This window comes from Mercenaria mercenaria, chromosome 11, assembly GCF_021730395.1.
Source record: "Mercenaria mercenaria strain notata chromosome 11, MADL_Memer_1, whole genome shotgun sequence".
In the NCBI taxonomy this organism is placed as follows: Eukaryota; Metazoa; Mollusca; class Bivalvia; order Venerida; family Veneridae; genus Mercenaria; species Mercenaria mercenaria.
Genome location: NC_069371.1, coordinates 62,401,313 through 62,473,401, shown reverse-complemented (window position 1 = coordinate 62,473,401; position 72,089 = coordinate 62,401,313). Strand labels below are relative to the sequence as shown.

Below are 72,089 nucleotides of genomic sequence, written 5' to 3'. Positions count from 1 at the left end.
GAATTATAACTCCCGATGATTTATTTCAATTTTGCTATCAGGAAACACAATCATGTTAACTGTAGTGCTACACAGACATTGCCAATTTAAAGATTTAGCACTGTAACGCAGATTTAAAGATTTATAAAAAGTACATTAAACAATGTTTATTTTTGGTGCAAATGGCCCGTGAGTAAAAAGGGAGGTAACTTATCGTGAATGACATTAAACGTAGACATAGGACCTATATATTATTGAATGGGCTTGTCGGTCAATAAAAAAAACTGTTGTCCGAGGTTCTAAGGGTATTTCATGACAATCAAAATTCCTTTTCATAGTGTTATTTTTATTTTTTACTAAGTAGATCTAGTCCAACTAAAATTTAGTTACAATACGTATACATTTACTTCCCTTTTTATAAAGTTTTCCATTTGTAAGAAGGAAAAAGATGTTTGAACATGCCGTCGAGCACATATTTATACAGTTGTTAGTCAATAATCAAGAAGGGTACCTCATTCTCGTTCATTAATCAACATCTGGTATGTAAATATCTAATTTATATATTCATTTATTACTACATATATGTATTAAAATTTACAGGTCAAAACGGAGCCATAAAATTAGAAAAATTCTTCAATGAAAAAACAGTTCTAACGCTTTAATCTTACTGATTTAAAAAAAATGACATCAGTAAAAGTATAATTTATTAGCTCTATACGGAAAAAAAGTTCGTTACCATTTTATCTATAATCAAATCATTGTATTTAGAACGTATTTTGTATCTGATTAAATTTTGTACTAAAAACATTCGACCCTTTTGTATTTTTATGACACAAAAATATTTGTAAAAAGAATTTGAAAAATGTGATATTGATAATATATTAATTAGAATCTGGTAAATAATAATATAGATTTACATACAATCTGAGCCGTGCCATGAGAAAACCAACATAGTGGGTTTGCGACCAGCATGGATCCAGACCAGCCTGCGCATCCGCGCAGTCTGGTCAGGATCCATGCTGTTCGCTAACAGTTTCTTCAATTCCAATAGGCTTTAAAAGCGAACAGCATGGATCCTGACCAGACTGCGCGGATGCGCAGGCTGGTCTGGATCCATGCTGGTCGCAAAGCCACTATGTTGGTTTTCCAATGGCACGGCTCATCTGTTGATTTATTATACAATTCAGTATTTGATTATAGCCTATAGATAAAGAACGAGCAATAATAGGACATTAAGGGACAGGTGCTAAGCTTAGTTAGTACTGCTATGAAGAACCAAGTATTGTGCCCTACCTGTTAGGCTGTTTTTTTTTGTTGTTGTTGTTTTTTTTTCTTATTCACAGATGATTTGTTATTCAAGCAGGATTATGATAATAATGTTATTAAAATTTTTAAAAGTTTCATTTTTATCTCTTCTCTTTTCATAGACTATTATTTTTCATGACAAATATACCAAACTATTCAGAACAAGTAGGACAGACATTCAGTAGCAGATGTATTTACTGTTTAAAACTAAAAGTTTAATCTTATCAAAAGTTAATCTAAAGATTAAGGTTAATTATTGTCGCAGAGCAACATGTGCTACAAACATCAGAACAATACATACCTCCGATCATTTTGCCTCCAGTTACAACCTGAGCTGCCAGTGCCATTTTATTTTTCCTGTCTTTGTTATATTGCAGTCAAGTCTCGAACCACGACTTCCCGCATTAAAAGCAAACACTGTACCATTGCTTTTGAAGCAGACTTGTATATGTAGTATGTACGATGTTTTTCCGTATTCTGTTTTGTAATTAAAAACAACTTCTGTTTCAAATATATTTTTTCTCCGTCTGTGTCATGATTTGTGTCTAGCATACTTTAAAGTATCTACTTTGTAAAAAAAACAAAAACAGATTAACTGACAAAGTATTTTTGGATGGTGGACTATGGACAGTAGCAATTTATGTATGTAAGGAATGGCACAATATATATTTCCAAACCAGATGACCTTTCCTATTTCATTTGAAGAATGCGATATATACATCATATATATTAATACGATTCCAATTTAAAATTAACTAATTTAATAGGGAAGGGCGGTATTAACCAGAGACTTTATTAGAACCTTTTTATTAGATCCTTTATTACAGGGAGTATTAACCAAAGACTTTATTAGAACCTTTATTTCAGAGAGTATTAACCAAAGACTTTATTAGAACCTTTATCAAAAGGAGTATTAACCAAAGACTTTATTAGAACCTTTATTACAGGGATAAAACTATTACATATGACGAAGTAGGTATATAGTGGGTTGGGTTTTGTATATTTCATTACCTCTCATGACCAGACCCAAGTCAAACTGAGTGTGCTATTCTTTTGCTTGGTTGTGTTCTATGCTTCCAGAGGCTCTTTCTGTAGATTTTATTCTCATTCTTTTTTACATGAACTTGTTATAATTGTAGGATTTATATAAATTATAGTTTTTAACACTCAACACCATTGTTCAATTAACTGATGCATATTAACATTAGATAATTATGCACTTAAGAAGACATTGAAGTTTATGAAATTTAAAATTAAACAATGTCAATCTGAAGTTCAATTTGTAGAATTTTGGAAAGTAAGTATTAATAATCTCTTGTGTTACATGTACCAGAACTGCATTTAGTTAGTGGCTACTTATCACTTTCGTCATTGTTTTTTTTTTTTTTTTTTTTTGTTTGGTTCATTGTTACATCGACACAGTTATAGGTCATATGGCGACTTTTCAGCTTTTGATGGAGAGGAAGACCGCAGGTGGGCATTATTTCAACAACTGACCTTCCGTAAGTCCTCACATAAAGAATGCAACACCCTGAGAGGGACTCGAACCAACATCGATGAGAGGCAAGTAATTCAAAGTCAGTGACCGTAACCACTTGGCCATGGAGGCCCCTCACTTTCATATATATTTTAAGACTTCAATCAACGTTTAAAACTAATTTACAATTGCTGTTTTTTTTACAGATTTGTTACACAACATTTGATGTTGCAGTATCAGCAAATGTGTGAGAACAATATACAATGTGTCCGATTGCTTGCAGTGTTTGAAAAAATACATAAACTGAGTCATTGAGACACAATTTAATAGCGCAGTTCAAAGTGCAACATAATCATGGGTAGAAAAAAGAAGCATTTTATTCAAAGTGTTCAACTACAGCTTGAATTTACACCTTTTGCATGTGGTCTATGTGAAGACAAATTTAAAAATATCAGAGAGTTTTATAAACATTTTGCTTTGCATAGAGAGGTTACTGTTGAACATTTTCATCTGTGTAAAGACAGTTTTAATGAAAGTGTTAAGGAAGAAATTGATAACCCCAGTCCGTTTGTATGCGACGGTTGTTATGTTGCATTTCCAACGGTTTGTCAACTTCATAAACATATGGAAAGTAGCTCTGAGATTGAGGAATATAAGATAGTCATTGAAAGTAGGAGGGCGTATTCTTTGCCTTCTCTCTGTGCAGACGCAACCACAAAGAATATAGAGATATCTTTACAAACACCACCGAAAAGTGATTTAACATTTGCTTCTTCAAATCTAACAGATGCAGAATCAGATACAGGCTCTGTCAAACTCGAAGTCGTTTCAGATATATATGAAGAGTTTGGCAAAACCTCACCAGAGGTAAATATAGACTCTCGTTTTCTTGAATGTGAAGAAATCAAAGACATTGGTAGTGGTTCAGATACTGCAAGTTTTGAAGATGCCAAGCTAGAAATACTGTCAACTGGTGGTGTAAAAGGTACAACGTTAGACCATGATATATGCAATGGAGAACGTGGTTTTACAAGTGGAGAATCCACATTTGGTAGTGGACTTAATGTCGATAAAGACAATTTCAATAATGCTGCCGAAAATAATGTTCAAATGAACATCATACAAGTTTCAGCGGATGAGCAGGAAATTGGAAAAAATGAAAATGATGTTACAGAGAAACATGAAACGTCTTCATGCGCTAATGATGGAACACCTGCTGCGGAAGAAAAAGTCATTGTTAATAATAGCAACAAGTTGAAGGAATATAATGATAATGAGAAAGGCTCGTGTTCTTCAGAAATCAGCGAGTCAATGTCCATTGATATAATGGTTGCTACTAAAGAAGAAATCAAAGAGCAATTAAAACAAGAAAAAGGCAGAAGTGAAGAAATTGGAAGGAAGCGAAGATTGGTCAGACATAGCAGACGCTCAAAATTGCACGGAAGAAGACCAAAAAGGGGAATTGCGCTGGTACCACGTGAATATATTAGACCTGCAACTCATAAATTATGTGGTGTTTGCAACAAACGCATTCGACTCACAGAATACGATGAGCATATGAAAACTGAACATCTTCAAGAGGAAGATCTGAATGACATTCATGAAAGTGAAGAATATGATGATCAAAGTGAAAATGTTATCAGACCACGACGGAAAAAGAATATCAATTTTGCACAGTATGCTGACAGTGATGTTGATTCGGGTGATGAAGATGCCGGGACAGTCTTTGAGCAGAACAATGAACGTGAAAGAAATTTTTTCCCAGTTGTAAAAAAGAAAAATACAAGAACTAAAGGAAACCTAAATAAGGACCCAACTATCAAATCAGAATGCGTAGGTAATGAGACAGATGCCAGAAATTTAGACCTTGGAGACGATATTAATAAAACCTTAATAGAAGAAAGTAAGGACGGCGACAGTAATGTTGGCTTATCCGGTCTAGATGCTGTTTTAGAGAAAGCTAACCATTCGTTAAATAAGGGAGATAAAAATGTTCAATTTCGAGTGTGTGGAATAAGTTACGTCATAACACCTCACAGATTATTGGTATACTGTCCACATTGTGGTCTAAAATTTGGTGTTAAATCATTCAAGTCGCATCTAAGACAGTTTCATTATTCTTTATATGATAGTGACAGAGAACTAAGATTACAGTTAGACACTGTGAGACGGAAGAGCAGGTTAATAAAAGTAGATCGTGTGGATAAGGTTACTTCAAAACCGAAGACTAAAAGTAGACAAACTCCTGAAAAAATAATATCGGTTTTCATGACAAAGAAACAGAAAGAAGCTTTCCGCAGGAATGAGATTTATAGAAAAAACATAGACTATGATTGGGACTGCATACCGAAGAAGTCGAGGAAGAAGCCACAGACGTTTGAACAATACTATCGACCTTGCCCAATCTGTGGTGTCAGATTTAGAAACAATACGATACCTGAGCATTTAGAGTATCATAAAACTGAGGAAGGGAAAAGGAAGTACAGTCCACAGAATCTGATCAAATGTAAGCATTGTAGCAGAGTGTGCATGAAATCGACATTTGCCATTCACAAATGTCACAGAGACTTACTTAAAAAGAAGCGAGCGGAAGAAGAACGAAAGACAAGAGTTAAGCCAGGCCCGAAAAGAATTAGACAAATATTTGATGATGTTTATTTTGCGGATAAGCCTACAACAGTATCGCATTCCAGTAAGATGATATGTGAAGTTTGCGGAAAGGTCTTGGGCAAAGGACTCTCTTCTCTAAGGGTATATAACTGTTCTTTAATTACTAAGAGATGTACGCGGAAGTGTGGGCTTTTATAATGTTGTTAAGTAGTGCCGGTTGTACAAGAATTAAGAATATTTTAATTTTGACAAACTATAGACCAAAACATTTTGAAATTTCAAACCGTTGAAATCTACTTTAAGCAAGGGTACGTGCAATTTTGAATAGTTTATTTTCATCCGTAGGTATTTACTTCACATGCATGTGAACAAATTAATATCTCAACTTTGCTCTTTATTTTTTAACTGTCATGTTTAGATAATTATTAGATCTTTTGTTTTCCTTAATATTGTTTATCGTATTTTAAGTTTGTCTATCTGATTTTGACCCAGTTGTTAATATGCTGACTGTAACATACAGGAAATGACAGCTTAAGTGTTTTTAATTCCAATGTTGTTATATTTCAGGATCATATGATAGAAGCACATTCTGACGAGTTTCCATATCCTTGTGGTCAATGTGAAAAGAGGTTCAAACAGCAAAGTATGTTCTATAAATGCATGATAAATCATATCTAGACACAATTTTGTTACAGTACACAAAAAGCTTTTTTTCTTCTTTTTTTGATGTAGATATTAAACATGATTAGTAACGAAGTACGTTTTATCGTTACATATTCTTCATACAAGACTTTATACACTATATCGTTCAATTTTCTACTCTTCATTCAATTAACCTTCAGAATAATTACCGGTATATATGTATCTTGTAACAGTAACAGATTATATGATTCAGTGTATGTGTGTGTGTGTGTGTTCGGGTTTAACGTCTTTTTCAACAATTTTTCAGTCATATAAACGACGGTGTCTACTTGTAGCAGTGAGCACAATGCCCAACTTTATAGTGCTGCCTCACTAGAATATCACGCCGCAGACACGTGGCATGATACCCCACCCAGTCACATTATACTGACACCCGGCTGACCAGGCCTAGCACTATCCCCTTAATGCTGAGTACCAAGCGAGGAAGCTGCTAGTACCATTTTTTACGTCTTTGGTATGACGCGGCCGGGGATCGAACCCACGACCTCCCGCTCTCGAAGCGGACGCTCTACCACTAGGCTACCGATCGTCGCAAAATGGTAATACATGTACACCTAATAGCATTCGATCACATACATGTCCATTCGTGTCCTTTCTCTTTTCAGAACGTCTGGATTATCACGTTAAGCTCTATCATAGTGGAAAAAGTTTCCACTGTGACCAGTGCACGATGTCTTTTATAAGCCAAGGCCGCCTGAATGCACATTATGTGGTACACAACGATGAGCGAAACATTCCATGCCCACAGTGCGAGAAGACGTTCCGCCGTATGGCAAATCTAAGACTCCATAAGCGGTCTTTCCATGACAACGGTACATGGTTAAATTTGTCTTTAATTCACTTGGAATCTTTCTGAAAGTGTCTGTGAATTTTAATTGGTGCGATGTTATAACGAGAGTAGGTACAGTCGTCAGTAATATTTTCTCAAAGTAGTTTCCTGCACCAGTTTGCCTTTAATAATTTCGTAGGAATTATTGTTGGGTGTGCGTGCTTAAAATGTGCCAAGAATATAGGCCTCCACACAGCAATGTTTTTCATACCTAAATGGATTGACGGTCAAGCGAGTTAACATTAGACCGCGGGTCTCCCATAGAGTACCGTGCCGCTTAAACTTCTACGTATAGTTTTGTTTTCTCAGTGTTTCACAACGTTTTTTCAAGCTTCTGTGTCTTTTATCTGGTATCTCACATGACAACGTGGCACATAAGAGAGTTGTAACTAAAGGAGAATTTTGACCTCTTGGCCTCTAGAAGGCTTCGCTTGTAAGTAACGCCATAGCCATGTTAGTTTGTTAGATAACACACGGGTCATTGCGAGAGAAGCAATGAGAAATATCTAAAAATGAAAAATGGCCTTATTATACATGTATTATGATAATGGGATATTATTTTACAGTTAAATTTATGAAAAAGGTGTTTCTTTAAGCAGTACTAGTATATCTTATTGATTTACAAGAGCAATGTTGTTGAATTTTTATACATGTAACTTGTTTTTTACCATTGTAATTAGCTGCTCCTTTATTCCCATGTGATCTCTGTGAGAAGACTTTCACTAGGAAGTCCAACTTGAAAATCCACACTAATAAACATCACCTTGGAATTAAGTCCTGGATTTGTTGTTGGTCTGGGTGCGAGTATAGGACAACAGAAGCTGGATACTTGAGAAGGCACATGTGTGTACATACAGGTAAATATATAACTTATTCCATGTTTTTACGATTAAGGACCTGTAGTTGACCCGTACTGGCGATCAGCAAATTTCCTTTGATTACGTATTCTAATTAATAACCGGAGAATGCCGAAATCGCATAAATGAGCCGTGCCATGAGAAAACCAACGTAGTGCGTTTGCGACCAGCATGGATCCAGACCAGCCTGCGCATCTACGCGGTCTGGTCAGGATCCATGCTGTTCGCTTTCGAAGCCTATTGCAATTAGAGAAACCGTTAGCGAACAGCATGAATCCTGACCAGACTGTGCGAATGCGCCTGCTGGTCTTGATCCATGCTGGTCGCAAACGCACTATGTTGGTTTTCTCATGGCGTGGCTCATTTTTGCGATTTCTCCGGTTATTACAAAAACTGATATACTGTTTTGACCGAAGAACGCCGAAATCTCATTCGGAGGATACGTAATAGTACGAGAAATGCTGATTGTGTTTACGGGTCCATTACCTTAAATATATCAATGTATATTAGCTTAAGCCTGAGATAGTACTTGGGCACTGAAACGGTATCAAGGACTGTGTCCTGGCAGAAAATTGTTGAGATTCAAATAAATCGGGCGAATTGGGATTTTAAGAAAAACATTGACTGTTGTCAGTCTGGATTTGAACAAGATCTGTTATATTTCTGTTCGTGGAAACTGACACAGGTTTGTAAAGTCTGTCCTAAAATTAATACTCCGTTGCTAAGTTGCTAACAAAATTTGCAGTTTGTTCATAGTGTATCTCCAAAAGAATTATATAACTGAAGCGGAGACATGGATGGAAGCTTGTCCTACTTTTATTTGTTCTTTCATGATGTTGGAGTACCTTTGAGCCAGATCTAATTTTAAGAATAGATTTTGATACACAAAACAGCAAAGAAGTTGCGTTTCAAAACGATGTATATTGTATGTTACAGGGGAGAAACCAATGCCTTGTGATCATTGCGAGCAAAGATTTGTACAGAGACCAGAACTCTTGAAGCATTTGAAAAGTAAACACAAGATATACGAATTACCTCGCTCTAAGAAATGTAAGTTTGTAGTGGTTTTGTTTTATTAATTATAAAAGGCAACATACGTAAGTGAAGGAGGTGTTCTTAACAGTAACAAAAAATTCAAAAATATGTTCACTTTTTTCGGATGGTACATGTTGCAAGCTGATGACTGTCATTGCACCAGCCTAAACATTGTTGACACCTTGTAGGCTAATACTCCTCAAGACGTTACATTTGATACATGGTGCAATGCTGGGTGATTTTAGAAACTATATAATAATATGTTGGAAATAGAGACATTATACCAGTTATAATAGGTAGAAAACTTAAGTAATAAGTGCAGGTCATGCGCAAGTATGACTAGACTTGACCAGAGTTAGGTTATCGATATGTAATTCATACGTTGGCACTATTATGGAGATACAGCAGATGGGGTGCTTCGAAAACCCATTAGTAAGAAAAGATTTAGAATAACACCAACAACGGACACGCATAGAAAGCTTCGATAGGGTGACTGTTGCCACACAAATGTTCATATAATAGGTCATATACTGGCTGGTATTTAGTACAAAATTAAATCAGATACAGATACGTTCTAAATACATTGTTTTGATAAGATGGTAACGAACTCTTTTTTTTTTTCCGTTACAGCTCCATTGACCGTGAAGGCATATGAAAAGTATATCTATGTTGTTAACCCAGAGGAAAAAGGTGAACGTCAACTGAAATCCATAATGTTTCAAGCTGCAAATGAAACAAGTGAATGCAGTTTCATAAATTCAACTTTGCAAGTTCAGAGTAACGCAAAAACGCACCATCAAGATGAAAATGTGAGAAGTGATTTCAATACAAACTCCGAAAAGGGATCATAAATATTTTAAGCCCGTTTTAGTGACTTGTTGGTAGATATTAAGTTGAACTGAGTTTTTGGTTTCAAATGTATAGTACCTAGTTTCACAGTGACTTAAGTCTACCGTTCACAATTGCACCAGGTATGCCATGATGGCTATAGAAGTCACACCGCAGCGGTATATTAATCTCTAGGTTATGAATATCTGTATCTTGTCTTCGTAAACAAAGTCGTTAGCATGCATTGATCCAACAATGTCTGAAAAATTGTGCACCTGAAGGAAAACATGTTTTATATTTTCATACCGGCTTTATAACAACTTCCATTGTGAACAATATTTACCTTGTCTTTTTGCTCATACGTCTGCCATATACATATATAAAGCAGTTTTGTGGATCATTAGTTTGCAAGCGTAGGGAAACGTTTTGCTGTCGCTAAATATATAGTCAGTATAGAAAAGCTCTCAAACATTGTACTATCACTCCTATTTCTTGTTAGAAGTTCGATAGTGCATTCAGAAATTTACAATATATGTAGACAAAAGTTAACAAAATGGCTTTTTGTTATCTGATAATGTTTCCTGACTGTTGAAGTATGACCCCGACATACAGTGTTAAACTATAACCCCGACGTGCAATGCATTCAATCGAACCACTGTCTTAAAAAGCCTGATAACAAAACGACTTGACAGTTTCGTGAAAATCGGGTATATTTGAAACGGTTTAAGCAAAGATGAAATAGTTATTGGTCAATGTAACTTTAGTGAGAAAATGTGGTTTCCATGTCTCCTCAATTCTTAGTGGCGGGTAAACTTCAACCTATACGACATCGAAATATATTTGCTACTATTTTATTCTAGTTATAAATATTTCGTGAATTGTTGAGATCCATGTGTGATAAATATTGTTAAAAATAAACTTAACTAGTTTCCAAATTTTTCATTGTAATACATTACTGGCAGCCACTTTGGGGGTCAAAAGAATAGAAAGTGATTTCGATCACAAACCTTGGTCTTCTTAGTCCGACAGAAGTTGGTTTGACTAAAGTGACGTCATCGCATTACTCTAGTCAAACCATTCCGTCTCATTTACCGAACTCATATGTTATTCCAAGACTGTTATAATGGACTTGAAGTTATTATTGCAAACAAAACTCAAATGTTACGTACGAGTTGAACGTTACCAAAAGAAAATCATTCAACAAATATTGTCTGTTCCTAACAATACAATTAAGCGATGCTGGTATCTACATCCTCTCAGGCCTGTTACCCGCTGAATGATCTGTAAACAACAAGACACAAAATTTATTCTACAGTATCTGCTTGATGGCGGAAGACTCAGTAAAAAAGAAACTTGCACGTCGACAACTAAGTGTCAAAAACATACAAAGCAACAGCTGGTTTGTCGCCGTTAAGAAGATTCTATGGAAATACTTATTACCAGAGGCTACCGAACTTTTGGATACTCCATACACCATTCAATCATGGAAACGTCAGGTTCACTCAAAAGTGAATGACTGTTAGTCTACAAATATATTATCTAATGCAACGCTGCATAAGTCACTGAAGTTACTCAACAGGGTTTATAACCTGGGAAACCACACCCGCTGTTGCAAATTCCATTCAAGACATCAGAATTCCGGTTAAGATGAAATTGCTAACTGAAATATACAAGGAGGATTTGAATAGTGATGTGGCAACAGTCCAGTATTTTCAACATTTACACATGCACCCACAATTGTGGCATATCAATGGAAAGTTCTGTCTAACTGACCGGCACTAAAATCACGTGCAAAATAGCAGTTGAAATACGTTATATCTTAGGGGCCTCCGTGGCCGAGTGGTAAAGGTCGCTGACTTCAAATCACTTGCCCCTCATCGATGTGGGTTCGAGCCTCATGTGAGGAAGCTATCCAGCAGGCTTACGGAAGATCGGTGGTTCTACCCAGGTGCCCGCTCGTGATGAAATAATTGTGTCGGTGCGACGTTAAACCGACAAAAATAAAATAAAACATTATATCATACTGGTTGAAAAATGGCTGAATCTAGTTTCAATTTTCGCAAATAGCAGATGGCGTATTGTAATATACGCGGACTACTTGGCATCGGCGCATCAAAAATTAAAGGGGACTTCGACGAAGTGTACGAGGACAGTGCACTGCCGTACTGTACTATTGCCCGATGGGTATCTTTTAAGGAGGAGAAAACCAGTACATAAGATGAGGCCCATCCTGGGCGCGATGTGACTGACACTGATGCTGTTAAAGTAATAATCGAGAAAGATGCAAGATGCACAGTGGAGTAGAAAGGGGAAATGTCGGGCTATCATTCTTCAGCGGTTTTTCTGATTTTTAAAGTAAGGCTAAACCAGAGTATGGTCTGTGCACGCAGGATACCGCATTTATTGACCCCTGAGCAAAAGAGGGAGAGTGTAGAAAAGGCTAATATGAAACAAGGAATCCAGGCGTATCAAAGACACGTTACAGGTGATGAGACGTGGCTGTACTTTTTTTAGGCTGACAATAAAGAAAATAAAAAAATGCGGGTAGATCTAGGTGAAAATAAGAGGGCCCGTTATTACTCTGCAGAGCAGAAGCGACAGGCGGGTTATGTATACCCTGTTATTTGACTCCGATGAAATTGTGGCGACTCGAGAGCCTGTTTTTCCGTGTGCACAACAGTTTGGTTTTAAAAGCCTCTGTAAACTTGTTTTGTGCAATATTACCATTTGCAAGAAAGAATGTTCACGATGTTTCGTATTTGGGCGAAGATCCTCATTTTCTGTACTGGATAAGGATGCGGGTAAATAAAATGATCGCTTAAATTAAGCTTATTTGCAATATGGAATATTGACCCGCATCATTTGAAACGGTTTGTTTACATTTCTTGCAAAACATAAACATTTTATTTTATCTGAACTTGACACTCTAAATCGCAGATTTGTCAACAGGTATATTCCACAATTATTCTAAAATGAGAAATTTACGTTTTACTTACCAGACTACATTTACGATCATTTATTCATGCCCGCTTTTAGAGACGCTAATTCAAAATTTAAATTTTCGGGCCTGCAAAACTTTTTCTTTTCAGAAAGTAAATGACAACTTATTACATAAGGGATACAACTGTTATCGGAAAAAATCGTGTATAATCGGTAAGTGGCTAAATTACCCGGGTGGCTCAGTTACCCGAATTTACCCTACCACCTTTGTATTTAACAAGGAGCTATTAGTCTGTGGCGAATTGTAATCCTGTGACTTTTCTCCCTATATTTTGAAAAGTTTTGTTTTTATGAAAGCTTATGTGATACTTTTTAAGAATTCCATTGGTAACATTTTTTTCGGCCATCACCGTGGCAGCCATTTTGAATTTCAAAATGGCGGCTATATTTTTAGTTAGTATGGCCTTGTTCATTCAATCTAGCCTTCAAACAAGATTTAGCTTACCAAAAGGTTCCTTCTAGCGCACATTAAATATTCTTTTTAAGGGATCTTGAATAAAATAATTATGAACTATGTTTTTTGCTAGTTTACGTGCATTCTTATCTATTTATTTTAATAATACTTAAAGTTATTTCACACAAACATTTATTTAACTTAAAATAATAAACAAACACCTTCAGATGAGCGATACCAAAATATTATTAGCGGACAATAAATACCATCACTCTGTCAAAATTTGGGGAACCATTGTCGACACCTGTCCTAGTGGTACAGATCAGAATTTGGTCGTATACGTTTGCCTAATTTAATTAGCAATACAATAGAAGAAAAGTTCTGCCATATGCTAGTAATTGCATTGCATGGATACTTACAGCTCCAGAACGACTAAACCAGGAGAAAAGGGGCTTTTATATAAGTCGGCACCAACAAACTGGTGGATTTGAAAAAAGTGCTTACAAAAAGTTCACAACTTGACAATTACAAAACAATTAATCAAAAGGTATGAAATTACCAAGTTAGAAATATTTATAGCTCAGTAAAGTGAAGAAATGCATTATACAGTTCTAGATAAAAACAAGGGAAAAAATTGAAATGTTGTTATCCGGTGACGGTACGTATCGTGCAGTAGCATTCACAGACAAGTAAAAAATCTCAACTTCATTAGTACAGTATGTTTTGATGGTTATACTTAAAATGTTAAAATATTAAAGTTGGTATGAAATAAAATCGTAAAAAGAACCTCTGGAAGCAGCAAAGAATGAAACCGAGAAGAATAATAGTAGACGATATTTTTAGGCGGGAGTCTATTTTTAGATGATGAATATTCATTTAGTTAAGGGGACGCATATTGCTACATTCACAGTTCATATAGCAATGCGGAAGGGGTGCATATTCAAGAAATCGATGGTGGGAAAATAAAAAACATATTCCTAAACTGATATAATACTGATGGACACCTGTAATATTCAGTATTTTGTGGATAAGGATGTGGTACTATGAATGTAATAGGAAAACAGAGGTCTTTGTGAAAGTACATTCAACACAAAATATTAAGCTTTTGTATAAGGAAAAAACAGGTTTTTTACAATGACAGTGTTCCAAATAATGTTGAAGGGATGAGATTTTCTTTCTAACACACCAGGTTTGCTTAAACATGTAAAAATTTAACGCCACGTCTGTTCATCTCGGGATGGACGCCATATTTGTCATTGATAAAAAATGTAAACAAAAAAATCAGAGTGGGATTAGCATTGCAAGGGCATAACATGACATTCTACACAATGAATACCTTAGAACAGATATCTAAGATGCTACACAGGTCAGGCGGGTTAAATGCATAATGTCGATCACTTGAAATTCATCTTGAAAAGGTGGTTAATTTTAGTTTGTTTACATGGTTTTTAATTTTCCCACGACTTCTCGGCGATTCACTGCAAATGTATTACTGCGCCGGACGAAAGGTAACTCTAATAAACAACGGGAGACAACTTAGGTGTCAGCACGTGTACGATTTTTAAAAAAAACGTCGATGATTATAATTTCTTATCAAATAATGAATCCTATTCAGATATTCGTCTTTAATATTAGAAAATTATTAATTTCTGTGGACATTTGTCAAATAATATTACTTACAGTGGACTACTTTGCGCATCAAACTGGTTTCCGCTTCAGTTGTGAGGCACTTCCGTTATACTTTTTGACAACAATAACAAAACACAAAATGAATCAATAAAGTCACTTATAAACCGACTGCTACTTAAATCAGTGTAAGTAAAGTTGTTGTTACAACATTATACATGTTCGTTACGTTATGAGATAAAGTTTATCTTGAACTGCATAATCCATTAATTACGTTTAGATGATATTGCATTTACAACTTATTTGACCCCGTTTTTTTTACGTGAATGACAGCATTCTCGTGCAACTCGTGCAAACAGAATTATGAAAAGTATGGTGGAGAATTCAAGGACAAATTATAAATGACATTAAAGTGAGGATAACTGTATATTCGTCCAGTTTTGATCATTGACATTCCTGCTGTTTATTAGTAACTTTTGTGAACAAGATTAGAATGTTGCTTTTGCACATATACACATTGATTGGACCTCTCAACCAAATTTCATACCTTATTTTTGGGATTTTTAAGACAATACAATTCAAAAGTTTGTTGAATGTGTTTTGATATTTAAGTGCATTGTAGTTCATGAATACCAAGTTAAAAATTAATAATGGCAACATTTCTAGGCCTTTATTGTAAGCCACTAGACTTCTGTAACGATAAATGTTTAATGTATTAAGGGGAATATACTCTTTTACTTTTGTCATGTGGCATTCCTTGACCACCGTATCTTTTCTTATGCACTACTTTGTAAACAAACTAAATAATGTGTTTTAGCTCACATATGCGAAATGAAAAGCAAGACAGTGAACTTATTTCACATTCTTTCTTTAAATTAGAATCTGTAGGACATTGATAAATGTTTGGACAAAGTGAAGCACTATTATTTTCGCACCAAAAAGTCTTAATTGTTGACTTTGAATGTACACAAGAAGTCTTATGTAATTCAACAATAACTTTCTTGTTTCAGTTTTTCTCATTTTTATTTTAGTGAGCAATCCTTTGTGTACTTATAACAGTTGAAACAGTATTCATTTCATTTACCAAAACCTTGTACTTTTTTGCAGGTAAATTTTATAAAACCCCACCCACTTTTTTCTAATTTCAAAGTATACGTCCCCTTAATCTCGATTCTACAATATGACATGTAAGATTTAGGAGTTAGATAGTTTAAACTAAATTATTGTTTTTGTAGGTCTGTTTATTACGTAGTTGTATTTCACTAAAGATTGACTTAAAGATGCGTAAAAACACATTGGCAAATAGGCTTTTTGTAATGAATGTGCATGAGTACAAAATGGCGGCGCCTACTGGAATTCGGATGCCTTTGATGATATCCTTGTATCCATTACCTGCTCAGTCAAGTTTGACATGTTCACCATAAGTGTTCCTTCTCATGAGAAGGAACAATAAATATGTTTTTCTAATTAATAAATGGAAATTTTTATTTCTAAGTAGAGAAGGATTGTATTTATAAGGTTTCTTTAAAGTTTTAAACAAGTATTGATTTTATATACATGAACAATATGATTTACAAATGAAATTATAAGTAGAAAGTCGTCTTTTTTATACATCTTATTTTTAAATGGTAAAATGTGGTCATTCTTTAAAAGAAACTGTATATTTATTCAACAACATACTTAAGATATTCATCTTTAACATAGTATCAATAAACTTTCTGCAGCTTTACACAAACAAGCATTGTTTATGGCCAAATTTCAGCATATGACCTTGCTGGTGTAACATGTGTGCGCATCTAAATTTGGATATAGATAAGCATATCTGTATGAAATATGACGAATTCAATCCCACCCCTTTCCCACACACACTCGCTATATTTGATAACTCTTTCATTCTAAATGTAACTATTATAGTCCAAGACATCTATATGAATTAGAAATCCACTGTTGTTTTATGGAAGGTATCAAACTGTAAATAAATACATGCTGTTTAACTACAAAATGATATATTTTTCACACACAGGAACATTTGATATGTGTTCTTTCAGGATCTGATGAGTTCAGTCTTATTTAATCCAATATCTTCAGACAACTGAGTATTAACAGTTTCAAAAAGGGAACTTAAGTTTTACAATCACCCAATCAATGAGTCCTTAACAATGCCTTATTATAACATTTTTTGAACAAAATTGCATTAACTTAACTGAAAACATTTAATGTCTCTTGAAGGATTTCAATCCGACATAAGTGATGGAAAAGTGATTTGAAAGTCAACGTCCAGCTTTGAATGGCAAAGGAGGGTCTTTTAACTACTCAGTTATGCATTCCTCTGAGATAGCCGCCATTTAGTAAAAGAATAACACCACAAAATGAACATTTGATAATAATAACAACAATTTATCTTAAAATTACTTCCCGGTATTTCCTATTTATTTTATTCAAGTTAAAAGATTTATGATAAAGATTGTATATCATAACTGCACCTCCAAAATGGAGAAAAAACTGGTACAGTGTGAATGATCATTCTAAAATATCTGGATAAATTTCTCATATTTTTTAATTATCTCCCTTTTTATTAAACCAAAAAGATAAATACTGATAACAACACACAAAATTTACCGTTACCTATTTAAAGAATAAATACAATCGCTTTGCCGATAATTGAATGAGTTGCCAAGAAGCAAATACATACTTTTTCTTTTTACCTCCCTTTACTCTGTCTTTATCATGTTATCGCAATGCTTTAAAGATTAACTTAAAAGACATACAGAATGATTGATTTAGAAATATTTTGTACAAAGAAATGTTTTTGTTCATTTCATATCTGTATTTTGAAGAAATTGCAAATTATACTAAATTTATAACATTTCAGGCGAATTGTCTCCCTTTAAGCACAAATTACTCCACTTTAAAAACACAAGATAGAATTAAATGTTCCATTTAAACTTGTTTAATACACTCTAGTATTTATATAACATACAAAGTGCATACAGTACATTTTAGAGAAATTTAATTGGTAAGAAAATGGAAAATAGTGTAATTTTAGGCGACCATTCTGGTTCTGGTTCTGGTTCTGGTTCTTCAGGTAGTTTCCCAATCTCTATATTAGCACTGCCAGCAGAGCAGCTGGCATAGTATAATCCATGTGAATCAAAATAAATCCATCACCGTGAACATCATGCAGTGAACATATATACACTTGACTGTCTATTTACATCACTTATCATATCATACGTGCATCCAGCAGTTAATAATCAATTAGTATCACATTTGCAAAAGTATATCTATATTCTCAGTCTACTTCACACACGCGCTTTATCAGTGTACTTTACAGTTCAGTCTTAATATTTTATGGTCTGAGTATCCAGTTATAGTATAATAATAATACTGATATTTTTACTTTTACTCTTCTGTGGTCTGAGTACTTATTTGCAATTGACAGATAGAAGCAATGAGGGGTATATTAATTAGTTGAGCTAGGTGTAAGTTTGAGTGATCGGATACTGTGAAGATGGTAGCATAAGGCTTGGCTTCCACGCTCTATGTCAACTTAACCTCTTCTCCTCAGATGGATGTGCTTTGAAATATCTTTGTGAGTACAGTCCATCACAAGCTGTAGAAGGTTGTTTGACTTCACCAGCATGTTATAGCCCTCAGGGTGGATTCTATCAAGTATGTTTTTGAGCATTTGAAGTCCCTTTGTTCTAGACTCTTGCAATTCTCTACAATCCAGGATGAAGTGTTGTAAATCTTCGTCAGCTTTATTACATAGCTAGCATATGTTCTGGTGACTTCTGCTTTGTTAATTTTTGCTGCATTCGTTTGTAGTACGTATGTGCCAGTCGCTAGTCTTACTTTTATCTCTGCCCGCTTCACCTCGTGTTTCCTTGGGCGTACCGGCTGCCATATATTGTGCAGTTCCTTTGTAGGTCTTCGCTGAATCTGCAGGTACTTCAGAGATGATTTTTCACGAAGCTGAGATGTCCATTCTTTGTGCCAGTAATTTGATACTGCTTTGTCTGCCATCGATTTCCATTTTGGCTTTGGAGGGGGATCGTTTAAGTAATGTTCTGGCACTTGGCAAGGAGTACTTTCTGAGAACATCTTGAATGGTTGTAGGAAAAGACTTGCCAATTTGAAATCAAGATGGCCGCCAAAATACTGATGATAAAAAAATGTTACCAATGGATTTTGAGAGGTTGGGTGTTTAAACTTTAAAATAAAACACACCTTCGTAAAATATAGCAAGAAAAATCACAAACTCTTATTTTCGGACAGACTACATACAAAGAGCTAAAAATTATTTTTATATCCCTTCATTAATTTCATGGCACGCCTCCTGACCGGAAGAAAGATGTGACAGACCTAGCAGGTAGTCCAACTAATTGCACTCAAGAGTCGAATATCGTTTTATATTTTGACTGGTCGATATTCCCTAGGTAGACAATGTAAAATATCAAAACGTAATTTAATCGGTCTACCCGAGGTCTCATTATTTAGACACAGGCACCAGTATCGGACCTGGGACAAAAATATGTTTGTTTTCATCCTAAATGAGTTCAAAATGAAAAATATGTAGTGAAATATGAGCCCCCTTCAAAATAGACATATGTATATTTTGAAGGAGGCTCATATTTCACTACATATTTTTCATTTTGAACTCATTTAGGATGAAAACAAACATATTTTTGTCCCAGGTCCGATACTGGTGCCTGTGTATTTAGACTAACCTAGCAGGTAGACAGATAGATAGATAGATAGGTAGAACTGCATGTAGATAGTTTGCCAATTTTATACAGAGTAAACAGTTGATCAATACAGAATGCCAACTAAATTAGTGTCTTTATGCCAGTACTTAGCTATCCCGAGTTTAGTCATAACCACAATTGCCTCCCCTTTTTATTTTACCCCATTTGTAGCAGCGCCTCAATAAATTGACCAAGAGGTAAAAAAAAATATATTGTTTAATATCTTTCATGCTATAAAGTGTAATATTTGAACACAATAACTTTTGCAAGAACAATTAGTGTGCAAATCGTGACAAAGATCTCTTAAAGTTTCATTATAATTTGCTTAGCAGTCAGGGGTGTAGTAACTGTTTTAAGTTATGTAAGCTATTTCAGTTACTTTTTCAAGCATTTTATAACTTGTATTAATTAGTTATAAAATATAGTTAATTGTGGTGGCAAATGTGATAGATAGAAATTCCGATTTATCAGTAGTCACGGAATTTCTTTGTTGTTTTAAATTATAAATGGTAAATAAAAAACAAATAAATGACATAATATTTGTGAAGATTTTCTGTTTTTATAAAAATTAAACCTCAAGTCAAGTCAAGTAATATTTATTTACAAAGTCGGAGAGTATCAACAAATAACATAAGCTCTAATGAGCTTTTCTAACGGTTCGAGTCATCTACATGTAATAGCAGCTGAAGGCATGACCAATGAAAATGCTTCATGTAATAAAAATAAATCTGCACTGTTGGGAAGCAGTACGTGAAAAATTGTTTCCAACCGGTGTAATTCGTGTGATGTATTTAATACAAACATTAATGCATGTAACAAATATATTAAAGCAAACAAATGTATTTGGCTTTTTTCTGACTTCTGGGCCACCCTAAAATATTTGTTTGCCGTTTCCGACCCAGTACTTCAAGGTCGGAAGGAAGTAATTTTTTCAGCCCGTTGCTGTTTAAACATTAACATTCTTTCTCTTTGAAGGCTGAACACGCCAATGAAATATTAAGAACTTGAATGAAACATGTTATGAAAATATAGCATAGCCTGTGATATGAAAATTTAGCATTCTGTAAACACTCCGTCAATACGAGCATCGTAAAAGGCACGTGCAGTTTTCCAACCAAAATAATTGAAGAAATGTCCAAAATAATTGAAGAAACCTTTGCTCCCCATTCAATTCCGAAATCCATTATGGCATATAAGATGACCAAATATTTACGCATATTTAAGTTGTGTTTTGCTCTTTACAATTTACGCCAACATTCAACGAAGCATTCAGAAAATCTGCCGATCAGCGGAAGAATTATGTTGATCTTGCACAATGCTACAGAAGTATGGTGTTGGAAAATCCTGTTGAGTCAATGACATTTTTATTTTTTATTAGTCACTAGTGTTTAGAATAATGAAATTGTGCAGTACATGTTTTAGTAAACATGTTTTATTACAATTTTATTAAATGACTAAAATGTGAAAGTAACACATTGTGGTCATTTTGGCCACACACTACTTTAACGAACAACAGATATCCATTAGACAAACGATATCAAATATTTCGCAAGTTACATTTTTTAACATCGTAAAACAATGATAATTTGATAATTTTAAGTAAAACCATTGCAGGGCTACATATATTGTTACTTTAATCTGGCGGCAAAATATGGTTTAAAACTAACAGAAGGTAGGTACACCTTGCAAATCATTTTTATCACAGAACTATGTTTTATTTTGTTGTTTTTTTTCATGTAAATATCTGCAGAAAAATTATGTTCGCGACTTTTTGTTTTTTACTTTACACTGTCACAGATACATATCTTTATTGATCCTTATTAATTTTGGCAACCTGACCAAACAATTCATCAGAAAACAGACAAAAACATGAGCGCAACAGCTTAAATACATGTTGGACTAGCAATTTCAGGCCACATCTCTGCAATGAAAACGAGTGTTAATCTATAGTCAGTGAGATTGCTGTTTTATAAACGAGGATTGTAGGGGATCATTATGATATGGGGTTTCCTAGGAACTAATACATTTTCTAATAATAACAATAAAAAAATTCGTGACAAAAAATATTTATTGAACAGAAATAAAAAGAAATAATCCCTACATTTTTTGAGTCAAAAATTTTTTCGACCCGCACAGTTCTGGTTGGTCAGACGGAAACGGCAAAAAGAAAAAAAAGGTAAATTAGGCCCTGTTCCAGCTGGTATTCATTTTAATGTTACTTATGTATAAAGAATATTGGCAGCCAACAGATCGCTGTTTATTATCAAAAGCATCTATCAACCCGCCCGCTTAGCTCAGTAGGGAGAACGTTGGTCTACGGATCGCGGGGTCGCGAGTTCGATCCTCGAGCGGGACGTATGTTCTCCGTGACGATTTGATGAAAGACATTGTGTCTGAAATCATTCGTCCTCCACCTCTGATAATTCATGTGGGGAAGTTGGCAGTTACTTGCGGAGAACAGGTTTGTACTGGTACAGAATCCAGGAACACTGGTTAGGTTAACTGCCCGCCGTTACATGACTGAAATACTGATGAAAAACGGTGTTAAACCCAAAACAAACAAACAAAAAGCATCTATCAAAGTTCTATAATTCTATTTCACTTCTTTATGGTGGTTAAAAATAGCCTAGCATTTACTTTCTGAATTATTAGTACAGCTAATTTATTTGTGAATTCCGTTGATGTAAAATCGTCAATGAAAAATTCGTCATCCAACGGTAACAACATTGTCTCGTATATAAAGCATGCTTAGTGTATTGGTCAGTGGACATGTCGTCTGCTCGCTACACTAATCGTCTGCATTCAATTAAAGCGCGCAGTGAAGTGTGTGGTAATTTCAGTTGTTCCATGTGCTGCTATTTGGGAACTATTTTCTTTCCTCGGAGTGTGAAATGTATGGTGGTTATCAAAAAATCGATGAAGCGAAATTCGTTTATGGTTATAACACACTAAATAGTGTGTTGTTCTTTATTCTATATAAAATTGACCTAATTCCAATGACCGCAGCATACATCAGGATGTCGACCCATTTTAAATGTCTGTAACCTACATTTTCTTGAAGAATATTGTCGGTACTAACTAAAAATCAAAAGAAAAGTGGGGGTCATGTTTGATGCAAGAAAAATAATTTCAGTCAAACACACAAACTGCAAAATCAGCTAAAAAATGAGACCCCAAATTATACTGGTGGTGTATGATCTAAGTTTCCATGAAAATTTTTGTAATGTTGTTATTTCATTATGAAAATGCTACCTACATGTCAAGCATAGATCTGTCATGTGATTTTAGAAAAAAAATTGCAAAGAAAATCAGGAAAATAGCTCTACAGACAAAAAGACTGAGGACTATCCGCCATTATGCGACTACCATTTTTTTTCGCGCGCCATTTTTCTTTTTAGTGTCTGTATGCCTATAAGAAAACCTTTTTTCTCTGACACTGTGCCAGTTTCATTTGAAATGTACAAGAAACCCAAATGCATTAAAAATACAAGGCTTTAGCTTGATATCAACAGTTTCCAAGTTTTTACGGCATTTTCAGTACCATAAGACAAAGCGTCAGATTTTGTCAAAAATAGCGGTCGCGACATAATTTTGAAGCAGTTGCCCTAAATGCAGCCTTGTTTTGCCCTGTTTTGACATTTTCTGCTCTGATCTGCATGCAAATTACACATTTAAACTGTTAAATATGTTCACTTATACCTCTGATGGCCAGAAAATGGCAATCAGTAGGCTATAAATATGCGGTTTTTGAAAAAAATACACCCAAAACAGTGAAAATGTGGTATTTTTGGGTTTTATCCTCATTTTCAACGAAATTGCAATAAATTTGTCATTTTCTATCAAATTCTAATCAAAGTAGCCCATTTCCACCATCATCTGGCCAGATTTCAATTTTTACCAATGTCATCTTATAGGTTATAACACACTAAATAGTTGTTGTTCTTTATTGTATATAAAATTGACCTAATTCAAATGACCACAGCACACATCAGGACCCATTTTAAATGTCTGTAACCTACATTTTCTTGAAGAATATTGTCGATCAGTACTAACTAAAAATCAGAAGAAAAGTGGGGGTCATGTTTGATGCAAGAAAAATAATTTCAGTCAAACACACAAACTGCAAAATCAGCTAAAAAATGAGACCCCAAATTATACCGGTGGTGTATGATCTAAGTTTCTATGAAAAATTTTGTAATGTTGTTATTTCATTACGAAAAGGAAATTTCCTCATCACATTATAAAAGATACAACAACCCATTATTGAAACATCTAGAAGACAATTTCACTGGTATAACAATTGGCACCACAAAAATACCACATGTTACGTGTGTAGATGACCTTGCCCTCTCTTTCAAAAACTGACAATGAAATGCAACAAATGGTGTTAGATGTAGAAGACTACACTAACAAGAATAGATACCGTATTAATCCTACGAAGAGTTCAACCATTCAGTACAACTCTAAAACAAATATTAAAAATTCAGTCCTACAAGGTAAGACAATTGATAATGCCAAACAGACTGGCCACCTCGGAGTAACTAGAAGAGCTGACGGAAAGATAGATGTGGAAGAGAAAGTTGCTCTTGGAAGACAGACAGTATACTCGCTGATGGGTGCCGGATGCCATGATAGAAGTGGTGTTTCCCAGAAGACCAAGGCACATCTATGGACCGTATACGTACTCCCGAGGCTCACCTACGGCTTAGAGACGGTACCCCTCACCAAGAAAATGAAACAACACTGGAAAGATTTGAGAATAAGATATTGAAGCAAATTCAGCACTTACCAGATAGAACTGCCTCAGCTGCAGCAACTGCTTTACTAGGAGTTCTTCCAATCAAAGCTGTAATACACAAGAACTTGCTCAATATCCTCTATACAACCCTATTAAACTCCAATACCAAGGAATACGAGATTGCTGAACGTCAGCTAGCTGTCAAAGACATTGAAGAGTCCAGTATGTTCTCTATAGCTAGGAAACTACTTTTAGAATATGATCTACCTACAGCCTATGACCTTCTATACAACACCCCTTCAGACAGCAACTGGAAAGACATGCTAAAGAAAGCAATTAACTGCAAAGTTGAAGATAACTGGAGAAACACCCTATCTGAAAAAACATCCCTAAGATACATTAATCCACACTCACTATCTGTCGGGAAACCCCACATACTGTATTCAACTGTTCGCGACAACATACATGACGTCCAGAGAGCTGAGTTGAAGGCAAAGATCTTGACTGGCACTTATCCACTGCAGGCAAACAGAGCCAAGTTCGATCAGTTTGAGGTAGATCCCACCTGCTGGCTGTGTAGAGAGGATCCTGAGAACCGAGAACACTTTCTCGCGTCATGCAAAGCCACTAGAACCATTAGACAAGACTTCATTGAAAAAGCAGCTCAAATTCTCTGTATCTCAAAAGACAAGATACAATCCCTTGGTACGGGACACCTCACACAAATGATCTTAGACAGTACACACCCTGACAGCAAATTGACTTATAACATAGAAAAGACAGCAGAACGCTTTGAATTGTACACTAGACAATATATACAAAATCTTCACTATACTAGACTCAGGCTTCTTAAACAAATTGAACTGGATTAAAGAATTCAAATGTATTTAGAAAACTGCATCACCTGATATCTGGTACTCACCCAAAGCTTGAAATGACATGGGAGAAACACATGTGTATTATACTCATCAAATTGAATATACATTACAGTATATAAAAAAAATAAAATAAAAAAACTAGGAGGATAATTACATAAATAAACATTAAACCAGGTGACTTAACATTGGAATGGCTTAAAAAGGAAATACTGGATAAAAAACACTTTTCACTCATAAAATAACAACCTGGATTAATATAGGAATAATAACACTCCAGGAGAACTACGTTCCAACGTAAGTCAAGTCTCATCGATATCATGTGACATACCTCAACGATGAAGCTACGGTATCGCTTCGAATGACCTTGTTGATTCACTTATTATGTGTAATTAAGCATATATTTTACGTTTTCATAACTGAAAAGATAAGTTTGATTTGTAGAAGATATATTAGCTATTTGCAGCATTTTGCAAGATACAACGAACTAGTTACAAATACACTTATGTAAGCTACATAAATGTTACAAGGCCGCAACGATAACATACATTATGTGACAACGTCTCACATACAATGTTGCGAAGTCTCAGCATCATAATTACCATTTGAACTTGTAGAAAATTACACTTATTACATAGTACGTACATGCGTACGCCGGTAATCAATACTGTATAGATAATCAGGATCGTAAAGCATTACCTCAAGAACTTTCCACATAAATTAGCTATTTCGTAACAAATGTTTTCAACACAATGTGCAGGCGTATTGCTCATTTTGTTCGCATATGATAATTATTATTACGCCGTGCAAATGTTAGACGTCATAACTCGTAACCATACAAGGCGCAAGTGCCCTCAGGATGGATATTTCTGTCGAGTTCGTAAACACATAACTGTTTTTTTTCTTGCATATCGTATAAAAATTAGCGTTTCATTCTGACAGATCATTTTTGTTGCATGCTGTATTTTACAAATAACAACAGAAATTTAAAAGCAATTAGAAACATTTCATTTCCAGTACTTATTCATATGGCAGAGCATGCACCCACAGCGCGGGAAATAAAAGTCCGTAAGCCGAAGTGACGCCATTACATTCAAGAGAAGCACAATAACAAAATTCAACTTTAGTTTTATCGTTTAAAGCGCAACGGTATGTTCTTTCCGTAAAATAACGTATTTCAGACCGACAAAAATACTACATGTAAAAAGGACGAAGAGAAGGTCTCAAGGTACATGATATTGTCTAAGTTCACATATACAATACCATATAATATCAAAGCAGCACAAGTTGTCGTAACCAGCACGAGAGCCATCGCATGGGGTGCCATATGGGTTTTGCAGGCATTGGTAAAGTCGACAGAAAGGCCAGTCCGGTGTATTTTTCCTAAATATGAAATGAACGTATATGATAAAAAAGTCAATAAACGGCTGGTTGTGCCTTCTGGCCGCAATGGCACACCTAGTTGCATAATGGTCCTCGGAATAAAGCCCTTGGACGATTATAACACTAGACGTGCCATTATGTCAAGAAAGCACAACCCAGTCGTATATTAACTTCGTAGCAATTCTTCATGAAATGATTTTCTTTTCAACCCTGAAGTATGCTTTATGTAAGAAAGTACAACTATCAAGTCATTTGATTTTATACAACATGTAGCCTCTTATCTAAATGGTATAGAAACTGAAAAACCCCAGTAAATGCTTGAACAAACAAAAATGCACTTTAAACTTTTCTTACACGATTATAGGTACACGTGTAATAAACAGGTAAATAGATGGGAGAACGGTGTCTTTTAGTGATAATGGCCCTAAAAGAAAATAATAGCCCTCAGGCTATTATCACCTTGGCAGGGCCATTATTACTCAAAGGCACCACTCTTTCATATATTAAACTGTACATATTGCGGAGAACGCTTTCATATCGGAGAGTAATGTTTTCTAAACGTTTAAATGGAAAGAATCGCGTGATGTCCATGACGTCCACGCGCACGTTGCGACATCTATTTGACGTTTCAACTTGCGGAAAATATGAATGCGCGTCAGCTTGATTTGTTTATTAGATTTTCAGAGAAATTCTTCTCATATTGTTCCTGTTTTTCGTACCAGAAAGAAAAATTTAGACATAAAGTAATTAATTGATAGTAGGTATGTAATAAAAACCTTACCAACTTTGTATGTGGATATATGCACACGTTCTTTCGCGGATAATATTGCGCTCCTAAAGTCGCGCAATATTACTGCTGCAGAACAAGTGCATTATATCCACATACAAAGTCAATAACCTATAAATATTGATGTTTTAGTTTTATTTCGGGTGCGTGTCGTCAATTGTGATGTCAGTTTCATGGATGTCGTTATGTTTTTAAGTTCTTTAACTAGGACATTTTCAGTTCCACTTGGGTTAAAGGACATTTTTTTATCATTGATATAATGAATAATACACACGTAGTAATTATAAAAAGATTTCTAGATTGGCATCGATAAATAAGCATTCATTCTTCATAAAGTCGCGCAATATTTCTCAATTTCCACTGCAGAACGCGTGCATATACCTAGATACAAATCTAATAACCTATGATTACATGCTTACTTCAGGTTTCTTAGTTGCGTCCTGTGCTTCAAAAGAGTCTTTTTACAGACTTAATAATAATTAAGGTGTGCGCATGCAATAGTATAAGTCAACTCCGCGCTACCCCGTACATATTGCTAGTAAGATATCTTGGGGAAACCGTCAAATGATAATAAAAGAAACGGATAAAAAATACTAGTACATATGTACATACTTTGAATAAAATCTGATTTTCAGTCACAGACTTGCTGGTACATTTCACTCGAATATATGTAATGTTTAGCCGCAAGACTTCGGTGAGTGTCAGTAACGCTTACCTATGTCGCGTTTAGAGTTAGTAACATCATCGGTTAGAATGAGGAACATGATATTAAATAAATATTGCCTGTTTATGATAAAGAAGTTGCAGTAATATATTTCTAAGATTAACTGGCATTGCCTTTAATCGATCATTGACTGTCAGTAAGTATTGCTGTTGAAAAGTGTAGTATACTTGTTTTATTCTGGAAAATAGCAAAATGCTTCTATTTTCTAAATAACAGACAACTGTTTTTAAAATTTAAATGTTTTGATAAATTTATGCGATTACTTTTGGAATCTGAATACATGTTCAATTCAAGACATAAGTAAATATCATAAAAGTAATTGCTATATATGAAAATAATATAAGCCGTGTCATATTGAGCGATACGGTAACCAGAAGTCGTTGAGATATGTCACATGATATCGTTGAGACATGACTTACGTTGGAACGTAGTTCTCCCGGAGTGAATAATACCACAAAAACAAAAATATCTCTGTAGTGATTTAACACATACAACATAAAACAAGAAGTATGGAAATTGACATAAAATGTAAAATAATATTTACAAAGAGCTTCTACCAATTCATATAAAACTTATACTTGATATGAAATCTCAAATGAGAATTTAAGTTAGTAGTATTGAAATTTATTTGGGGAGATAACACACAGTTAATAAATAAGGAGTGCCAATGAAAAGAAATGAGGAAAATAATGTTGTTCTGTCAGTTGTAAAATATTAAATGAAAGTTTTGGAAAAGTGAAGTGTCTGAAGTAAATATAAGTAAAAATCAATTGAAAAGTTCAGAAAATTCGTTAATTAATATCTTGAAGAGAGTGAAACGTGTGTATAGATGTGTATATATTCTTCTACTTGGATATATTTGATTTATTCATTGGGTTAACCCATTCATTGTCTTCGCCAATTACCAAGGATTACCCCTTGGGTGCCTCGCAAAATCAACGGGGGAAACTTCAAGATCAACAACAACAACAACAATGCTACCTACATGTCAGGCAAGTGATTTTAGCAAAAAAAATTGCGAAGAATATAAGGAAAATAGCTCTACAGAGCAAAAAGACTGAGGACTATTTGTATCCGCCATTATGCGACTACCTTTTTTTTCGCGCCATTTTTCTTTTTAGTGTCTGTATGCCTTGCATGTATTATTGTGGTTCCACTGGACGGAATTGTATTCGACAATCCGTCCAAAAACGGGAGTGCTTTTGAGGCATATCATGGAAAGAGTTGTTGATCCGTTCGTCATTTTCGGGAGGAAAGGGTACGTTTTAAGTGTTGGTAATTAATATTTTCATAATTTTGGTAATTTATTCGAATAGTACACTTAATAAACGTAAAATCAGGAGACCATTTTACCCGCTATCGGCTTCACACGGGTTACGCTCATGCCATTTAACGCCGTTGCAGCGTAATGATTCTACACAGTGCGTATGTGTTACCTGTGATCGGCCATTTTCCAATATGTAGTACACATGTGTTAAAGTTTAAACCTCTGATTTTTTTAACTGCCATAGTTTGAAAGTTTTTGAAGGAATCTAGATAACATATACATTATTGGAAAGGAAAAAATAAACGCGTTCTATGTATGTATTTCTTTATTTTATAGTATAATACGTCGCTGTATTATAACATAATTCCCGCCCAACAGATTCCATTGGGTATTACGTACGCAAAGAAGAAAACCTCCAAACACTGAACATATATTTTACCTTTTCTAATTTGTACTCGGAGGAGGATATCGACAAGTCAATAAATAAAACGATATTCGACTCTTGAGAACAATTATTTGGACTATCACAAACTGAAAGTGACCTTTAAAGTGAAATTAGTAGCAGTCTGTGGTTAATCAAATTCTCTTTTAGTCTGAACATGACCTGATAAGCATAATGGGATGTTAAAGAGTTTATATAGCTTTAAAACTTTTGCGTAAAACCTTATCAGCCTTGCGTAAAAAATTTACTGCATAGCTGGAAAGATAAAAGTTCAAGGATTCAGGAATCAATTGCATTAGGCCACCACAAATTAAAAAGTTGTTCATCGGGTTTGCTGCTCGTATAAAAAACACACACACAAATTTTTTTGTGTGTGTTTTCGACTTGCGCTTGCCCCATTGAAAAAAAATCAATGCACATTTTTTAAGTGCGCTGCTTTTTACAAACGTAACAGTGTACAAATGCTTATAATTCCAGTCCCAAATTGTTCTAAAATGTAATTTAATCACAACTAGATCTAATACATTTCGTCTATAATATATCAGGGCACTTATATTTAGTTGTGTTAAGGTTATCCCCTTATGACAGTTATGCCATTTTCTTCCAATGTTTACTAAATTAATTTGCTACTAGAATCAGACTGATTATGTCTGCCCCCCCCCCCCCCCCCCCCCGATCAATAACTGGAGAACCATTTGATCTAGAAACTTCATAGGGTTGTAGGGCTGCTGGAGTAGACGACCCCTATTGTTTTTGGGGTCACTTTATCAAAGGTCAAGGTCACAGGGGCCTGAACATTGAAAACCATTTCCGATCAATAACTAGAGAACCACTTGACCCAGAATGTTGAAACTTCATAGGATGATTGGTCATGTAGCGTAGATGATCCGTATTGTTTTTGGGGTCTCTCCATTAAAGGTCAAGGTCACAGGGGCCTGAACATTGAAAACTATTTCCTATCAATAACTTGAGTACCACTTGATCCAGAATGTTTAAACTTCATAGGATGATTGTACATGCAAAGTAGATGATCCCTATTGATTTGGGGGTCACTCTGTTAAAGGTCAAGGTCACAGGGGCCTGAACATTGAAAACCATTCCCGGTCAGTAACTTGAGAACCACTTGACCTAGAACGTTGAATCGTAATAGGATGATTGATCATGCAGAGTAGATGACGTCTATTGATTTTTGGGTCACTCTGTTAAAGGTCAAGGTCACAGGGGCCTGAACATGGAAAACCGTTTCCGATCAATAACTTGAGAACCTCTTGACCCAGAATGTTAAAACTTCATAGGATAATTGGACATGCAGAGGAAATGACCCCTATTGGTTTTGGGGTCACTCCGTTAAAGGTCAAGGTCACAGGGGCCTGAATATTGATAACCATTTCCGATCAATAACTTGAGAACCTCTTGATCCAGAATGTTGAAACTTCATAGGATGATTAAACATGCAGCATAGATGACCCCTATCGATTTTGGGCTCACTCTGTTAAAGGTCAAGGTCACAGGGGCCTGAACATGGAAAACAGTTTCTGGTCAGTAACTTGAGAACCACTTGACCCAGAATGTTGAAATTTCATAGGATGATTGGTCATGCAGAGTAAATGACCCCTATTGTTTTTGGGGTCACTCCGTTAAAGGTCAAGGTCACAGGGGCCTGAATATTGATAACCATTTCCGATCAATAACTTGATAACCTCTTGATCCAGAATGTTGAAACTTCATAGGATGATTAAACATGCAGAGTAGATGACCCCTATCGATTTTGGGGTCACTCTGTTAAAGGTCAAGGTCACAGGAGCCTGAACACAGAAAACAATTTCCGATCAATAACTTGAGAACCACTTGACCCAGAATGTTGAAACTTCGTAGGGTGATTGAACATGCAAAGTAGATGACCCCTATTGATTTTGGGGTCACTTGGTCAAAGGTCAAGGTCACAGGAGCCTGAACAGTGACTTGAGAACCACTAGGCCAAGAGTGTTGAATTAGCGGGATGACTGGACATGCCAAGTAGATGATCCCTATTGCAGCCAACCATCAGTGTCTCTTTGACTTTCGCTCCTGACCCCTATTGACTTCTTGCCTATACGACTTTGCATTGGGGGAGACATGCGCTTTTTTACAAAAGCATCTTCTAGCTTCATTGAAAATTGGATGAAAACAAACACTCATGTATTTAATAACATCAATCTTCATTATTTTGGTAACGTTTAATACATGTTGATGAATTCCTGTTTTCTGTTTTTCATGTCAAAATCATGATCAGTATTTTTATACGAAAGTGGGTGAGGTAAGGAATTACATTATGAGTTGTGTTCAGACCAAATTAGAGCTTCATATGTTTTTTTCAGTACTCGAGTAGAAAAATGTTAATGCAAGTTCACTTCCATTTCAGGCCTTAATTAAGACTTTGTTTCAACAAATTTAATCTGTTAAGAAAGTTTAAAGTTAGAACAAGAGGGTAGGTATTTCAGTGACCTTGACCCCTATTGTCAACAGAGCTTTCTAAAGTGGAAAGTGTCTTTAGCTTAGTCAGGAATAAATAAATTCATCCAAAACACTTTGCTTATTAATCTTAATAATATTCTGAATTTGGGTGATACAACTTTGCAGAAATTCTTTTTATCCAAAATAAGTTAAAAATTAGATAAATGTGGCCACTTCCAATAATTCCTTCTTCAACTATATGAAAATTTCTGAGAAACTGCTAACTCTTGTAATGATAAACCATGTCATGCTCAATACCTAAACACATAATTAGATGAAAAATACAAGAATTAAAATATTTGTCGCTGAAATTAATTAGTTCCACCATTTTTAGCTCGACTATTCGAAGAATAGGGGAGCTATCCTACTCGCCCCGGCATCGGTATGATTGTGAGCGTTAGCACGAACGCAAGCGTTAGTGTCACACAAATGTTAAAGTTTGCATACCACCCCAAATATTTTCAAAGTCCATTGAGATATTGCTTTGATATTTTGCATACTTGTTTACCATCATGACCCCAGTCTGTATAAAGGAGGAGGCAACTTTATCAAGCATTTTGACTGAATTATGGCCCCTTTTCAACTTAGAATATGCTTATTGTAATGTTATAGTTTTACTCATAGCTTATATTATACTATCAAGCACTGAGAATAGTCGAGTGAGCTGTCCACTGACAGCTCTTGTTTATGAAAAATAGTGACCTACAAAATATAGGAGGCGAAAGTTGAAAGTGCTGTAGTTTTTAGTAAAACAATTTATTATATGGTAAAAAACTGTATTATTATGAAAGATATAATGTTAATGAACACATCTGCATCATTTCTGAAATGAAAAGTCTATCTTAAAAAGTCACTGAAATACCTACAAGATAGCATGCTCGACTTTTCTTAATGATTGACTCTGAATTAGAGCTTTAGAATTGCCAGTAAAGGGGCATAATAGTCAATAGCTTTGAATGTTACAAGAGATATTGGTCATTATGAAAAACTTTAACCACAAAATGTACGTTAAAAAGTGGCATAACTCTGTCGAATTCAAATCAAGAGTTATGGGGATCGTTTCTTCTGGTGTAGACTTATGCATTGTTGTATAATACATATTTTCTAACAACATTTATAAATGCATACATTATTTGATTACACTGAACTGTATGCCAATGTTATTATCTTACTATGAGTTCGCTTTGTTGTGCAGGTCATAATGTACCCAAACCAAAATGTTCCCATATTTTCTCCATACTAGGTAAATTATTTCTAATGTAAAAGGGCTATACATTATATTTTTAGGTTTTTATTAGTTAATCGAGAGCCGAAATAAGAGAAACATATTTCTTCGCTCTTCGCTCACTTCTGATTTTCTCGAAACAAAAAAAAAATATTTTAATTATTTTTTCGCTCGCCGCCTTAATTTTTTCAGGAAAAAAATCCGATTAACAACTTTTAAATTTGGTGTGGCCTTAGTCTCATTCAAATGGCACAGGAGGGCTTTGTAATATTTAATGATAACTGAAACAAGTTATGAAAGTATAAGCAATAACTGAAATGGGTTATAAACTGCGATAACTTGTAACAGTTACACCCTGACTGCTTAGGGTAGCAATAACCATAGGAAAGGTAGAACTAGATTGCAAAAGTTTAACTTTATGTCCAGATTGAATATGTTCAGGATTTGAAACAGTTTTCTAAATGCTAACAGTCTCTTTTCAAAAGGCACTGTCTGACGAGCAGCACTTGCCTAATTTATTACAAATTTTCCCTGAGCATACACTGCTGAGATATGAAAATGCAACAAACCTTTACCTGAATATTTTTTACAACAAAAGCATCAACACATACACATCTCGATACTCTATACTCATTGACTTCAAATTTAAGCATCACAACAGACCGTAAAATTAACACAATGGGTATCATGTGTTGAAGATTTCAGTGTGATGCTTTTTGTAGTATTTATTTATTTATAATTATTGACATTTAAGATCAATAGCATAAAACACAACACAAAGCAATAAATATAATATCACAGCATATAAAAATAATTTCTTTAGATGGTCATAAAAACAAAATGAATCTGTATTTAAGATTATGGTAAGATGCATACTTTTAATAAAACTGAGAATTCTAAGCCAGGTGTTATAATTTAGAGAAAGCTAGAGACCTATGGATAACCCATTAAGCTAAAAGCTTATTTCCAAGGGGTCCATATGCTAATCTACTAAAAGATACAGTGTAATAAAGGAAAACTAGAGTAAGAAATACCCAGATTTGGTACAACACAGGATTACTATAAGTATGCATAACACATTACATAAAATTTATCACAATTAATACATTATTTTGTTATCAAACATTATCACATTTTGTGTTAAACTTACTTATTACAGAATACACATATCACATACAGATCAGTAATATACAAACTCAATTTTACTTAGCCCGCCCGCTTAGCTCAGTAGGTAGAGCGTTGGTCTACGGATCGCGGGGTCGTGAGTTTGATCCTCGGGCGGGGCGTATGTTCTCCGTGACTATTTGATAAACGACATTGTGTCTGAAATCATTAGTCCTCCACCTCTGATTCATGTGGGGAAGTAGGCAGTTACTTGCGGAGAACAGGTTCGTACTGGTACAGAATTCAGGACCACTGGTTAGGTTAACTGCCCGCCGTTACATGACTGAAATACTGTTGAAAAACGGCGTTAAACCCAAAACAAACAAACAAAACAATTTTACTTTCTGAAGTTTGTTTATCCAAGGAAATTTCTTAACTAATTAACCTTTTGAAAGTTTTAATATTCTTAACATTTTTTATGTTTTCAGGAAGAAAATTCCATTCCTTACATCCGGTATAATAGAATGTCTGTTTATTAGTGTTATTATTAATACTAGGTAACATAAAATTCTTCTGAGTGGATCTGGGACTTTTAACAAAATTATCGATCAACTATGAAGGACGAGACTTAGTGCCATAAAACACTCTATGCATATGATTGAGTCATAGTTGCTTTCACTCTATTTTCTACATTTAAAATATTTAGGTGCACATAATTTTGCCAGGTAACAGAATCCCTAGGAGAATAACCCTTTATGAATCTTAATTATTTTGTTTTGCATCACCTGTAATTAGTGTTTTGAAACCTTTATTCAGACCTTCATATCAGGATGAACAAGAATAATCAAAATGACATTGTAAAAGTGCAGAACATAAAAGTTTCCTTGTGTTAAAATCCAGACATCTGTTTTGTCTATATGATAATTTAAGTTTTCCATTGACCTTAGTTATAATATAATTGTGAACAATTATGTCAACTGATAAAAAAAATGCCTATTGACAGTCAGGGGTGTAACTGTTTTAAGTTATGTAACCTATTTCAGTTACTTTTTCAAGCATTTTATAACCTGTATTAGTTATAAAATATAGTTAGCTCAGGTAAGTTATTCAAAAAATGTCTTAACAGTTCTCACAAAGTGACCTTTAAAGTGAAATTAGCAAACTGCGGTTAATCAAATTCTCTTTTAGTCTGATCATGACCTGATAAGCATAATGGGAGGTCAAGAGTTTTATAGATTTAAAACTTTGGTGTAAAACTTTATCAGCCTTGCGTAAACAATTTTACTGCATAGCTGGAAAGATAAAACTTCAAGGATTCAGGAAATAATTGCATTAGTCTCATTCAAAATGAGGAATTGGCACAGGAGGGCTTTGTAATATTTTATGATAACTGAAACAAGTTATGAAAATATTTAGCAATAACTCAAATGGTAGGCACTGTAACTAAAAATACAAACTTCAGGTAAGAACTATCTATTTTAGATATATATATAGCTAACTGCATCAAAATATGTAGACTGAAAAAATATTTCAGATATAATTTTCGGAAAAAGAGTTATTTGAGCTGAAAAAAATGATCCTGGGTAAAATATTTGGAAAAACGGGAGACAACTCCGCTATGACTTTACTGTAGGCTTAGGTGGCTATTGACCTAGTACCCTATGCAAACCATGCACTTTTTACCTCTACATAGGAAAAAAGCATGCTTAATTTTGCGTAATCAGCTCTTAATTTTCTAAACAAGATATTAACTACATATCAAAAGCTTTCTGAAGGTCTATCATTATCATACTTGTATAATGATTTTTTGAAGTATTCCACTTAATAGTATATAAAACAGATGAATCAAACAACTATCTGTAGAATAACACTTTCTAAAACCTGACTGATGATCATAAATAATATTGTGCTTTGTCAAAAATGATTCCAGTTGAGTGTAGACAGCCCTTTCTAAAACTTTTGAAACAATTCTTATGATGCTGAAAGGTTTATAATAACCTACCTCCAATGTACTGCCTTTCTTGTGTAACCTGATTTACTCTAGCTCAGAATGGAACCGCCTCGGCAGCCTAGTGGTAGAGCGTCGACTCCTCTTCGAGTGTGGGAGGTCGTGGGTTCGATCATACCAAAGACGTAAAAAATGGTACTAGCAGATTCCTCGCTTGGCGCTCAGCATTAAGGGAATAGTGTAGGACTGGTCAGCCCGGTGTCAGTATAATGTGACTGGGTGGGGTAAAATGCCAAGTGTCTACGGCGTGATATTCCAGTGAGGCAGCACTATAAAGTTGGGCATTGTGCTCACTGCTACAAGTAGACACCATTGTTTATAAGACTGAAAAATTGTTGAAAAAGACGTTAAACCCAAACACACACACAAAATCAGAAGGAACAACTCCTTCAGAGATAGACGTGTTTACAATAAAAGTGATAGGAAATTTCAAAATATCAGCGCCATCTCTTAAAAACCTAGCAGGTGTGCCATGTAATCCTGTACTTTTACTTGCATTCAAAGCAAACAAGTAATATATATATTCAGGCATAAATTATGTTTGTTGCGTTTTCATATCTCGTCAGTTTAAATCTGTTAGTCAGGTTTTATCAAGTGAGTGGACAAATATTTTGCACACCACACAAACTTTTGTTGTTGTTGGTTTTTTTTTTTCAGTCTAATAATATTTTTCTACAGGAACCTGAAATTCTATCCATAAGCCAACACAAGTCTGTACAGGTTTTTTTATGCCCCCGAAGGGAGGCATATAATTTTTGAACCGTCTGTCGGTCTGTCAGTCTGTCCGCAATTTTCGTGTCCGGTCCATATCTTTGTCATCGATGGATGGATTTTCAAATAACTTGGCATGAATGTGTACCACAGTAAGACGACCTGAAATTCTATCCATAAGCCAACACAAGTCTGTACAGGTTTTTTTATGCCCCCGAAGGGAGGCATATAATTTTTGAACCGTCTGTCGGTCTGTCAGTCTGTCCGCAATTTTCGTGTCCGGTCCATATCTTTGTCATCGATGGATGGATTTTCAAATAACTTGGCATGAATGTGTACCACAGTAAGACGACGTGTCGCGTGCAAGACCCAGGTCCGTAACTCAAAGGTCAACGTCACACTTAGACGTTAAAGGTCATTTTTCATGATAGTGCATTTGTGTCCGGTCCATATCTTTGTCATCGATGGATGGATTTTCAAATAACTTGGCATGAATGTGTACCACAGTAAGACGACGTGTCGCGTGCAAGACCCGGGTCCGTAGCTCAAAGGTCAAGGTCACACTTAGACGTTAAAGGTCATTTTTCATGATAGTGCATTCGTGTCCGGTCCATATCTTTGTCATCGATGGAAGGATTTTCGGATAACTTGGCATGAATGTGTACCACAGTAAGACGACGTGTCGCACGCAAGACCCAGGTCCGTAGCTCAAATGTCAAGGTCACACTTAGACGTTAAAGGTCATATTTCATGATAGTGCATTGATGGGCGTGTCCGGTCCATATCTTTGTCATTCATGCATGGATTTTAAAATTATTGGGCATGAGTGTGTACCACAGTAAGATGACGTGTCGCGCGCAAGACCCAGGTCCGTACATCAAAGGTCCTAAACTCTAACATCGGCCATAACTATTCATTCAAAGTGCCATCGGGGGCATGTGTCATCCTATGGAGACAGCTCTTGTTTTCTGCTGTTTTTCCCAATGCCAGAAAGTATGTATTTTTGCCAAAATTAGTGCAAAAATTCCCAATCTACATTCTGAAAAAAAGTCCATCAAAATTACACAAACATTGACCAAATTATAGACAATTTTATAACGGAAGTATGTTAAAGAGTTTGCACAATGTACAACAAGTGTATGAGAAAGTGCTCGAACACATTCTTACGATATCCTATGGGACTAAATATTTCCCAATTTGGAACATTTACGCGTCAAAATTCCCAATTTTTGAGGTACAGGCTATGTTCCCAAATTATAAGATTAATAAATGGGAGAGCAGTGCCTTTGAATGATGATGACCCTTGCAAGGCAATAATTGCCTGAGAGCGTTAACATTTTCTTCTTCCAGGGCCATTATTACTCAAAGGCACTGCTGTCCCATCTATTTACCTGTTTAATACATTTCCATAAACCCGCCCGCTTAGCTCAGTAGGTAGAGCGTTGGTCTGCGGATCGCGGGGTCGCGAGTTCGATCCTCGAGCGGGGCATATGTTCTCCGTGACTATTTGATAAACGATATTGTGTCTGAAATCATTAATCCTCCGTCTCTGATTCGTGTGGGGAAGTTGGCAGTTACTTGCGGAGAACAGGTTTGTACTGGTACAGAATCCAGGAACACTGGTTAGGTTTACTGCCCGCCGTTACTTGACTGAAATACTGTTGAAAAACGGCGTTAAACCCAAAACAAACAAACATTTCCATGGCTACTAGCATCTGCTGGCATAAGAATTTTCAGCTTTTCATTCAGCTTAATTCCCTTTTGATCAATCAGGGGCATAACTGAAATCCGTTATAAAATTAATAACAATTTTAATTGCGTTAATATTTTAAGCCACTTTCTCGTGCTTCAAATTTCGTGCTATAGTATACACGATGTAACAGCATGTTGGTCTAGAATAAGCATCTTCCAATTCATAATGTTTAACCTGTAAAAACATCATCATGTCATCTGTGTGTTTGTTAAAATCATGTCCCAATGGTCAATCAGCATTGTAGATAATTTTTGAACATGTGGTTAAATGCCCCCACTTTTCAGGGCATTTGTCTCAGAAATTGTCACTAAACATTTCAGCTGGTATGTTCTGCTTTTTAGATACAACCGCCCAAATGGACATTTCATATGAACATGATGAAGATGCAGAAGAATATAGTATTACCATGATTACAGACAAACATAAAAAATTAAAACCTGGAACTAAAAAACAATGTGAAAGCAAGACAGATGAACTAAAAAACAAGAAGCAAGCTCTGCGCATGCAGAAATGCAGAGCTTTGAGAACATTAAAAAAATGTGCAAGTAAATTGGATAAGCAAACAATTGAGCCAGTGGAAATTCTATTTGTAATGAAAGAAGTAAAGAAAAACAGGTTTAAATATTTTGGTACTGGTTCCTTGCTGAAAAAACTAGAAAGTGGAAAAGCTATCATGGATTTGACTGAAAAACACAAAAAATTGAAGATTGAAGAGAAAGAAACCCTTGAAAGTACAGAAGCTTTCACTGAACATGATGAACTGACACCAGGGGAATATCCCTTCAGTTTCAGCACAAGTTTGGCTGAAGATCAAAGAAATATGCTGGCTGAGGTTAAGGTGGAACCTTCATCTTCAACGCCAGTTGCTCTAAGGTATGATAATTCTCAATATTGGACAGTTTGATCAAAATGTAAAGTGTTACCCGATTATTTTTAAGGAAATTAGTAACCCTGTACTGGACTGGCAAGCTGGTGGCCAGCAATTCAATATCTTCTTGTAACTTGTGGATGCTGAAATTTTATAGACCACACTCTTTCATGTCCTATACTCAGTTATAGGCCATTCTAACACTTTACTAGTACGGAGTTTGATCTTCATAGTAACTGTTTTTATGGAACACATGGAATGTACTTCCAGTTTGAGTGTAAAACCTCACTTAAGAATAAGTTCATGGGACCAAATAATAGAAAAGCCCTTTAACATTGCTTAAGGCTATAAAAGATTGTATTTTTAATATTAAGAAAATTGTTGTGACAAAATACAATGTTTTTACTTATTTTACTACTTCCAGCAACAACATGATTAGAAATGAGCCAGCCGAGAGGAACATTGTTCAGAATTTCAGAAGCAGAGATGAAATTTCAGAGTCTGAGTCTGTTCTAGACTCGGAAAGTGATTCAGAGCCTGACTCTGATCTGTCTGAAATGTAAGTGAGAATTATTGCTTATTTTTTATCATGTTAATATTTGTGACACTACGGGTTTTATATCCCAACAAATGCTTGCCTCACCTAACTGCAGACTGGAAAGGGTGCTAATTCAGTTGGTACAGTATTAATATCCAAATCAAAAACCAGTATCAAATCGATATCAAACAAAAACTGTTAAGTCAAATTTTCGCGAGGGATTAATGGCCGCTATATTCGCAAGTGTCACAACATTGCAAAAATATATCCACAATGAAATGTGTCCAAATTGTGCATATTTTATACCGGTCATGCCTCTTTGCTTAAGTTTAACCTTGTGAATTAGTTCTGAAGCACGATTTTCTAAAATAAATGCCTCGCGAAAATATCTGATTTAACAGTACAGGTTCATGCTCCTTTGGTATGTAGTGAAGATCGTTAAATTATACTGGTCATGCTGGTATACTAGTTTTACAAGTCGTGTTTAATGTGCATAATATTATCCTTAGTCACTTCAGTGAATACATATTTAATGCATATGAAATGTTTATACCCAAATAAGCCTCAATTCTGATTCACATAATTATGTTCCTGAAACAATGTGAAATGAGGAATTGTTTACTAGTTAAGATAATGCAGCAAGAACATTAATCTTGGGTTGATGACCAGTTTCCGAAAGTTTAATCTTGGTCATTACATGTGCATATCTAGCGTAGAGATATAAAGACATTTGGTCTGTTTGGGAGATGGATTGTTCTTTACCATTCTTCGCAATGCCGTATCTTCGTTTGATTTAGAAAGCAACAAATTGTTTAAACTACAGCCCTATGCATTTTACAGATATTAGCAGATATTAATACAGACCATGTATTTGATCCTGTTCATCATGTTCATAACTTCTCAGGAGTAAACACAATCAGTCTAAAAAACATTTGAGCCACGCCATGAGAAAACCAACATAGTGGCTTTGCGACCAGCATGGATCCAGACCAGCCTGCGCATCTGCGCAGTCTGATCAGGATCCATGCTGTTCGCTAATGATTTCTCTAATTCAAATAGGCTTTGAAAGCGAACAACATGAATTCTGACCAGACTGCGCGGATCCATTCTTGTCGCAAAGCCACTATGTGGCTTTTCTTATGGCAAGGCTCATTAGCTCGACTATTCGAAGAATAGGGGAGCTATCCTACTCGCCCCAGCGTCGGCGTTAGCGTGGGCGTCATACAAATGTTAAAGTTTGCGTACCACCCCAAATATTTTCAAAGTCCATTGAGATATTGCTTTCATATTTTGCATACTTGTTTACCATCATGATCCCAGTCTGTAAAATGGAGGAGGCAACTCTATCAAGCATTTTGACTGAATTATGGCCCCTTTTCAACTTAGAATAAATGTTAAAGTTTGCGTACCACCCCAAATATTTTCAAAGTCCATTGAGGTATTGCTTTCATATTTTGCTTATATTATACTATCAAGCACTGAGAGTAGTCGAGCACGCTGTCCACTGACAGCTCTTGTTTTGATTTTGTTTGCAGACTTGCCCCTATGGACAGCATGACAGATGATGAAAACCTTCAGTCTTGTCGAAATATGTAAGTAAAATTTTTTTTTTAATTTTACTCTTCTATCTTTTTGTCTTCTTGTCATGTTGGTACTTCAGTACTGACTCTAATTGTACTGGATTCACCAAGAAAGGGTGCAATACCTGACCGCAATGATATGACTGAGATATAGTTTAAAGTGATGTTAAACACCAAAGAAACCAACACTTAATGTTACAATTTTCTCTTCCCAGTTGTTCAGTCATTTCTTGATCTTGTTGATTGATTCTAAACAACTTTTTTGTGCCTTGTTAACTGCACGCTTATAGCATATAGGCTCTTTCGGACATGAAGAATTTGGCTAGTAATTTTCTTGTTAAAGATACATCCTGAGCTTTGCCCAGTGAAGGCAAAAAATTAAATACTTCAATCACATCAATGGCAAGTATACTGATAAAAGTTCATTTCCAAAAAAAGGTCACCTGTTAAAATATAAGAAAACCCTTTTGTATGCAGTAAGGGCTGCATTTTGCTTTAACAGGGTGCATGTACCACGTGACTTTTTCGCTAATCTGGGGTGCCAAAAACATGGCGGATACCTCGGTAAAAGTGACATTTTCTTAAATATCTTTTCGGCAGCCTGTTCAAATAAAAGGAAACATGGATGAGTGCCGTCTCATATGAAAATCCGACACTCGGCTACAAGTTTTTTGTTTCTAAGTCCGTTCGTTTTCTCTAAAAGTGCAACGGCGCAACTGAAGTGAACAAATTTGATGATGTTAAGACGGGGGACATTTTCGCAAATTCAATTGATAAATCCTTTAAAAGGCCGTAAAAGACTTTTTTGCGACACGGATATTTGTACGAGTATTGTCTTGACATATACACTTTAAGAAATTACAAATTAAGAGCCTTCAATAGCTTCCTAGGCCGGATTTATCAAATTGCTAAGCAGGGGTCCGTTTTTCTTGATGCTAAGAAGGGGACGTGATTCAATGACTTGGTTATGGAAGTCTTTTGTATTTCATTAACCCGCTTCATTTAAGTTTTTCCATGTTTATACTGCTTACTATAAGAAAAATCCCGTTGTATGTATGTTAAAATTCAAATGGTCATGACAAATGAAAGCTTTTTACCGACTGTGAACTGTGAAATTTTACCTAAGGTGAAATACTTAATTTGACTGATTTAATGAAAAATTCACCAACTTTCACTCTATGGTGTCGGCCCGGTACAATTTCTCCTTTGCTGTATAGTAAAACAAGCACTTTTGGACATAGATTCAGTGGCGAATTTCACAACAAATTTACAGCATTGAGAGTTCTGTATTTCTGAAGATGAATAATGTCAATAAATCATAAAGAAACACTATCATCAACAATGAACGTCTTTGCTACATACCAAAGTACTCAGTCACTCTTCATGATTTCCAATCCACATCTGTCATGGCCGCCAGTCTGGAACAGTTTTTAATCCTTCCGCACAGAAATGTTGTCCTGGAAAATACACGGACAAAACAACTGTTAAAGACATAGGAAATGACACAAAATGTTTAACAAGTCAAAGCAGAGATGGCTTCAAATCGGGAACTTCAAATTTCAAAGAATTAACTGCTTCCTAGGATACAACGACCCGGAAGTACTTCAATACCTGGGTGACACCCTATCTTAATAGTTTTATTACATTTCCAGGTAGGCTTTGGAAAAATAGTAAGTCTGTTTTTATCGCATTGGTTTTGTCTTCATTGCTTAAGTTAGTTTGCTTCTTTTGGTTTAACTTTCGATAACCTGACATAACCGATCTTTTCAAAATTTCTGTACAGAAATACATAGAAACCATAGTCATCAACTTCAAATAAAAATGGAAGCAATAAGTTTTTGTATCACAGCGATAAAAGATATATTGAAATAAAGGGCAAAAAATAAAGATTACTTCACGAGGTTATAAAATTTTGTTAAATAACGATAAAAATACGTTTTTAATGTTTGAAATTATTTTTCTAAACAAATCTATAGTAAAAAGGTTATCGGGTCCGCGATCCTTGTATATTCAAGGGAGACTACTTTTGCCGAAACTACTGGTCATTGGCCATGCTAGCTGAAACAGGTCTCTAAAGTTCTTACTTTTGCTTTGCTTCTTAAGGCAACCACTGAAATGGTTGAGAATCTGCACAGCAATGTTAATCTCATTTTTTTCTCTTTAGATCATAACTGTGCTGTTTTTATCGCTTTTGTTGGAATGCATATCTGAACTTCAGTTTGAAGTAAATTATCATACTTTCGAATGTTATTTAGATACATGTATTGAATTATCAGTCTTAATTGCCAGTAATTTCTTCACATGTGTTGTGAAATCGTAGTAAATGTTCGAAGGTTAAAGTTTAAAGAACTTTTTTTTAAACCATTGAATTACAACAAAAGAAAACATAATTCAGAGCCAATATTTATCATAAAACACACTACTGGTTTGATAGACGCAGTGATCATTTTGATACTTAATCATACTATAAAGGGGTCGACCGCCTCAATTGTCGAGTTGTAAGATCTCTTTCACAGACGACCATGATTCGAAGCCCGAAACCGACTATGTCTCTTATGAAAGAAAGTGGACATTTCTTTTAAGAATATTTGAGTATGGTGCCGGTTCTTCCCAGGAACAATGGTTCGATAAACTGATCACAATACAACTGGCATTAAATTTCATAAAATGGAAAGTAAATAAAGACAAATAAGTTGTGAGTAAGGTAAAATTATTTATGAATGCACGCAAAAACGTTAACACTGTCAAGTTTCTCAGTACGTTGTTGCAAAAAAATAATTACACAGAAAAAGAATTAAAGCCTTCATGTATATTAGTCGATCTGCAAAAAAGATGAGCGTATACATCGCAGGCCAGTACTTCATTCAAACGACTGCTCAGTAAAATGATATTCTGTGGGTTGTATAGGCTATTCGTCGTATTCGATACAACAAAATGGGAAGTTGGACACCGATGCATACTGTATGGGAATGATTAAGGGTCATTGAAACACAGGACCAAAATATCCACCATTTACGGTCTCCTGCAAACCATGTCATATCAGCTGTGAAAGATGTAAAGTAATCCACATTATAGTCAAAACAATTTCTAGAAGTTAAAAGGAGATGGACAAAATGAGCAATGCTTAATATATGCCAATGTAAGGTCGTAATATACTAGTAATACATGTAATATTATAATATACATTGTACTAGTAATAATATTATTAGTCTCACCGGGAAAGACCGATTGCCGCAGTTATAAGATCAGTGATTTCTATCGCCTCTTTCTGGAAATAAAGCCACGCAGAAGGCTTTTTCTGGACTTATATGTCTTTCCACATTCCTGGCACACAAATGTCTGAAATGTAAATTTATGCACTTCAGTACTACATTGATAATAATATTTCATATTTTTTAAACCAAAAAGGACATTCCGAACAAAATGTCTTAAAATAAGAGATCTGGAAATAACATATACATTTTATGACCAACGAAACCAGTACAATTTCCGATTTCTTTTTACATCTGTTACTGACGCTAATGTCAGATGCGCAAATGTATTTCATTCAGCCGAAAAAAAGAATTCAAAGTTAACGCGACTGAAATAGAATTAAATACAAACTGTTGATTTTTCAAAAACTTAACAGTATTTGTTACAAAGGTTACACATGCCATTTTAGTCGACCTAGAAATGTAATACATAAATGGAAAGTTGGTGCATTTTCAATAAAATCAGTCAAATTAAGTACTAAGTAGTTCACCTTAGGTAAAATTTCACATTTTACACTCGGCGAAAAGCTTTCATGTCATAACCATTTGAATTCTACTACAAATATAACGAAATTTTTCTTACAGTAAGCAGTGTAAACATCGGGAAAACTTAAATGAAGTAGATAGACTTTTAATCACAAATCTTTAAATCAAGCCCCCGTCTTAGCATTAAGAAAAACGGACCCCGCTTAGCAACTTGATAAATCCGGTCTCGGAAGCTATTGAAGGCTCTTAATTTGTAATTTCTTAAAGTGTATATGTCAAGACAATACTCGTACAAATATCCGTGTCGCAAAATAGCCTTTTACGGTCTCTTAAAGGGTTTATTTATTGAATTTGCGAAAATGTCCCCCGTCTTAACATCATCAAATTTGTTCACTTCGGTTGCGCGGTTGCACTTTTAGAGAAAACGAACGGACTTTGAGACAGAAAACTTGTAGCCGAGTGTCGGATTTTCATATGAGACGGCACTCATCTATGTTTCCTTTTATTTGAACAGGTTGCTGAAAAGATATTTAAGAAAATGTTACCTTTATCGAGCAGTCCGCCATGTTTTTGGCACCCCAGATTAGCGAAAAAGTCACGTGGTACATGCACCCTGTTTAAGTGCTTGAAAGTATTTCAGAATTTTTGTCTGGTATAATCTGGATTATTATTTATCTGAGTCATGTGGGGTTAAAAACTAGGACACATTGTCCAAGTACTTATGGAGGACCATATTGGCCCTCTTGTTTTAACACATTGTCCCAGTACTTACGGAGGGCACTGTTTTTGTCGAGCCTGCTTGCGGAAGCGAAGACATAGTTGTCCAAATGGCTGTTCAATGTAATTGCGTCCGTGTGTCCATCCCTCTGGATTTGTTTGTCTGGACCATAACTTTGGCATGCATGTTGCAGTCTCGTTTATATTTGGTATGAATGTTAACTTTAGTGAGACAGAGTGTCATACGCAAACCGCAGCTTTCTGTCTCAAAGGTCAAGGTCAAACTTGGAGGTCAAAGTTTAAATTCAATAATGACTTTGTCCGGAGCTTTTCTTCTTCATGAATGGAGGGATTTTGATGTTACTTGGCACAAATGTTCACAACTATGTGACAGAGTGTCTTGCACAAGAACCAGGACCCTAGGTCTAAGGTCATGGTCACACTTAGAGGTCAAAGGTCAGATACAAGAATGACTTTGTCCGGAGCATTTCTTTTTCATGCATGGAGGGATTTTGATGTTACTTGGCACAATTGTTCACGATCATGAGATGGAGTGTTATGTGCAAGAACCTAGAATTACTTCCCTTTGTTGTTACTATAAATAGCTTATATTGTAACTTTTTTATTACTAGACATAGGGAAAAATCAAGACCACTTTTCTGTAGTACAATATGCATGTTACATCCAATTTTGAAGTGTATTTTGACCTATCTCTACTGGTAAGGATTTTATGTGGACTTAGATTTTTTTTAAAGATTTACTTCCCTTTGTTGTTACTATAAATAACTTATATTGTAACTTTTTGCAGTCATTTTTTATTTGGTGTAAATGTTTGCCTCAATGAGACAGGGTGTCATGTGCAACTCCTAGTCCTTTTGACAGCCGGCGGGCTCGACATGTTGCCTGTGGGCATCTAGTTAGGTTAAAGTGTCACGTTATTGTGGGTTACACTTGTGACAAACACTTTCGACAAATTTGACATGTTATCCTAATTTTGGTAGCTTTAAAGCTATCACAGTGAAAGTTTGCACTATTATAAAGATGATTGAAACACATTGTTTGATACAAAAACTATTGCACTACATGTTGCTGTAATTCATTTATCTGTAATATGAAAGAAAAATCTGCATTTGTTTCAACCACCAATAGGAAACGAGGGAGAGGTAGAGCTAGAGCCAAAGGTGGTCACATCAGAGGTGCTCGCAGCAGAGGTGGTGGAGGTCAGAGGCGTGGTAGTGGAAGGGGAAAAACCAAGTATTTGCCAAAAATTAAGTAAGGGCTTTCTTTCTATTCCATGATGAGGTTACTGGCAAGTTATAGCTGCACAATCATTACAATAAAATGGATTTAATCATTTCCAATTTATAAGTCCTAAACATACAAAAACAAGAGGACCAAATGGTCCTATAGCTCACTCAATAAAACATGGGTACATAATTTTGATGATAATTATCTGACCAGGCTGACAAAGTTGCATTTAGATCTGATCAAAATTATGACCTCTAGCATGTATAGGGTGTTAACAAACAAAATGTGGAATATCTTTGCACAGGTGAACTAAAACACATTAACCAAATTTAAAAATGAATCTGGAAACTGTTCACTGTAAGCATTGTTACACATTCAGTCAGTAGTGTAACTGTTTTAAGGTATACCCAATTTAAGTTATTGTCCTTACTTTGAGAGCAGCAAAAATACTTTTTGTAATAACGTACCCGAGTTAACTATATTTTTTAACTAACAAAGGTTAAAAGTACTTGAATTATGTTGAAAAAGTACTGGTACCTGAAATAGGTGATAAATATGGGACAGCCAAAATACTATTATTTGCTACCCCTAAAGCTTAGGTGAATTACAGTAACTCAAATAGGTTATAAATATAACTTAAAACAGTTATAACAGTTACTGACGTGACTAATGTATATGAGCCGCACCAGAAAATCATCAGTAGTGTCTTTGCGACCAGCATGGATCCAGACCAGCCTGTGCATATGCACAGACTGTTCAGGATCCATGCTGTTCGCTTTCAAAGCCTATTGCAATTAAAAAAACCCTTAACGAACAGCATGGATCCTGACTAGACTGCGTGGGTGCGCATGCTGGTCGCAAAGCGGCTATGTTGGTTTTCCCATGGCGTGGCTCATATATACTTCCACTTGTCGCTTTGCATGTAAAATTTTCTTCATGTTCTTATGCTTCTGCATTTTTATAGCTCTTTGAAATCATTGGCTAGCTTTTTTGACTCGGAAAATTTGGTTGAAATTTGGTTTAAAGTTAGCTTGCTGTATCTTAATGTCTACTTTTACTCATCATCAAATGTATGTTGTATTGTTTTTCACAGGAGCAAATCTCAGCAAACAAGTAAAATTCTCACACAGTCTGTGATCAAAATTTGAAATCAACAAAATTTTATGACATAGTCACACGTTAAATTGTAATAAATTGTAATGAAAAAAACTCAGTTACAATGTACGTAAGTCTTGTCTTACTGTAATACAAGTTATGGCCCTTGTTAACGTTAGAAATAATTGATTAATCAAGTGCTTTGTTTTGCTGAAAGCTTTGCTGTAGCTTCTGAACTTTGTTCAGGGACCTAATGACCCAGCATTCCTGTATCCTGCCGAGGGTTGATTTAATGTGTCAGGGCACACTGCCTAGTGAGTTCCACAACCCAAACGGCTACTTACGTGAAACATTGCCCTGACACTGACCCTCACTCTTATGTCTATGACACTGTAACTATATCATTTTTGATTACCAGATAATACATGAATGTGAAATATTTTAATTGTAATAAGCAATGTATAAACCATGAATAAAGCATCAATATAGATATAGAACAGAAAACAGTGGTAATGTAGCAGGTCACATGTAATATATATGCAATACAACACAAAATCTAGCATGTAGTGGGAGAGGAAAGTTATACATTAATTAGTATGTTTATGCCTAGACATGGCAACTGTCATGTAGAAAAGTACTTTATTAACTTTCAAACAATAGTTCTAAGTTAAACATACTTTAGCATTATTAATATAAAATGTTTGAGAATATATTTTAAGTACAATGTATTATTAAGTATTACATGTGTCTTTATATATAAGCTGGTCAACAGTTTGTGCTATAGACCAGTCTGTAGTTCAAGACTAAATTTTGTTGGGCTGAAGTTAAAACTTGAAGAAAAGAGAATAGGTATGAAAATTTATTCCTGATGTCATGAAAGAAAACACTAACTGAATGGCTTGCTTGTCACGAACAAAACTATGAGCAAGTCATTCAATAAATGTGTAATATATAAAATATTATTCCTAGTAGAAAGCTAAAAGTACAACCAGCATGGATCCGGACCAGCCTGCGCATTCGTGCAGTCTTGTCAGGATCTGTGCTGTTCGCTTTTGAAGATGAGAAATTGTTAACGAACAGCATGGATCCTGACCAGCCTGCTGGATCCATGTTAGTCGCAAACGCATTGTGTTGGTTTTCTTATGGTGTAGCTCAAGTGTTAATTGATTATTTTTGTATACAGGTTCACCATGGGTCATAGACGAAAATATAATCATACTTTAGGACCGGTAACATCAGAGACAAATGCAGCGCAGGATCTTATGCCATTTGCATGTGGACTGTGTGAAGAGACATTCAACAGTATGAAGAATTTTTATGAACATTTTGCAGTACATAAGGAAGTTACAAACAAGTATTTTCACCTCTGTAGACCAGGTGCATTTCACATTGACACAGATGAAACCAGTCCATTTGTATGTGATTCTTGTTTTGTGGCATTTCCAACCATTTGCCAGCTGCACATACATATTGAAAATAATCCACAAGTAGAAGAATACAAAATTGTTATGGAAAACAGGAGAGCATATCCAACACCTTTTGTCTGCAATAATGCAACACCAAAGAGTTCTGGTGTAAACATTGAGGACATTAAAGAAGAAACCTGTTTTGTTAAGTTAGAAGATTGTCTACAAGACGTAAATGAATCATCAACTGTTACGGTTGATTCGTATTTGCTTGAATGCAATGAGAAAAAGGACAATGATGATGATGATGATACTGTAGGTGATGACTTTGAAAATACTGATTCAGAACAGGTGGTCGATATTCGAATCAAGGTTGAAAGTGAAAATGTAGAAGCCCCACAGATGGACAATACAAAAAGCATTGAAAGAAAACATGAAATGGTACCGACAGTGAATGAAAATGAGGATGAGAAAAGTGGTGTCATATTTAATATAGAAAACGTTATTGGAAACGTAACACCAGACTTAGACATTTTTACAGAGAGTGAAAAACCACAAAACCAAAATATGGAGAATTGTATAGTGTCAGTTGATAGTTTGGAGTCAATCAAACAGGAGCAAAATGGAAAACAGACAATAGGCATGGATAAGCAACTGTCTGAAACAGCAAATGAAGGACCTGTTGGTATAATTGTTGCTACAAAAGAGGAAGTTCTTGAAAATATGAAACAGAGTATGGGTAACATAGTGAAGAAAACATACCGTTCCAGGTCAACTAGTAATAAAAGGAATTACCCCAGGAAACACTGTGAGATTTGCTCAAAGAACGTATTACATTCAGAATATGAGTCTCATATGAAAACCGAACATTTACAAGGCGAGGAAGTAGAGATGCAAAAAGACAATGTGGATGAAGATATGTCTGGTATAAGACCGAGAAGGAAAAGAAATATCAATTTTGTACAGTATGCTGACAGCGATGTTGATTCAGGGGATGAAGACAAAGGAACTGTTGAGGAACAGAAAAAAGAACTGGAAAGAAGATTAATGCAGAAAAAAGCAAATAATATACCTAAAAAGAGAAAGGAGAGTGAGGGTTTTGAAGAAAGTGCTTTTGAAGTTTCAGGATCAGAAAAAAATGAAACAGATATAGCTACAGATAATGTGTCTCCAAAATCAGAATTAGATATTGTGTTTGAGAATGCAATAGAGGAATTAATAATGGGAAAGAAAAACACACAATTTAATATTTTTGGAATGACGTTTTTACTAACTCCACAAAGGTTAATGCTCTTTTGCCGTGTGTGCGGTTTGAAGTATGAAATAGGGAGATACAAGTCTCACCTAAGAGAAAATCATAAGTCACAATATAGAGCTGATAAGGAAGTCCTCGAACAAATAGAGTTAGTGAAACAAAAGAGCAAAAAGGTAAAAATCAAACGATTTCAGAAAAAAGGAAATGAAGATGTAAAAGAGGAAGAAAACTTAGATGAACATACAAAAGCGAAAAGAGCAAGAAATGAGCGGGAAAGTTTCCTCAGAAATGAAATCTATAGAGAATCCATTGACTATGATTGGGACTTAGTACCAAAACGAAAGAAAAAGAAACAGATAATATCTGGACAATATTACGAGGCTTGTAAAATATGTGGGCTAAGAGTTAGGAGACATCTTCTTCAAAATCACTTGGCACAACACAATACAGAAGAGGGAAAGAAAAAATACAGTCCTGAAAACTTAATTCAGTGCAAAAAGTGCACCAGAGTATGTTTAAAGTCATCGTTTGTAAGTCACACATGCCACAAAGATCTACTGATGCAGAAGAGAAGAGAAGAAAGACCAAAGAGGAGGAAAGGTAGAAAAAAGATAATGGAAGTGTTCAGCGATGTGAACTTTGGAGAGGAGCCGACAAAGAAGATTCTTCCGGCTTCTATGATTTGTGAGGTGTGTGGTAAAATGATAGAAAGAGGACAAATAAAGGTATGATTTATGTATATATTTCACTTATTAATTGCTTGTACTTAGACTTTAATCAGTGGAAAGAATGTTTGACATAACATGCATTTTCTTCTTTCAAAAAGTAAAGTCTGGGGTTTACACTACTGGTTTCTTTTTGGTAGACTCGCAGCTCTCCCAGATACAGAATGGTGTGAACTGAAAGATATTTAAAAATGTAATATTTTAATATTAATTTAAAAATAAAAGTGGAATTATGCGCATTTTCATGTAAAAAACCAGCTGAAGTAGATGTGTATGAAAATTATGTCACACATATCAACGTGTTGGGACAGGACTCCTGTATTACAGTATGTAAAAAGGGTGGAGGAAATTATAGATTTAACCAGGTAAACCCAATATATCAATATCTTCCTGTTACATGGCAAGTACGACCATTCATACTGATGTGGCTCTACTATTGCACAACAGTAGAACACTATATTACAAGTATTAGATTCTTCTGCCTACATTCACTTGTGGTCAGGCTGTTTGTGTTAGGGGCAAACTCGTTCCATTCTTACATTTCAGAGTCATATGAAAGATGTACATTTTGAAGAAGGGACATACCCTTGTGAGAAATGTGACAAGATATTTATCACACCAGGTAATGTAATTAAAGTATATTGTTGTACTTTTTCATGCCCTGGATGTCAAAGACCTTGGAGACATATAGTGTTTCCAACTGTCTGACTGTCAGTCCATCCATCAGTCATACTTCTTGTGTACTCAGCTCCTCATATGTTTGACCACTTAGCTCTGTAATGAGAGGGCAGATCTATAGGTGAAAAGGTCATAAGTTTGATCCCTGGGAGAGGCATATGTTGTCTTTTAAGATTAATAAAAGACGTTGTGTAAAACAATCATTCAACCTCCACCTCTGATTCATGTGGGGAAGTTTGCAGTTACTTGTGGAAAAAAGGTTAGCACTTGTACAGAATCCTTAAACACTGATCAGGTTAACTGTGTGCAGTAGCATGACTGAAATAATGAGGAAAAATGGCACTAAACCCAAATGAAAACATGAAGTAGACATAACCTGATCACAGTGCAGAGTATCAGAGCTATTTTTAGCTCACCTGTCACAAAGTGACAAGGTGAGCTTTTGTGATCGCGCGGCGTCCGTCGTCCGTCCGTCCGTGCGTGCGTGCGTGCGTCCGTAATCTTTTGCTTGTGACCACTCTAGAGGTCACATTTTTCATGGGATCTTTATGAAAGTTGGTCAGAATGTTCACCTTGATGATATCTAGGTCAAGTTCGAAACTGGGTCACGTGCCATCAAAAACTAGGTCAGTAGGTCTAAAAATAGAAAAACCTTGTGACCTCTCTAGAGGCCATATATTTCACAAGATCTTCATGAAAATTGGTCAGAATGTTAAGCTTGATGAAATCTAGGTCAAGTTCGAAACTGGGTCACATGGGGTCAAAAACTAGGTCAGTAGGTCTAAAAATAGGAAAACCTTGTGAGCTCTCTAGAGGCCATATTTTTCAAGAGATCTTCATGAATATTGGTCAGAATGTTCACCTTGATGATATCTAGGTCAAGTTCGAAACTGGGTCATGTGGGGTCAAAAACTAGGTCATTAGGTCTAAAAATAGAAAAACCTTGTGACCTCTCTAGAGGCCATATTTCTCAATGGATCTTCATGAAAATTGGTCAGAATGTTCAGCTTGATGATATCTAGGTCAAGTTTGAAACTGGGTCACGTGGGGGTAAAAACTAGGTCAGTAGATCTTAAAATAGAAAAACCTTGTGACCTCTCTGGAGGCCATATCTTTCATGAGATCTTCATGAATATTGGTCAGAATGTTCACCTTGATGATATCTAGGTCAAGTTCGATACTGGGTCATGTGGGATCAAAAACTAGGTCAGTAGGTCTTAAAATAGAAAAACCTTGTGACCTCTCTAGAGGCCATATTTCTCAATGGATCTTCATGAAAATTGGTCAGAATGTTCAGCTTGATGATATCTAGGCCAAGTTCGAAACTGGGTCACGTGCGGTCAAAAACTAGGTCAGTAGGTTCTAAAAATAGAAAAACCTTGTGACCTCTCTAGAGGCCATATTTTTCAATGGATCTTCAGGAAAATTGGTCAGAATGTTCACCTTGATGATATCTAGATCAAGTTCGAAACTGGGTCACGTGGGGTTAAGAACTAGGTCAGTAGATCTAAAAATAGAAAAACCTTGTGACCTCTCTAGAGGCCATATTTTTTATGAGATCTTCATGAATATTGGTCAGAATGTTCACCTTGATGATATCTAGGTCAAGTTCGAAACTGGGTCACGTGGGGTCAAGAACTAGGTCAGTAGGTCTGAAAATAGAAAAACCTTGTGACCTCTCTAGAGGCCATATTTCTCAATGGATCTTCATGAAAACTGGTGAGAATGTTCAGCTTGATGATATCTAGGTCAGGTTTGTAACTGGGTCATGTGCGGTCAAAAACTAGGTCAGTAGGTCGAAAAATAGAAAAACCTTGTGACCTCTCTAGAGGCCATATTTTTCACGAGATCTTCATGAAAATTGGTGAGAATGTTTGCCTTGATGATATCTAGGTCAAGTTTAAAAGTGAATCACGTGCCTTCAAAAACTAGGTCATTAGGTCAAATAATAGAAAAACCTTGTGACCTCTCTAGAGGCCATATTTTTCAATGGATCTTCATGAAAATTGGTCAGAATTTTTTATCTTGATGATATCTAGGTCACATGTGCTCAAAAACTAGGTCACTATGTCAAATAATAGAAATAACGACGTCATACTCAGTTCAACACTGGGTCATGTGGGGAAAGGTGAGCGATTCAGGACCATCATGGTCCTCTTGTTTTTATAGAGTTAAAGCCCTTTCAAGACTTCTAAATGTTACAACTGCATTAAAATATTGTGTACTCAAAACCTTATATTGTTCCCATCCAGTTGAAATTTATAAAAAATGGTATATATCATCAACTTGAAGTTACAGGCTTTCATGTTTGATTGTATTTTCTGGAGATATGGCCCTGTTGAAACATTATTTATTATTCTGACATCATGCTGGTTTTACTTCCTGTTTGTGTAGAGAAAATGTTTGCTTTACTCAAATTTTCTCTGAAGGTCTCATCTGGAGATTGTGTACATTATTTGCAAACATTTGAGCCGTGCCATGAGAAAACCAACATAGTGGGTTTGCGACCAGCATGGATCCAGACCAGCCTGCGCATCCGCGCAGTCTGGTCAGGCTCCATGCTGTTCGCTTTTAAAGCCTATTGGAATTGGAGAAACTGTTAGCGAACAGCATGGAGCCTGACCAGACTGCGCGGATGCGCAGGCTGGTCTGGATCCATGCTGGTCGCATACCCACTATGTTGGTTTTCCCATGGCATGGCACATTTCATGTTTAACAACAATGTATGCTCAGATTAAGTCCATGCTTTGTTGTACCCCCCGAACAACCAAGTTGTAAGTGGGGGGTATACTGGTTTCAGGTTGTCCGTCTGTCTGTCTGTCCGTAGACACAATCTTGTGTGCACCATCTCTCCTCATCCTCTTGACACAATTTAATGAAACTTCACACAAGTGATCAGTAACAACAGTAGTTGTGCATGGGGCATGTTAGGTTCTTTCAGAAAAAAAATGCAGAGTTACGGGACTTTTTTTGTTACTATACTATATACATAGACACAATCTTGTGCGTACCATCTCTCCTCATCCCCTTGACACAATTTAATGAAACTTCACACAAGTGATCAGTAACAACAGTAGTTGTGCATGGGGCATAGAAAAATTGCAGAGTTATGGGACTTTTTTTGTTACTGTACTATATACATAGACACAATTTTGTGTGCACCATCTCTCCATGGTGCATGTTACATTCTTTTAGATAAATATTCTGCAGAGTAATGGGACTTTGTTTCTTGTTAACATATTGTGTACATACAGTCTGCATATGCCACCTTGTGCGCGCCTAATCTTCTGATCCCTTGCACACAATGAAACTTCACACAAGTGATCAGTATCAACCCTAGTTGTGCATGGTGCATGTTACGTTCTTTTAGATAAATATTTTGCATAGTTATGGGACTTTGTTTTTTGTTACGATACTGTATACATACAGTCTATATGCATACAGTCCACATAATTATGCAGTCCTGTGTGCGTCAAATTGCAATGTACTGTGTCAGTGCATGGGTGGGGGGTACATTCATCACCTTTAGTGATAGCTCTAGTTAAAACAGTTGTATTGCAGTCATATTGATAGATGTGAATTATGACATCACTCGTGTAAGAGTCAGACAAACTACTGGCCTCAGCCAAATGGTTAACATCAATAACTTCAAATTACCTCCACTTACCTGTGTGGGTTCAAACTTCTCTTGGGATTTAGAATTCTTCATGTAAGGAAGTCACCCATCTGTCATCCAGCTGTTGTACTGAAGGTAGACGGTTCTACACAAATGCCAGCCTTTAAGGAAATAATGTTGGATGGAGTCAGGCGGGCACCTGGGGGTTCTCTTCCACCATGAAAAGCTGGAAAGTTACCATGTGAACTTCCAGGTATACTTTTGTCAGTAAGATGTTAATCCAACAAAAAGAAAAGAAGACAGTCCTTCAAACAGTAAAGCTAAAGACTGTGCTTGCTTTCGTCTGACAACTCTGATTAGAGAATGCTGATCATGCCTTTAAGGTAGCCAGTCCACAAATAACAAAGTTTTTATAATAGCAGTGCCTTTAAAATATATGAAATATTGATGCCTGCTAAACTCACATAATTTTAGTATCATTTGAAAGTATAATATTATCTGCTGAAAAAGTAAATATAAATTACATGACAGAAATACATTACAGAATTTTTTAAGCTCACCTGAGCAGTGCTCAAGTGCTCAAAGGTGAGCTTTTGTGATTGCCCTGTGTCCATCGTCAGTCGTCGTCATCATCAACAGTTTGACTGTTAACATTCTAGAGGTGACAATTTTGAGCCAATCTTAATGAAACTTGGTCAGAATGTTGCCCACAGCAAAATCTTGGACGAGTTCAATATTGGGTCTTCTGGGGTCAAAAACTAGGTCACCAGGTCAAATCAAAGGAAAAGCTTGTTAACACTCTAGAGGTCACAGTTTGGGCCCAGTCTTAATGAAACTTGGTCAGAATGTTACCCTTAATAAAATCTTGAATGAGTTTGATATTGGGTCATATGGGGTCAAAAACTAGGTCACCAGGTCAAATCAAAAGAAAAGCTTGTTAACACTCTAGAGGTCACATTTTTGGCTCAATCTTGTAGGATCAAAACTAGGTCACCAGGTCAAATAAAAGGAAAAGCTAGTTTACATTGTAGAGGCCAATTTTATGACCATATCTTAATGAAATTTGGTCAGAATGTTCATCTTGATGATGTATAGATCATGTTCAAATCTGGGTCAGGTGGGATCAAAAACTAGGTCACCGAGTCAAATCAAAGGAAAAGTTTTAGAGACCACATTTATAACTGTATCTTCATGAAACTTGGTCAGAATGGTAATCTTGATGATCTCAAGGTCAAGTTTGAATCTGGGTCATGTCGGGTCAAAAGCTAGGTCACCAGGTCAAATCAAAGGAAAAGCTATTTTACACTTTAGAGGTCACATTTATGACAATATCTTAATGAAACTTGGAGAGAATGTTAATCTTGATGATCTGTAGGTCAGTAGGTCAGGTGAGCAATACAGGGCCTTCATGGCCCTCTTGTTTTTTTTTTTATTTTATAGTTTCCAATGGTATTTCTATGGAAATCCAAATATCACAGTGTAAAATTTATCATTTTTCAGTCTAAAAACATGACTGTAGTGATTTATGCTTACTATTATATTATTATGATCATCTTATTTACTAATTGTTGTTCAGTAGAAACAACCCTTTCCTATTTATGGATCGAATACCTTAAACAATTCACTTTTCTACTTGTATTGATATTTCCAGCAAGAAGTTTAATTTTTATTTTATCAAAACTTCTTTAAATATATACTTCTTTATTTTCAGTGCGGCTGAAAAATCATACAAAAGTTGCGCATGAGACAGTAAAAGACGTGCATTGTGACCAGTGCTTAATGACGTTTATCAGCCAGGGTGCGCTGAAACAGCACTATCAGACACATTTAGATGAAAGACCATTTAAATGCGACAAATGTCCAAAGACTTATAAAAAGAGTAGCGCACTTAACATGCATGTTCGGTATGCCCATGAAGATGGTAAATATTCTTTTAAGATGTTTTTTTTTTTTTTTTTTTGTTTTTTTTTTTAAGAAAAACATTTTCTTTCAAAATGAACTTCGTGTGTGCATTGCTTGTTGAATTTAACCTTTAGCCTGCTAAATTTCTAAAATGAACTGGTCCATCATTCAGTTTGGGCAGTACCGTTTATCTTTCGAAGTGGTGTTTGCTGAAAATTACTGACTTAATAGAAAAGAGTGCAGACCATTATCTGCCTACATGTTTTGTCCATGCAGGCTGATCTTGGTCTGCACGGGTCTCAAAGGTAGAATCACTTGCTGCATGCAGGCTAACGGTTAAATTTTAGTATTTTTCATATACAATTACAAACCTACTACATTACTAAGACATTTACTAGTCAAAGCATATAGTGAGCTGTTTTATCAGCAAACAAAGAAGGCCACCATTGATGTGAATTGTTTAGCTCACCTTATTAACACAAAGAGTGTAAACGTAATCGTGTAAATGTCTAAGATATTTGGTTGACAGGTGACAATTTGAACATAATCTTAATGAAATGTATTCAGAATGCCCACCTTAGTTTATCATGAATGAGTTTGAGACTTAGTCATCCAGGGCCAAACATTCAAAATTGGGTCCTCTTGGTTTAAAATGTAGGTTTCTAAATCAAAGTACAGGAAAAGACATTCTAGAAGTCTTACTTTCTACCTAATCTTTGCATCAAAGTACAGGAAAAGACATTCTAGAAGTCTTACTTTCTACCTAATCTTTGCATCAAAGTACACAAAAAGACATTCTAGAAGTCGTACTTTCTACCTAATCTTTGCTAAACTTGGCCTGAATGTATTTTCCTCTAGCATTTAGGTCAGTTTGTCTTCTTTTAAAAAACATCAGTTTAAAGTCTTAGGATAAAACCTATTAGTACTTAGCATAGCTCACATTGTCTAGCTGGGCTTCATGTAACGGGGTGAAAATACATTTCTTTATGAAAACTAGGTCAGGTTTGAAACCCAGTTTTTTTGGTGTCAGAAACTAGACCACCAGGTCAAATCATAGAAAGCACCATGACTTGTTTACGCTCCATTTGCCCCATTTTCTAATGGATTTTCATAAAAATTTGTCAGAATGTTTGTCTTTATAAATACTTTGTAAACATTGTGGGCTAAAATTGTTACTTTACATGTGTTTGCAGACTAACAATGGCAAGAATATTTTAAAAAAATGGGTCATTTGGAGTTAAAATTAGCTCACAAGGTCACTGCCTTGAAAATTCCTATAAAGGCCGTATCTTTTCCTGAATATTGCATGTCAAAATGATATGTCAGAATGGTAGACATCATAAAAATTTAATTTAGATTCTATTCAGAACTTTGCCATTTTCAGTTTAAAACTAAGTCAAATTAAAATAGAATAACTTGATTATAGTACCAGAAATGTTATCAGATTGTCTGTATCTTATGAAATGAGGATGAACATGGACACATGGTCATCCGGGTGGAAAATCATGTCGCTAGGTCAACTTAAAAAAAGCTGAAGAAATAAAACTTTTTAACATTCCAAAGGCTAATCTTCATGAAACCCTATTGAAATGAGGTAATTAAGGTTAGATAAACAAGATGCCTAACATGATGTTGCTTTTTGTACCCCCCCGACAACAAAGTTGTAAGTGGGGGGGGGGGGGGGGTATACTGGTTTCAGGTTTTCTGTCTGTCCGTCTGTCCGTAGACGCAGTCTTGTGCGCACCATCTCTCCTTATCCCCTTGACAGAATTTAATGAAACTTCACAAAAGTGATCAGTACCAACAGTAGTTGTGCATGGGGCATGTTAGGTTCTTTCAGAAAAAAGATTTGCAGAGTTATGGGACTTTGTTTTTTTGTTACTATACTATATACATAGACACAATCTTGTGCGCACCATCTCACCTCATCCCCTTGACACAATTTAATGTAAGGTTCTTTTAGAAAAAAAAATTGCAGAGTTATGGGACTTTGTTTTTTTGTTACTATACTAGCTACATAGACACAATCTTGTGCGCATCATCTCTCCTCATCCCCTTGACACAATTTAATAAAACTTCACACAAGAGATCAGTACCAACAGTAGTTGTGCATGGGGCATGTTAGGTTCTTTCAGAAAAAAGATTTGCAGAGTTATGGGACTTTGTTTTTTTTGTTACTATACTATATACATAGACACAATCTTGTGCGCACCATCTCACCTCATCCCCTTGACACAATTTAATGAAACTTCACACAAGTGATCAGTAACAACAGTAGTTATGCATGTGGCATGTTAGGTTCTTTCAGCGACAAAAATTTGCAGAGTTATGGGACTTTGTTTCTTGTTAACATACTATGTACATACAGTCTGCATATGCAGTCTTGTGCGTGCCTAATCCACCAAACCCTTGCACACAATTTAATGAAACTTCACACAAGTGATCAGTACCAACCCTAGTTGTGCATGGTGCATGTTACATTCTTTTAGATAAATATTCTGCATAGTTATGGGACTTTGTTTTTTGTTACTGTACTGTATACATACAGTCTGTATACATACAGTCCACATAATTATGCAATCTTGTGTGCGTCAAATTGCAATGTACTGTGTCAGTGCATGCGGGGGGTACATTCATCACCTTTAGTGATAGCTCTAGTTATTATGGTGAAAACTTCAAAACTGATATAGGGCAACAGTGTGATCAGATTTAAAAAAAAATCATAGAAATGATAATTTTAAAATCCACTACTAAAACTTCAGCCATCATTATAGACTTCTTTCATCATTGTGTGTGTATGTTTTCTTTATAGATAGTCGACAGAAAATTGAAACAAACCTTACCTTTTCATTACACACCAAACCCATCTGCCACCTTAATTGTCCATCTTTTTACATCACCTGTCACATAGTGACAGTGTGAACTTTTGTGATCATCCGTCATCCGTACATTATTTCTTGAGAACATGATAGAGACCACATTTTGCAAGCAATTTTAATCAAATTTGCACACAACTAGTATTGCATAATATCTCGGTTCCATTCGAAAACTGGCCAGATACCATCATGGGTTCTAGAGTCATGGCCCCTTAAATGTTGAAAATTTGCTATTTTTAGGCTTGTGAACACGATAGAGGCCACATTTTGCAGTTGATTTTATTTACACTTGCACACAACTGGTAATGGCATAATATCTCAGTTCCTTCCGAACACTGACCAGATCCCAACTTGGGTTCCAATGTTATGGCTCCTTAAATAGCCAAATTTTGCTTTTTTTGGCTTGTGAACGCGATAGAGACTACCAGTACATTTTGCAATTGATTTTAATTAAACTTGCACACGGCATAATACCTCTGTTCCTTTCGAAAACTGACAAGATCCCATCATGGGTTCCAGAGTTATGGCCCCTTTGAGGGCCAAAATTTGCTATTTTGGCATTTGCAGCCATATAGAGACTTCATTTATTGTTTGATTTGATGTAAATTTGCAAAATGTCTTTAACAACAATAATTCTTGGATTCCATTATGCGTCTGTCAGATCCATTCATAGGTTCCTGAGTTACGACCCCTGATTGACCCATGAGAGAGCCAAAATTTGTTATTTTTTTACCTTGTGAACACGAAAGAAATGACATTTTATACTTGACTTTAACCAAACTTACACACAACACAAGTCACAATAAGATCTCGGTTCCTTTGGAAAACCGGTTAGATTCCATCATGAGTTCTAGAGTTATTGCCCCTGAAAGTGGCAAAATTTTCTATTTTGGCCCTTTCAGTCACATAGAGGTTTTATTATGCTTTGATTTGCACAGTCTAATTATCTTGATGATCACTAGGCCTGGATCGAAACTGGATCTTGTTGGGTCAAAAACTAGGTTATCAGGCATGTCAGGTCAAACCTAAAGAAAAGCTTGTTAAAACCTAGATGCCACATTTATGATCCTAATTTCATGAAATTTGGTCAGAATATTTATCTTAACGATTCCTAGGCCAAGTTCAGAATTGTGTCATGTGGGATACAAAAACTAGGTTACCTGGCCAAATCAAAGGAGAAGCTTGTTAACACTCTTGAGGCCATATGTAAGACCCCATCTTCATGAAACTTGGTCAGAATGTTCAGTTTATCTTGATGATTCCTAGGCCAAGTTTTAAACTGGGACATGTGGGGTCAAAAACTAGGTCATCCGAAAAGCTTGTTAACACTCTATGGGCAAAAGCTTGTTAACACTCAATGGGCAATATTTATGACCCTACCTTTGTAAGAATGTTTTTCTCGATGATTCCCATGCCAAGTTTGAAACTGGGTCATGTGGGGTCAAAAACTAGGTTGCCACTCAGATCGAAGGAAAAGCTTGTTCACATTGTCTAGGCCACATCTATGACTCTATCGTCATGAATCTTGGTCAGAATGTTTATCTTGATTGAAAGGCCAAATTTAAACCAGATGAGCCATATAGGGTCATCTTGACCATCTTGTAATAATTTGCGAAAGTTTTCTCAACCTTGAGTAATCTTATTCCTCTTGTTTCTGGGTAATTTTCATCTGCATGGTTGATTCCTAACTCAAAATACTAGTGAAATTAGTCATTTATGTTTTTCACTATTTATTTACAGCTCCACCAATGTTTCTTTGTGGAAATTGTGGAAAATGCTTCAAGGAAAAATCAAGATTGAACACTCATAAAAGAATTGAGCACCTTGGCATCAAAACATGGGTGTGTTCGTGGCCTGATTGTAACTATAATTCAGCATACAGTAACCTTCTGCGGAGACATATGTGTTCTCATACAGGTATGGTTTTTATGTCTGAATAATGATAATGCCATTTGACCCTTACCATGTTAAATTTCTAATATAATGAACTTGTCTATCTTGTAATTCAGACAGTACCATGAACTATTGAAAGGGGTGCTTACCTAAAAGCGATACTGACTGAATGGAAAACAGCCCAGATCATGATAAGACTGCAAAGATGTGCAGGATGATCATGATTTACGCTTGTTGCAAAGGCATTGTCGGTTTTGTCCGGCATGATAAGGGTTAAGATCTGTTTTTAACTTGAAAATTCAGAGAATATTCTGAGCCAATAAACTAGACCTGGTGTCAGCGTGATATAATTGGTCATCTCTATTTATAGAGGTATGCCTTGTGTCACTAAATGTATATAATTATTAATAACAACTTTTGAACAAATAAAAACTTCTAAACTTCTAAAATATTCATAAAAAATTATTATGTTAGATCACATCTTATTAGAAATTAGAAATGCTATTATTTTTATTCCCCCGAAGGGAGGCATATTAGTTTTCAACTGTCCGTCCGTTCGTTAGTTTGTTCGTTTGTCATGTTAACTTTTTGCATGAAGGCACTTTACTCGCGAACCACTGCACCCAGGACCTTCAAACTTCACATGCTGATAGTACTTATTGAGTATACACGACCCCTACTGACTTTGGGGTCACCAGGTCAAAGGTCAAGGCGCTGCAGGGGCATTTGTCACCATTAGTGACAGCTCTTGTTTATATTTTAAATTAAAACTTTAGAAATACTACTGCTAACAAAAATAGTGAATGGCTGTATATTACATATTCTGCATCATTATTTTCATAAATAAAAACTGCCTTGAACTCTATAGGAAATTCGTACAAAGTACACTTTTAATTTTTTCAAGCCACTATCTGTCAGTTGATCTATTCATTCTGCTTAACTCCCCTTAATTTTTGCCCGCCCACCCACTTAGCTTAATAGGGAGAGCGCAGATCTACGGATCGCTGGGTCACGAGTTCTAGCCCTGGGTGAGGCTTATGTTCTCCATGACTATTTGATAAAATTGTGTCTGAAATCATTAGTTATATGTGGGGAAGTTGGCAGTTACTTGCGTTGCAGAAAACAAGTTTGTACAGGTACAGAATCGGTTAGGTTAACTGCCGGTCGTTACTGAAATACTGTTGAAAAACTGCATTAAACCCAAGACAACCAACCCCTTAATTTTGGTTAACTCCCGTTAATTCTGCTTAACTCCCTTTGATTCTGCTTAACTACCCTTTGTTTGAAAGTATCAGTATAAATATGACCTTGATACAAAGCAATGTGTTTCCTGCTACAGGGGAGAAGCCCATGTCATGTGACCATTGTGAATGCAGATTTGTTCAACCTCAGGAGTTACTGGCACACATGAAGAGCAGACATAACATTTACCAATTGCCTCCATCAAAGAAATGTATGTATTTGTATTTTATCTTATTTTACATACTTAGTCCTTTAAAATCTGCAATTGGAATGCAGCCACTTAGCTCAATATGGAGAGCGCAGATCTACGGATTGTGGGATTATTACTTCGATCCCCAGGTAGGGTGTATGTTCTACATGACGATATGATAAATGACATTGTATCTGAAATCATTCGTCCTTCATCTCTGATTCATATTGGGAAGCTAGCAGCTATTTGCGGAGAACAGGTTTGTACTGGTAGAGAATCCAGAACACTGGATTTAACCGTGTAACCTTTTTCCTGACTTTTTAGCTCACCTGTTTTTCTGATCGCTCAATGTCCGGCGTCTGTCGTCTGTCTGTCTGTCGTCCGTCAACATTTAGATTGTGTATGCAATAGAGGCTGTATTTTTATTATGCCCCCGAAGGGAGGCATATTAATTTTCAACTGTCCGTTCGTTAGTTCGTTCGTCACAATGTTAACTTTTTGCATGAAGGCACTTTACTCGCGAACCACTGCACCCAGGACCTTCAAACTTCACATGCTGATAGTACTTATTGAGTACATGACCCCTACTGACTTTGGGGTCGCCAGGTCAAAGGTCAAGGCGCTGCGGGGGGCATTTGTCACCATTAGTGACAGCTCTTGTTCAATTGATTTTCATGAAATGTGGTCAGAATGATTGCCGTGATGAAATCAAGGTCGGGTTTGAATATTGGTCATCTGGGGTCAAGAAGTAGGTCACTAGGTTAAATCAAAGAAAACCTTGTGTATGCGATAGAGGCTGTATATTTTAATTGATCCTTATGAAATTTGGTCAGAATGATTGCCTTGATGAAATCTAGGTCAAGATTGAATATGGGTCATCTGGGATCAAAAACTAGGTCACTAGGTCAAAGCAAGGAAAAACCTTGTGTATGCAGTAGAAACTGTATTTTTCAATTGATCTTCATGAAATTTGGTCGGAATGATTGCCTTGATAAAATTTAGGTCAAGTTCGAATATGGGCCATCTGGGGTAAAAAAACTAGGTCACTCGGTCAAATAAAAGAAACAACTTGTGTATGCAATAGAGGCTGTATTTTTCAATTGATCTTCATAAAATTATGTCAGCATGATTTCCTTGATAAAATCTAGATCGAGTTTGAATATGGGTCATCTGAGGTCAAAAAGTAGGTCACTAGGTCAAATGGAAGAAAAACCTTGTGTATGCAATAGAGACTTTTTTTTTCAATTGATCTTCATGAAATTTGGTCAGAATGAATGCCTTGGTAAAATCTAGGTCAAGTTTGAATATGGGTCATTTGGGGTCAAAAACTAGGTCAGTAGGTCATATCTAAGAAAATACTTGTTTAAACTCAAGAGACCACATTTTTGGTCCAATCTTAATTCAAATTGGCCAGAATATTTGTTTCCATAAAATCACTAGGTCAAACATGTTTACACTGTTATTGTATGTTTCTCAGGTGAGCGACTTAAGGCCATCTTGGCCCTCTTGTTAGCTCACCTGAGCAATTCTCAGGTGAGTTTTGCTGATCGCTCGATGTCCGGCGTCTGTCGTCTGTCATTATTTAGCTTGTGTATGCGATAGAGGCTGTATTTTTTAACTGATCTTCATGGAATTTGGTCAGAATGATTACCTTGATGAAATCTAGGCCGAGTTCGAAAATGGGTCATCTGGGGTCAAAAACTAGGTAGGAAAAACTTGTTTATGCGATAGAGGCTGTATTTTTCAATTAATCTTCATGAATTTTGGTCAGAATGATTACCTTGATGAAATCTAGGCCGAGTTCGAAAATGGGTCATCTAGGGTCAAAAACTAGGTCATTAGATCAAATCAAAGAAAAACCTTGTGTATGCGATAGAGGCTGTATTTTTCAGTTAATCTTCATGAATTTTTCTTAGAGTGATTACCTTGATGAAATCTAGGCCGGGTTTGAAAATGGGCCATCTGGGATCAAAAACTAGGTCACTAGGTCAGAATGATTGCCTTGATGAAATCTAGGTCAAGTTCCAATATGGGTCATCTGGGGTCAAAAACTGGGTCTCTAGTTCAAATCAGAGGAAAAGCTTGAATATGCAATAGAGGCTGTATTTTTCAATTGATCTTTCTGAAATTAAGTCAATATGATAATCTTTATGAAATCTATGCCGAATTTGAAAATGAGTCATCTTCGGTCAAAAAGTAGGTCACTAGGTCAGATCAAAGAAAAACCATGTGTATGCGATAGAGGCTGTATTTTTCAACTGATCTTCATGGAATTTGGTCAGAATGATTACCTTGATGAAATCTAGGCCGAGTTCGAAAATGCCTCATCTGGGATCAAAAACTAGGTCACTAGGTCAAATCAAAGAAAAACCTTGTGTATGCGATAGAGGCTGTATTTTTCGGTTGATCTTCATGAGATTTAATCAAAATGATTGCCTTGATAAAATCTACGTTAAGTTTGATTATGTGTCATCTTTGGTCAAAAAGTAGGTCACTATGTCAAATCAAAGAAAACCCTTCTGTATGCGATAGAGGCTGTATTTTTCAATTTATCTTCATGAAATTTGGTCAGAATGATTGCCTTGATGAAATCTAGGTCAGATTCAAATATGGGTCGTCTGGGTCAAAAAGAAGGTCACTAGGTTAAATCAAAGAAAAACCTTGTGTATGCGATAGAGGCTAATGTTTTTTCAACTGATCTTCATGAAATTTTGTCAGAATGATAGCCTTGATGAAATCTAGGTCAAGTTCGAATACGGGTCATCTGGGTTTAAAACTAGGTCACCAAGTCAAATTGAGGAAAAACCTTGTGTATGCAATTGGGGCTGCATTTTACACTGGATTTTCATAAAATCTGGTCAAAATGATAGCCTTGATGAAGTCTAGGTCAAGTTCGAATATGGGTCATCTGGGATCAAAAACTAGGACACTAGGTCAAATCAAAGAAAATACTTATTCTACTCAAGATTTTTGCTCCAATTTTAATGATAATTGGTCAGAATACATTTTTCCATAAAATCACTAGGTCTAACATGTTTACACTGTTATGTTATGTTATGGTGTGTTTCTCAGGTGAGCGACCTAGGGCTATCTTGGCTCTCTTATTTCCATTAAATTTAATTATATCCTATAAAATAATTAGTAGTTCTATTTACAGATAATCTGTTTCCTTTTAGTTCCATGTTAATTACAGATAATCTTTCATTTTAGTTCCATTAACATTCAAAACATATGAGAAATACGTTTTCGTCGTCAACCCAGAGGAAACTAAAGAAAGAAAACGGAAGTCCATTATGTTCCAAGCTGCTAATGAAAAACATGACTGCGAAAACTTTGAAGAAAATAATAGAATAAAAGATGACCAGGGTATTACAAGTGACGGAGTACAGAGTGGACAAAATAAGAATTTACAAGGGGACCAGGGTATTGTAAGTGAAAAAACACCATGTGATAGTCTGCCAGTGTCAAAAAGTGTAAACACTAAAGCAGAAGAGGGTTTTGTTACTTAAGAAACTTCTACTAATATTCTTCCTGTATCTGACAATAAAATGTAGTTACCAGATTCATGGCAGTGATGTTCCTGAAATAAATGATGTTGCTACAAAATCTGCACCAGTTGACCAGATACCTGTGTGATTTGCTCAACATAGGTAATGTTGATGTAAAATGTTCAGCAGCTGGCCATATTTATACCTGAGCAGTAGGAATATAGGCATAATATATCTGGACAAAGTGATTTCAGTTTTCAGGAACATTTTACATGATTACTGAACACTTTTGATCAGGATTATCCATATGAAGGTTAAAGTGATGAAATGTGACATTTCACATCGCTGAATCATAACACAAAGCTAATACAATAATTACTGAAATCATGAATCTTGCTATTATGTATATTTTATAGACATGTAGTTACTTGAAGGTTTAAGCTATTGTGTTGAGAATAATGCATAAAGATGGTTACAGCTTTTCTGCTTGCAGTGTTTTTGGGGATGATGTTCCACATAATCCTACCAAAAGTCAAACAAAACCTGCCAGAGCTTCCACTTTGCAAGTTTTATTTGATTTCGTGTTTTCATGCATTTCATATCTTAACAATACGTGGGGCCTCCATGGCTGAGTGATTAAGGTTTCTGATTTTGAATCACTTGCCCTCACCAGTGCAGGTTCAAGCCTCACTCCCGGTTTTGAATTCTTCATGTGAGGAAGCCATCCAGCTGTCATAAAGAAGATCAGTGGTTCTACCAAGATGCCTACCTCCAATGCATGAAGGTGTACTTCTGGAATATCATTATATAACCTATGACTGTGTTGTTGCGACGTTAAACCCAACAAAAATATATTTAAAAAAAACATTCTCAATAATATGCTTTATTGCTTTTGCGTTTCATGTTACAATATGTTAAAACTTTGTGATTTTTATTTTAGCTTAGATATAAAAAAATACCTATATACATGTTATTTATTATTTTATAATATCATTTTCATTGTTATAGTAGCTATTTTGTATTGTAATGTTGACAATATACTTTTAAGTTGGTTGTTTGGAATAATTGTTAAATTGATAAGTTGTATTGATGTTACAAAGATCGTATGTAAAATGCCAAATAATTTAGCTTCGTGAAATTATATGCCTTAATTAGATCATAGATGTACACGTATTTAAAACTCTTTGAAGCTTATGTACTCTAAATACAATGTAGAGCTGAAAAATTAAAAAGAATCACTAACTACTTGATATATTTTCACCATACTTGATTTATACCATCCTTGTAAGGTCTTCTCTCAAGTTTGTTCATGACTGCTTTTAGGAGCTGCTTAGGATCAAAAATAGAAAAACCGGTAATAACTTTTATAAACTGCTTAGTATATGTCCGACAAATTTGCCTGGTTGCCAACATGGTCTACAGTTGATATTCCACCTCAGTTGAGTGACTAGACTCATTATTGTCCCTTGTTTACATTTATTTAAACATTTTACGCTCAACTGAACTTTGTTCAGAATGAGCTATTACTATAGATGGATTATCACTTATCTGACGTAGTTCATCATCCGTTGTTCTGCGACTGCTCAGAATTACATCAGACTTGGTCAGTAGTGTCCTGGACTTGACTTTATGAAGTTTATTCTAATAGTACAGTTTGGCCTCTGTGCCAGAGCTAGAAATTGAAAAACTACTTATTTTCATTAACCTTTCACCCCATGTGGTTATGGGACAATCTAAGTATGAAAAGAATTGGAACCACTGCCTTACCCTTGCATGATCGTAAGAGGCGACTAATAGGTTCTTAACACTTGGTTTTGCAGTAACTCTGATTCCAACAGGTTTGCAAATTTTGATTCCATACCTCATGTTTTTATTTCGATGTAAATGAGATGTGGAACCATTTGTAGTCCTATTTGGCGCCATATAACCTATACTGTGTTGGTGCGCCGTAAAACCAAAATAAACATAAACCTTTCGATGGATCATTATTAAACTTTGCCAGTAACATAAATATAAGGTTATCTCCCAGCTTTATTCAGATGGGAGTGTTTTGCCCCTTGAAGGAACCATTGGAGCTAAAACTAGAAATACCTTCAAAGGACTTATTCTCTTGAACCGCTTTATGGATCTTCATCAAGCTTGGTCTGTAGCAGAGTTATAAGGTCTGCTCCCGTATTTGTTCAGGAGGGGGGTATCTTGCCTCTTTTAGGGTCTGCCAGAGCCAAAAAATAGAAATGTTTTTAAGCAACTTCTTCTCATGAACAGCGTGATTGATAATTATCAAACTTGGTGTGTACCATCATTATAAGGTCCTTGTGCAATGTTTTGCAAAAGGTTGCCTTTTGGCCCTTTTAGTGGTCCCTTTAGCTAAAATATAAATAAATTTAAACAGCTTCTCATGAACCGCTTGATTAATCTTCATATAATATGGTCAGTAGTATACCTGTAAGATGATCTCTCAAATTCGTTCAGATGTGAGCACTTGGTCTGTTTTATATTTTTATACTGAACAAAATTGTTGCAATTACTCATTTAGTATGGCATACATATTTTTAAGGTCAAATAGTCATAGTCAGGTGTGGGACTTGGGGCCAATATGGCTGTCTTGTTTTGAGAGAAGTACTTCTTTCTAACACCTCGGCAAATTAATAAAATTATGACCATTTTGTATAGATTCGACGTAAAACCCAACTCATTCACTCTTTCTAACATTGCAAGCTTTGGAAATATAGATTGCCATATTGAAGCCAAATGCTTCTGAAGGTTGTCGAAGACTTTCACTAGTCAGAGACATTCCATGTTCGACCATTTCTGATTTTGATTCCATACCTCATGTTTTTATTTCAATGTAAATGAGATGTGAAACCAAAATTTGTAGTCCTGTTTGGCGCCATATAACCCAAATAAATAATTATGAGCATTTCTGTATGTTTGAAAAGTACTGTCCGGATATTAGTATATGACTGTTTGCAGAAATGTTTGGGTAAACTTATAACAAGGATTGCCATCCTGATAACTGTGCTAGGATATGTGAGCCACGCCATGAGAAAACCAAAATAGTGGCTTTATGACCATCATGGATCCAGACCAGCCTGTGCGTCCGCGCAGTCTTGTCAGGATCCATGCTGTTCGCTTTCAAAGGCTTTTGCAGTTAGAGAGACCATAAGCAAACAGCATGGATCCTGACCAGACTGCGTGGATGCGCAGGCTGGTCTGGATCCATGCTGGTCGTAAAGCCACTGTGTAGGTTTTCTCATGGCATGGCTCATATATAGAGGACTCTTTGAAAATTTGAATATGGTCTTATCTCAGACTGTTTAATTTCAATATCATTTCACACAACTGTTCCTTTAGTGACCATGTACCAATGCAGTAAAATCATGTTGATTTGTTAAAATTATAGCCCCAATGAAACCTGTTTGAGTTTTGAAACTCCGATAAGCTCTCTAGGGCCATGAAGGCCCACTTCCTTTTAAGCTTACCTGAGCTATTTTTATCGCTCACTGTCTGTCGTTAATCCAAACTTTTCTTCACATGACATCTCTGAAAGAACTGGTCAGCATTGCAAGATGGTCAGTAATATCCTGGCATAGTCCTCTGTTCAGTTTGTTCAAATGTTTCAGTTTTGCCCCTTTCAGGGGTTGCAAGAACTAACTGCTTGATGGATCTTCATCAAGCTTGGTCTGTAGCATCGTTATAAAAGGTCCTGGCCTAATTTTGTTTAACATAGGGCGCTTGGCTACTTTTAGGACCACTGGAGCTAAAAATAGAAACACATTTAAATGTCTTCTTCTCATGAACCACTCAACTGATTTTCATCACACTTGGTCTGTGGCATCTTTATAAGGTTTTCTCATAAGTAATCAAATGGATGTGCTTAGCCTCTTTCTGAGGCCACTGCAGCTAAAGCTAAAAATAGAAACACCTGTAAACGTCCTTCTAATGAGTCACTAGATGAATATTTATCATCATAAGGTCCTCCTCAAAAGTGTTCAAATGGAGGCAGTTGATTTGTTGTATTGGCATCTAGAGCTAGACATAGAAATGCTTTTAAACGACTTTTTCTCCTGAGCCACTGAATGGTTCTCATCAAACTTGGTCTGTTGCATCATTTTAAGGTCCTTTTTAGCTCACC

The 72,089-nt window shown here is 35.8% G+C and overlaps 3 protein-coding genes and 1 non-coding gene across 5 annotated transcripts in view; 2 read left to right on the top strand and 2 right to left on the bottom strand.

The window, feature by feature from the left end:
* LOC123531909 (failed axon connections homolog) overlaps positions 1-167 on the bottom strand; it is a 10,787-nt gene extending 10,620 nt beyond the window's left edge. The window contains exon 1 of the mRNA XM_045313209.2: positions 1-167. This exon is cut by the window's left edge and continues 128 nt beyond it. The gene's annotated coding sequence lies outside the window, so the exon portion shown is untranslated.
* A 229-nt stretch (positions 168-396) lies between these two features.
* Positions 397-10,557, top strand: LOC123531747 (uncharacterized). 2 transcript variants are annotated; one of them, XM_045312985.2, is made up of 7 exons: positions 397-518; positions 2,968-5,512; positions 5,939-6,014; positions 6,679-6,885; positions 7,583-7,759; positions 8,696-8,809; positions 9,425-10,557. In XM_045312985.2, the coding sequence occupies exons 2-7, from the start codon at positions 3,116-3,118 to the stop codon at positions 9,643-9,645; spliced, it is 3,192 nt and encodes a 1,063-aa protein (XP_045168920.2). In that variant the 5' UTR covers positions 397-518; positions 2,968-3,115; the 3' UTR covers positions 9,646-10,557. The 2 variants fall into 2 exon arrangements, with proteins under 2 accessions (XP_045168920.2, XP_053373533.1); XM_053517558.1 differs by lacking the exons at positions 8,696-8,809; positions 9,425-10,557 and having other exon boundaries at positions 7,618-7,750.
* On the bottom strand, positions 6,531-6,604 carry Trnas-cga (transfer RNA serine (anticodon CGA)). Its single transcript has one exon. It is a non-coding gene; the product is annotated as a tRNA-Ser (tRNA).
* A 28,698-nt stretch (positions 10,558-39,255) lies between the features above and the next one.
* LOC123531742 (uncharacterized) lies at positions 39,256-69,204 on the top strand. The gene is made up of 10 exons (XM_053518140.1): positions 39,256-39,773; positions 40,193-40,327; positions 41,842-41,898; positions 47,490-47,612; positions 49,867-52,069; positions 52,616-52,691; positions 58,075-58,284; positions 62,882-63,058; positions 64,374-64,487; positions 67,677-69,204. The coding sequence occupies exons 1-10, from the start codon at positions 39,256-39,258 to the stop codon at positions 67,973-67,975; spliced, it is 3,912 nt and encodes a 1,303-aa protein (XP_053374115.1). The 3' UTR covers positions 67,976-69,204.
* The last annotated feature ends 2,885 nt before the right edge of the window (positions 69,205-72,089 follow it).

What these genes read in the sequence shown, in the direction of transcription:
- LOC123531747 (XM_045312985.2), top strand. Translation starts at nt 3,116, where the DNA reads ATGGGTAGAAAAAAGAAGCATTTTATTCAAAGTGTTCAACTACAGCTT. An exon ending in GCGGTCTTTCCATGACAACG is followed by an intron (nt 6,886 to 7,582) that starts GTACATGGTTAA and finishes CATTGTAATTAG; the next exon opens with CTGCTCCTTTATTCCCATGT. An exon ending in GCACATGTGTGTACATACAG is followed by an intron (nt 7,760 to 8,695) that starts GTAAATATATAA and finishes TGTATGTTACAG; the next exon opens with GGGAGAAACCAATGCCTTGT.
- LOC123531742 (XM_053518140.1), top strand. Translation starts at nt 39,256, where the DNA reads ATGGACATTTCATATGAACATGATGAAGATGCAGAAGAATATAGTATT. An exon ending in GACTCTGATCTGTCTGAAAT is followed by an intron (nt 40,328 to 41,841) that starts GTAAGTGAGAAT and finishes TTTTGTTTGCAG; the next exon opens with ACTTGCCCCTATGGACAGCA. An exon ending in CAAGATATTTATCACACCAG is followed by an intron (nt 52,692 to 58,074) that starts GTAATGTAATTA and finishes CTTTATTTTCAG; the next exon opens with TGCGGCTGAAAAATCATACA.